Source organism: Dendropsophus ebraccatus, chromosome 1, assembly GCF_027789765.1.
Source record: "Dendropsophus ebraccatus isolate aDenEbr1 chromosome 1, aDenEbr1.pat, whole genome shotgun sequence".
Taxonomy (NCBI): domain Eukaryota; kingdom Metazoa; phylum Chordata; class Amphibia; order Anura; family Hylidae; genus Dendropsophus; species Dendropsophus ebraccatus.
The window spans coordinates 166,207,698-166,279,786 of NC_091454.1; positions in this window are offsets into that span (position 1 = coordinate 166,207,698).

Consider the following 72,089-nt stretch of genomic DNA (forward strand, 5'->3'; position numbering starts at 1 on the left):
TGTGCTCCCTGATAGTGGTAGTCCCTCTTCCTGTGCTCCCCAGTAGTGATAGTCCCTCTTCCTGTGCTCCCTGGTAGTGGTAATCCCTCTTCCTGTACTCTCCAGTAGTGATAGTCCCTCTTCCTGTAATCTTCGACGGACCTTTGACCTGACACAAACTTCACAGGCTTCAACAAACAATTTTGCCGGCAATGACCTGATGACCTGCTAAAACAGTGCAATGGGTCTCTTCAAGGACCCTGAGTCGAAGATTAGAAGGTACAAAGAGTTTCCCCTCTTGGGTATTTCTGGGCACTAGGAACTGAGAATCTACCACCAGAGCCACAAAGGTCAGGTTGAATAATGGCTATTACCACTCCAGGGGCTAGAATTCTCTCATATTCATCTCTGGGGGGCACTGCTGGCATCAAAACTGCGAGATAGGGCATCTGCCTTAACATTCTTAGAGCTGGGACAGAAGGTAGTTTCAAAATTAAATCTGGTAAAAAAAATAATGCCCATCTGACTTGTAGAGGAGTAAGGCGCTTATCTGTTAACACCTTGACTTTATGCTTTGCCCCCTCAAGGAAATGCCTCCATTCATCAAAGGCCCACTTGATGGCCAACAATTCTCTATTACCAATATCATAGATAATGTATTTCAGAAAGGAGACTTTCTGGATCCTAAACTGGCACTTGGACAGTTTTGCGAACAGATGATTATGTCGGAGCAGTTCCATCACCTTACGGACATGATATATGTGAGAGAACCAATCGGGGGAAAAGATTAAAATGTCATCAAGGTAAAGCACTAAAAACTGCCCAAGATATTCATGAAATACATCATTAACAAAAACCGAAGGTGCATTACTTAATCCAAATGGCATAACTAAATACGCAAAGTGTCCTTCTGGTGTATTGAAAGTGGTATCCATTCATCTCCTTCCCTCATTCTTACCAGGTTGCATGCCCCACGTAGGTCAATTTTAGAAAACCATTGGGCCCCCACAATCTGATTGAATAAATCTGGAATAAGAGGAAGAGGATGTTGATTCTCTATGGTGATCTTATTTAATTCACGGTAATCTATACAGGGTCTAAGACCACCATTTTTCTTCCCCACAAAAAAAATCCAGCACCTAGGAGATAACAGGAGGGACAAATATGGCCTTAGTGAAAACTTTTCTGAATATATTCTCGCATGGCCTCCCTCTCTGGTCTGGAAAGTTAAAAATTCTCCCCTTAGGGTACCAGGGATCAAGTCAATTGCACAATCACAAGGACGGTATGGTGGCAGAACTTCCACAGGTTTCGCACCAAACACATTGGCAAAGTCAGCTAAAAACTCAGGAATCTCTGCCTTCATAGGAGAGAGAGCAGTCTGTGAAATTTAATGCAATACAGTGAGAAGAACACTTAGGACCCCATCTGATCAAGTCCCTAGTGGACCAATTGAACACAGGATTATGTTGTTACAGCCAGGGCAAACACAAAATTATGTCAGAAGACAAGTTATCCATGACCAGGAAATCAAGACCAGTAATAGTCAACGGACACCTAAGCTGAAGCGGGCATATTCCCAGAGCTGACCAGAAAGCAGAGTTAATGAAGTTGGCCGAGGCCCCCGAATCCACATTAGCATAACCGGAAACACATTTGTCTCCCAAAAACAAAGAAATAGGCAACATTAATTTGTTTTTCTTTTCAAGAGTTACCGGTGCTCCTGAGTGACCCCCTCAATAGTCATTCAGGCGCTGGAGTTTTTCCGGCAGTTGTGGTCTGGGGGTACATTCCCTTACCCAGTGCCCGGCCTGTCCACAGTACAAGCAGAGATTATGTTGTAGGCGGTAGGCCAGTCTAATCTTGGCATCTGCAGCCCCGAGTTGCATGGGTTCATCTTGTGACAGAGGAACAGAAGGACTTAACTTAGGAGTAGAAACAGCAGAAGAAAGAGTTTTAGAGGGTTCAGGTCTACCTTTCTCTCTATGTCTGTCTCTGAGTTGTCTGTCCACCCATATGGCTAGCATAATAGTCTCCTCTAAAGTATCAGGCGTAGGGTACACTACCAATAGATCTTTAAGATGATCCAACAACCCCATCCAGAACTGGCACCGAAGAGCCGGTTCGTTCCAGCAGGATGGTACACAGCACTGTCGGAACTCAACACAATATTCTTCTACAGATCTCTTACCCTGTCTGATCTGGGTCATCATATAATAGTCCATAGTCAACTCCATGGATCCAGGGGACAATGAAAATGTTCACTCCTAAGGAGGACCCTGCAAGAGGGACATAATAATGCCCACCCTTCGGTCCTCATTTCCAGAGGAGCAGGGGCGCAAACAAAAGAACAACTTGCACCCCTCTCTAAATGCTCAGAAACTCTTCCTTTCTCCCTTAAACTTTTCAGGGAGCTGCACAGGAGGTTCTGGAGGTAGAGGGGTGTTCAGGGTCACCTGTCAGGGTGCAGTATCTTGTTCCTGGACGCGCTCGGCAAGGTTCTGAACCAGCGTGTTCAGGCCTTGCATCTGGTTCAACAGAGTCTTCTAAATGTCCATGATCCAAGGTGACCCCAAAAATATTTTGAGCTGACTATTCTGTTAGCACTGGATGGTGGCAAGGGCAGTAAGACAGATACACACAGACAGTAAACCCTGGCTGTTCCCACCCACTGTCCCTGCCTACTTGCCATGGACATCCCTAGGTTCTGGAACTGCCCCAACTCAGCGCCCATCTCGGCTGCACAGCCCAAACCTAGGAGCACCGGAGCACAGTCCTGACAATCGGAAAGATTTGCACCCTCCTCATTGTTTTGGGACCATGTCTGGTTTGTTTAACTGTATTAGGGCCCTAAAGGCTTTTTTTTTGTAGCATTATTAATGACTATAAAAAAAAAAAAAGTTGTTTCTTGGATGCATGACTTTTGCTACTCCACTGAACTCCGCTGATAAGCTGTGATCTTCAGTATTAACTGCTGATTTTTCACTTTTCTCTTATTTTTAAATCCATATAAATCTGAAAAAGAGAAAATTCTTTCTACTTGAATAATATGGATGTTCGGGATACAGATGTTAGGTTATCAAGGCAGAAAACATATTTCATTTCATGGACTCTCTTTACTCACATTCACAATATGTAATCTAAAATTTAACAACAAGGCTGAAATTGCAGACAGCAAGAACAAGATTATTGATCAATGATTATTTCATAGAAAAAAAAAACAAAGTATGTCAGGTTGTGCTTAAATGGCAACCATCTGTTGCATTGCAGACATGGGCCACAAAATTCTTTGTTTTGTTTAGTGCAGAACAAAAAGGCTTCTTAAGCAGAGCTTTTAGTGTGCAGCATCTGAGCTGTTTTTAGATCAGTATAGACAACCACCTGCTGATTTCTACATTGTTCCCTGAAGTTGCACAACTTCCCTTGCCATTACCAGCAGATGTGTCATCATAAAATAGGGTTGGTTCATACATATAAAAGCTTAACCTTTCATGACCAAAGATCATTGATGCAAGGATGTCCAGGTCACACTGAAGCAGAGCTCCCCTCCTCACCATTTTTTCACCGACGCTTGTAAACTCGAAAAAGGAGGTGATTTCAGCCTTTATTGTGGGAAGGCTTTTAAGTCCCCCTAGAGGACTATTAAGAGAATTCAATACATTGACTAAACTGATCAATGCTATGCCATTGCATAGCATTGATCAGTGTTATCAATGCTCTGCACATAGTTTGTCTGAGGCAGATTCTAGATGCAGATTGCCAATCCAACAGGATGGGGGTGTTATACCTTTGTCTGTCAGGGACACTCATCAGTCAGTGACAGGTACTGCACCTGTGACTGACTCCCTTAAATGCTGGGGTAGCTACAGATTGCAGCGTTGAAGGGATTAGTGTGCATATGTTGCAAGCTGAATGTTTGAGCATCCAATTGGCAAAAAGGTTCAATGTGGATAAAAGTTAACGTATGCACTTGGGTACTAATACCTACATGCATCATATGTCCTAGGGGTAGTTACACTGGTAGAGTCACTTTACCATGAGAACAGTGAATCTGTGGAACAGTCTACCCCAAGATCTGATCACAGCAATATCAGTGGGGCTTCAGAACAGGCTTAGACAAGTTGTTAGACCAAAATTACATTAATGCTTATGTATAGAAGCTAGAATTTATCCATCATCCACCCCCTTCTTGGTTAAACTTGATAACTATTTAACTATATAATGACCGGCAGCAGTGTGATCCCTGCTGCCTGTCTTATTGTCATCACCTGGCACAATAATGTATGTGGGCTGCTCACACCAAAGGAGCGCTCGACACATTAAAACCCCTTCCTGCCAGGACTGTATACATTTTCCTCTTTGGCAGGGCAGTAAAAATTCAATCTAGAATTATTATTAAATATTTTGGCTTTCCAATATAATTTTATTAGACTCTATCTACTTTATATATTCAAACAATTGAGTCTTGGCTTCCAGGACAGAAAACTATTTTCTTTATACAGAGCTTATTTTAGATAATGATTACTCTTCTAGATTAGCTGCTACTATGACTTGCTGTGTTCTCTAGTTGCTGGCTGAACTTAGAATTTCATTCATGAACAGATTCCTGACATGTACGAAGTCCATATTACACCCACACAAACCCTTACATTTGCGTTACAAGACAACTTTCCTACCTCTAAATTATCCATGCTGGGAATCATTTCAATGTGTCCCTGGTTGATGTGCATCACCTTATTGCCTGCAAGACTACGAGCTTGACATTAGCCATACAGAATATTTATTCTGTGTATTTGAAAAGAAAAGAAAAATGTACCATTAGAACATGCTGGAAATTCAAATGTTTGTACATACTGTACATTCAGACTTTTTTTTCAAGATGCAAAAACACCTTATTCCTCTAAAATAAAAAGTCTCATAGGAGCTCATCATCATTTTATGAAGAAATTTGCCCACCTATAAATTCCAGCTCCATTCATACTTATCATTCAACCAGTACAGGAGTACAAAAGCTCAATATAATAAACATCAATTTGGCAGAATTGCAGCTCCAGTTCTTATGTATGCTGCCAAGTGTGAAATCCATTCTGCCTCTGGACATTTGGGTAGCCATTGATACAACTACAACTGTATGTGTGCAATTGCTCCGCCCTCCTCAGTGGAAGGTTGGTTTACCCTGTGACCCAAGGCGTATCTTCACACACAGTGACTTCGCCAGTGACCCCTGAGGAAGTCGCTGTGTGTGACGATACGCGTTTGGTCTGCACCTGGGCATCTGCTCCCATGAAATTGGTATACATTGGTGTTTACAATGATATAGTGATTTGTTTGCACTGTAGCACTTTTTGTTTCTTACACTGTGTAATATTTATTATCTATAGATTCTTTTTGTTGTACCTTTTGGAGCCACTCTTGTTATGTACTTTATATTTTACATTTGATCATGTGGAGCATTATTAAAAACATTTTTATGTCCTGGTGTAGGAGGAGAGTATATTGTCCTCATGCTTAGTTTTCAATATACCTATGTGGTTTTTTAATTGATTTTATTGCTGTTTGTCGTGGTGTCTTGTTGTTTGTCCTAATAAACATTGTATTTTGTTTGGATATAGTGGTGTGCACTTTACTATAGTGTCCAGTAGGGATGAGCGAACCGAACCGTTACGAACCAGATTCGTTACGAACTTTGCAAAAAGTTCGGTACCGAACCGAACTTTCAAAAAGTTTGTTACGAAGTTCGTTAAAATCGCAACAGCGTCGCAAAACTGTACTGTTTTCACAGACTGGAAGAGGATATAAGGAATTATTACTCCTATAATCCCTTTTATCCTGTTATTATGTGAATATCAAGGTGTGTGACGTCACTACAGGAACAGGAAGTGCCTGAGCGTCCATGCTCTTTCTCATTGTGTGTCTAGACTGCAGAGAGAGAGGAGGTGTACGTTAGGCAGAGAGGGAAAACACATAGATTACATATCAAAACAACTGGATAAGTACAGGGAGAGATAGAGAAGGAGTATATATTGTTTGCGAGAGAAGCAGGAGAGAGGAAGATTAAAAAAAAAAAAAAAAAATCGCAAGATCCAGGAAAGCTTGATAAGCCCATACATAGTGAAAGAGGCTGAGAAATCAAGAGTTAGGTAGAGAGAGGGATAGATAGGCATCTAACTCAAAAATTGTGATATCTAGGTAGAGATAGGGAGATAAAAAAAAGAAATAGGGAGAGAAAAGTAAGAAGAGTCACTCAGGACACGTAGCATTGAACCAGCTACTGTTCCGTGACAGAGAGGAGACGCTAGACGTTGCTGCTCTGCTGGGTGCCGTTAACCGCCTATAGCCGCAAGCAAAAAAGTTTAAAAAAACTTAAAAAAAAAAAAAAAAGTTTGTTTGTTTGTGATCAGCTGTTCTAGGTGACGCTAAGTCAGCGCCCCACAAAAGCTGTCCGTTTGTGCTCTGCTGGTTGCCGTCACACCCGTTTAGCCACCCGCAACCAAAAAAGTTTTAAAAAACTTAAAAAAAAAATAAAAAAAGTTTGTTTGTGATCAGCTGTTCTAGGTGACACTTAGTCAGCGCCCCACAAAAGCTGTCCGTTTGTGCTCTGCTGGTTGCCGTCAACCCCGTCTAGCTGCCGCTACCAAAAAAGTTAAAAAAAAACTTAACAAAAAATAAAAAAAAGTTTGTTTGTTTGTGATAAGCTGTTTTAGTTGACGTTAAGTCAGCGCCCCACAAAAGCTGTCCGTTTGTGCTCTGCTGGTTGCCGTCACACCCGTTTAGCTGCCTCATCCTCCTGAATTAGGCTCTCCTCCATAATAATGGCCTGGAGTCGATCAACTGCTGCCTCCTCCTCAAGTAGCCTCTCCTCGATAATACTGGCCTGGAATGGATCAACTGCTGCCTCCTTCTCCTCAAGTAGCCTCTCCTCGATAATACTGGCCTGGAATCGATCAACTGCTGCCTCCTCCTGCTGCTCAAGTAGTCTGTTTTTAATTATACTGGCCTGGAATCAATCAACTGCTGCCTCCTCCTACTGCTGCTCAAGTAGTCTGTTTTTAATTATACTGGCCTGGAATCAATCAATTGCTGCCTCCTCCTCAAGTAGCCTCTCCTCAATAATACTGGCCTGGAATCGATCAACTGCTTCCTCCTCCTCCTCAAGTAGCCTCTCCTCGATAATACTGGCCTGGAATCGATCAACTGCTGTCTCCTCCTGCTCTTCAAGTAGCCTGTTTTTAATTATACTGGCCTTGAATCAATCAACTGCTGCCTCCTCCTACTGTTGCTCAAGTAGTCTGTTTTTAATAATACTGGACTGGAATCAATCAATTGCTGCTTCCTCCTGCTGCTCAACTTGTCTCTTCTCAACAATACTGGCCTGGGTGCAATCAAGTGCTGCCGCATCCTCCTTGTAAACTTTTTTTTTTCAATATTTTTTGTCACTATTTTGGCACTTTTATTTACTATATTTTATTATTATTTCTATAATTAATTTTTTTTCTCATTATTTTTCCCCACTTTTTTCTTTGTAATATCAACTGCAACTAAACGAAACTATACCCTATCACACTCCCACTATTGTAGCTGCAATTATTCAGCCGTTAGAGCAAGGTTAGTTTTCGGTTTGGTTCGGACCGATCTGAAATTCACGAAAGTTCGCCGATCGAACCGAACTTTTCAAAAGTTCGCTCATCCCTAATGTCCAGCTTTTCTCTTTTTTTGCATAAGGTTTGCTTTTTGGACATTCAGCTGCACCCCTTGCTTTTCTTGAATTTTAGGTGAGCTTCCCCATATCTTAGATTGGATGATGTCACGGAGGGGCGTGGTCTATGTCGCTGATGTGGGCGGGGTGAAGTGGCGCTGGACTAAGGTATGAAAACTGCTGAATTTACTAAGGTACGAAAACTGCAGAATTTACTCTTTAAAGCCGTGTAGAGTAGTCCTCATACAGAAAGGGGGTGACAATATCAAGTAAGCGGTGGCAAATAGTACAGCGGATCTTAGAGCGGGAAATCCACTACAATACTGTGCGTGTGAAGGCACCCTTAAAAGGAATCTGTCAGTGCCCAGACCAAACCTGAGGTGCTGACAGTTAGCATAAAGTAACAGTCCACTAGTAGAGATGAGCAAACCAGGTTCGGGTTTGGATCGACTCAAACGTTCGTTATTTGATTAGCTGGGGCTACTGAACTTGGATAAAGCTCTAAGGTTGTCTGGAAAACATAGATACGGCCAATGACTATATCCATGATTTCCACAGAGCCTTAGGGCTTTATCCAAGTTCAGCAGCCACCGCTAATCAAATGCCGAAAGTTCAGGTTCGGATCAACTCGAGCATGCTCGAGGTTCGCTCATCTCTATCCACTAGTGAACATGTTACCTTTACCAAATGTGTCTGCCTGGCCTCCTGCTTCTTGCATCATCTTCCTGGTCCATGCATGCGCCTCTGATGTCAGTAATGACGGCAAAGGCAGGAAGCGCACACCAGTGACGCATGCACGAACCGGAAAGATTGAGTGGGTAGGAGGCTGGGCAGCACAGAATATTCATAGAGAAGAGGGAGGAGGAAGAAGTGGTGAGGTGTGCCAGAGTACAACATAAGCAGTACATCACAACTCCTCTCCATGCAGCATTGCCTCCACGGACACATTAAGCAAAGGTAATATGTTCCCTAGTAAACTGTTACCTAATGCACACTGTCGGGATGGGGTGCTGACAGATTCCCTTTATAGAGGTACCTTGGACTACAGTGAAAAATCCAGAGGGAGCAGGGAACATAATAATAACGAAATCCTACTTAGCCATCTAAGGGCGCCGCAAAGCAGCATCACAATCTCTCTCTCATCAGCAAAGCTCCTGAATCTCTCAAGTCCCTGTTTTGTCCTACAAGAACTAATCACTCAGCCAGTCAGTCCTGCCTCAGTCACTGATTAGCTGGCATTTATAAGCTGCCTGTGTGGGACCGTGAGCGGTGACACTGTGCTGTGGGGGCACAGAGAGAGGTAAGTAGGACTTCTTTATTATGCCCCCCCCCCAAACCCCTGCCACTCCTGAATTATTCACTGTTACCTTGAGTAGTCCTTAAAACACAAAGCTATGTGTTGTATACCTAATTCCAGTAACTTAATATTATTAATACATAGTATGAATGGTGTTCTTATTCTTGTTGATTTATTCCTGTACCTCCATAGTGGTCTCACTGAGTGTAGATATAGCTGGATGAGCATGTACAGCTATGGTTGATTTTATGGGGGAGATTAATGAAGCCTGCAACCCAGGTGTACACCAGGAAGAAGATGCAGATTTCCCCCCTCTCCCTGGTGTACGCCAGCTGTATCCCCGCTCGCCTGATGGGCAGGCAGGGGGCGTGACAAGGTGGGGAGGAAGCATGGCCTGATTTATTAGGGTTTCCAGGTGTAAACCAGGAAAAAATCAGGGCCATATTTACAGCCCATGCTGCTCTAGACACTAGGACTGAAAACAACAGTGATTTTACATGTAGTAGAATTCTTTCATACACTTTTTCACAAAATACACTGGACATAGTGTTATTTTTACATTTAGATTTTGTTGTTGCATATATATGTTGTTACATTTGCAGATTGACAGTGGGTCTCACTTTTATAGTAAGAAAATTAATCACAAATCAGCATGCTGTGGCTGCAAATTTGCAGATACATTTCGGTGTATCTGTGCATGTGTATTTAACCATAGGGAGAAAAGTTATCTTTTGCTCCAGAAATGGCAGCAGTATTTATCTTTGTATAGTCAATTAAATGCTCCCCCCCCCAACATTTTTGCCCTAAGCACAGGCCCTTGGTTTGTTATGGTGTAACGCCTGGAGTCGTGGATCCATAGCGATGGCACTAACCTCACCAGGGAGCGGAGTCTAAGGGGCTGCTGGTTCTCACCAGAGCCTGCCGCAAGGCGGGATGGACTTGCTGCGGCAGGCGACCCCCAGGTCGCTACCCCTGGCTTGGTTGCTAGTGACAGCAGGCGAGGCGTGGCAGGAGCAGTAGGCAGAAGATAGTGCAGGCAGAGTTCTGTAGGCATAACCGCAGGTGGCAGACAGTACTCAGGAAACAACGGGTTAAGCAGCGGGCAGGAGCTAGGGACCGGGACAGTAGACAGAAACTGGGAACAAGGTCTGAGGTCAGGAACAACAGGGAGCTGGGCCAAATGCTATGGGAAGCATGTAGAGGCTCCAACACCTGTGGTGGGGCAGGGCTGGGATTTATAGGAGTGATTGGTGCAAACCTCCAATTAGGGGCGGACTGGCCCTTTAAATCTGAGACAGCCGGCGCGCGCGCGCCCTAGGGGGCGGGGACGCGCGCGCCGGCCGGCACAGCGGGTGACAGGAGCGGGGTGAGGTAAATCCCCCCCTGGGGCCGAACTAGTAGCAGCGCCGGGTCCCTGCACATGGACCCCAGCGGCTGCATGGGGCAGGGGGAGGTCGCGGCGGCGGCCCGGAGCACAGGATGCCGCCACGGCCGTGACATATGGCAAATACAGGCCTGAATATTTCCGGCCTGCTGTCACGTGCCATTGCCACAAGATAAACAGTGTTACTAATTTAGGTAACTAGGTTCACACGCAGGAAAAGGGGTCCGTGGAGCCTCAGTTGGGAGTCTCAAAACACGGGAATAGCCAGATATCCCTCTAGTGAAGGAATATCTGGCTATTCCTGTGTTTTGAAACTCCCAACTGAGGTTCCTCTCTTTTTTGCAATGTATCAATGGAGACTCTTGAGTGAGCACTTCTTTGGATTTTACAGCCTTTTTGAGCCCATGTGGACAGGCGGTGTTGGTGTGAATCTATAGCCAGTGGACCTCCCATACTCTTGGTAGAGTGCAGGAGGTTACAGTTGGAACATAGCCTGAGGGTAAATTTGTAACTACTGTAGTTTTGCACTGATATGGGAGAGCTACCACTACTCTGTGCCCCTTAACAAGTGCCGCAGTGGTACTACAACACCCAGCTCTTCAAATAACATGTTGCACCCATTGGGCACCACATATCTGTTCAACCACTGCTCTTAAAGCAGAACACTTTAGACAATGAGTTGTCAACAATGGGAGGGAAAGGGCAGTATATCAGCAAATATATTTAACTTGACATGCCTTACCAGTTTAAATATCAGTTAAGTTTTGAATTTTCCTTTAATACTATTCAAGCAGGTCTTTGCCGTGTTTTCACAGATTACGTGCACAGTTAGGTTTCAAAACTCCTGTTATTTATATAATGAGATTCATTGCCTTTAGTCTCTGCATTAATTGCTTTGAATTCATTGGCATTTATTTATTGTGTGAATAAGTGTGAAAATTTATGTAACGTAATATTTTGTCTTCCAGAAGTTTCAGTTCATTATCCAAAACACCAATAAATTTTCTTTTGACTGTTAATCATTGCTTTATGATGATCACATTTACAAACAGGTATGCAAATTAGGACTCATCCAGAGGAAGAACACTATCTTATATTAGCCTCGCTCAGAGTTGAAGCGCACCTGTCGTTTCCTCTTAAGGCCCTATTACACCAAGCGATTATTGGCCGTATTTGGCCGATTATCGTCCGTTACGGCTGATAATCGCTTGGTGTAATGGCTCCTGTTAAAAGGCAACGATTAGCCAACATGCACGACTTTGATCCTTGTCTTTCGACATGTTGAAAAAAAACTAGAATGATAGCGACGGTTTGCTGGCCCTTACTCTGTGTAATAGGAGCAGCAGCAGCAGACCACCACTATCTCCTATGGAAGAGCAGCAGCTTCCCTTGGCCTGTCCTGCTCTTAGCCACTCGCCTGTGCGTGTAATAGCATCGGCAGCAAGAGGGGAACAAGTAGCAAGTGAGCACTGATCTGACCGGTCAGTACTTGCTTGCTCCTCCAGATTGGCCCATGTAATAGTGTCTGTACTTAAGGAGTATCTCTATATCTGGTCATTATTTATCTTGTATATGGTATTTTTCAGCAGGTTCCTGCTCTAGAAGTTGTCTTTTAGTTGTTTTTCTCTATTTCTGCAGCGAGTGTGTGTGTTCCCAAGTAGGGATGGTCCGAACCGAGTTCGGTTCGGGTTCGTACGAACCCGAACCCTCGGTAATAATTCCCGCTGTCTGCCCGCTCCATGGAGCGGGCGGATCCAGCGGGAGGACCGCCTGGAAAACTGGGATATAGCCATAGCCATAGGCTGTATCCCAGTTTTCCAGGCGTTACTCCCGCTAAATCCGCCCGCTCCACGGAGCGGGCAGACAGCAGGAATCTGCTGCCGAGCGTTCGGGTTCATACGAACCCGAACCTCGGCAGGTTCGGACCATCCCTATTCCCAAGCTTTTCCCCTCCATTGACTTGCAATGCTTGTAATCTAATCCCAGAGCTAGCTACAAGTATTAAGCAGTAAACAAAAGTTCTTTCCCAGCTAATTTTGGTGGAGGACAGTTTACCAGGTAGTGGGGGATGGGAAACAAAAGAAGGAAGAGTTTTTGTCTGATAAGATATATTATAAAATTTCTTATATTTTCTTGATTTAAAGGGGTATTCCCCCCAAGAGCTAAAAAAAAAATTAAATGCTCCCAAACCTAGCTGGTCTTACTCGCCAAGTCTCCCTGAGTATTTACCATTTCACATCATGCATTGCTTCTCCCTGATTGGTCCCTTTGTACCCACCCCCTTTGCTTTCTTCCTGCCCACTGCCGACAGGACTGTGTACTAAGCAACACAGAACACACAGTGATCATAGGGGGGGGTCACTAGCTGCAGAGGGAGATGTTCCCAAAATTAATTTTCTCTGCAGCAGGCTGTGAAGGCTGTGAGTGACGGCGCACGCTACTCCAGCTCAAGGCCGGATCCCTGGGCTGGAGTAGCAGGCGGAGGATGGCTGATCTATGGGGATTGTGAGTAACGGGGCCGGATCTCCTGGATAATGAACCTTTTCCCCCTGTGAGACTGAGTACCAGCGGGAGACGGAACTTGCCGGGTCATTGCTGAAAGCCGCACCGCTGATGTGGTGAGAGACGCTTCTGTATGCAGTGACCCGGCAAGCTCCGTCTCCCGCCAATACTCGGCTCTCACAGGAGGACAAAGTTCATTACCTCTCCTGCAGCAGGCTGTGAGTGACAGCGCCCGCTTCGTGTGGGGGCTGTGAGTGACGGGGCCGGATCCCCTGAATCGGCGTGGCTGGAGTGGCGGGTGAGTTCCGGGTGCGGGGGTTGGATGCAGTGCAATACTATCATCCACAGGCTAATATTACACACATGTCCCAGGGGGAAAGGGGCGTGGGGTGTTAGCCGCGGGCCAGTCAGTAAGTCAAGGGGGGCCACGGGCCGCAGGTGAGTGCCGGGTTCGGGGGGTGGATGCCGCCGCTGTCCAGCAGATGATGTGCGGGAAGCGGTATGCTGCAGGTGATGCCGCCGTCGTCCAGCAGGTGATGTGCGGGGGGTGGTATGCTGCGGGTGATGCCGCCGCCGTGCAGCAGGTGATGTGCGGGGGGTGGTATGCTGTGGGTGATGCCGTCGCCGTACAGCAGGTGATGTGCGGGGGGTGGTATGCCGCAGGTGATGCCACCGCAATCCAGCAGGTGACGTGTGTGTGTGTGTGTGGGGGGGGCTGCTTTCAGAGAGGGAGACAGTGAACAGCAGCAGCAGCTGTCACTGTCTCACTGTCCTCCTTCCCTTCAGTGAGACGGGTTAGAAGCGGTAACCCGGCCCATTGAAGAGAGGCAGAGATAGACAACTTTAATCAGTTTAAAATAAAACAGTTAATTGGCTAATTGATGATTAGAAAACCCTTTTGCAATCATGTTCACACATCTGAAAACAGTCTAGCTCGTTACAGAAGCTACAAAACTGACCTTCCTTTGAGCAGATTGAGTTTCTGGAGCTTCACATTTGTGGGGTCAATTAAACGCTCAAAATGGCCAGAAAAAGAGAACTTTCATCTGAAACTCGACAGTCTATTCTTGTTCTTAGAAATGAGGGCTATTCCATGTGAGAAATTGCTAAGAAATTGAAGATTTCCTATAACGGTGTGTACTACTCCCTTCAGGGGACAGCACAAACAGGCTCTAACCAGAGTAGAAAAAGAAGTGGGAGGCCGTGTTGCACAACTAAGCAAGAAGATAAGCACATTAGAGTCTCTAGTTTGAGAAACAGACGCCTCACAGGTCCCCAACTGGCATCTTCATTAAATAGTACCCGCAAAACACCGGTGTCAACATCTACAGTGAAGAGGCGGCTGGGGGATTTTGGGCTTCAGGGCTGAGTGGTAAAGAAAAAGCCATATCTGAGACTGGCCAATAAAAGAAAAAGATTAAGATGGGCAAAAGAACACAGACATTGGACAGAGGAAGACTGGAAAAAAGTGTTGTGGACGGATGAATCCAAGTTTGAGGTGTGTGGATCACAAAGAAGAATGTTTGTGAGACGCAGAACAAATGAAAAGATGCTGGAAGAATGCCTGACGCCATTTGTTAAGCATGGTGGAGGTAATGTGATGGTCTGGGGTTGCTTTGGTGCTGGTAAGGTGGGAGGTTTGTACAGGGTAAAAGGGATTCTGAATAAGGAAGACTATCACTCAATTTTGCAACGCCATGCCATACCCAGTGGACAGCGCTTGATTGGAGCCAATTTCATCCTACAACAGGACAATGACCCTAAACACACCTCCAAATTGTGCAAGAACTATTTACAGCAGAAGCAGGCAGCTGGTATTCTATCGGTAATGGAGTGGCCAGCGCAGTCACCAGATCTGAACCCCATTGAGCTGTTGTGGGAGCAGCTTGACCGTATGGTACGCCAGAAGTGCCCATCCAACTTGTGAGAGCTGCTTCTAGAAGCGTGGGGTGCAATTTCTCCAGCTTACCTTAACAGATTAATAGCTAGAATGCCAAAGGTGTGCAAAGCTGTAATTGCTGCAAAAGGTGGATTCTTTGACGAAAGCAAAGTTTGATGTAAAAACAATGTTATTTCAAATACAAATTATTATTTCTAATCTTGTCAATGTCTTGACTCTATTTTCTATTCATTTCACAACGTATGGTGGTGAAGAAGTGTGACTTTTCATGGAAAACACAAAATTGTTTGGGTGACCACAAACTTTTGAACGTGTGTATATATATATATATATATATATATATAATGTATATATGTTACGGATGGTCCGAAACTGCCGAGGTTCGGGGTCCATACGAACACGAATGCTTGGCATCATATTCCGGCTGTCTGGCCGCTCCGTGCAGCGGGTGGATACAGCGGGAGGACCGCCTGGAAAACTGGGATACAGCCTATGGCTATGGCTGTATCCCAGTTTTCCAGGCGGTCCTCCCGCTGGGAATAATTTCCGAGAGTTCGGATTCGTACGAACCCAAACAGAACTCGGTTCAGACCATCCCTAATATATATGTTTTTTTTTTTTTTGTTTTTTTTTTATTTCAACTGTGGGGATGCAACCATTTTTACAGTGGGGATTCGGCCATTTTTTAGCACCCCCAATGTATGGGGTTATCATGCCCAGCATATAAGACAACCCCAGACTTCTAAGAAGATTTTTTGGGGTTAAAAAGCCATCTTATACACCGGAAAATATTTTATTTTCCGGCGTATAAGACGACTTTTTAACCCCAAAAAAACTTCTTTGAAGTCTGGGGTTGTCTTATATTCTGGGCATGATAACCCCATACATTGGGGGTGCTAAAAAATTGCCGTATCCCCACTGTATGGGGTGACCACTATAAAAAAACAAACAGTTAACTCACCTGTGACCCGTCCTGGCAGCTGCCCATCTCCTGTTCCGTTCCCGGTGCAGGCAGTGTGATGCACACTCCCTGCGCTGAGTTAACTGTTTGTTTTTTTCTCTTTATCTGCAGTTAACCCCTGCCTGACCGCAGCAGGGCTGCAGTCAGGCAGGGGTTAACATTTTTCAATGTATAAGGCGAACCCCTGACAATCTTTTTAAAAGTCAGGGGTCTTCTTTTATGCTGGAAAATATGGTATGTATATATAATAATTATAATTTTTTTAAATCTACATATATTGGGTAACGTTGTGATAGCACTGTGGTACCGTAACTTGCAAGACACCCACCAAAGTTTTCAAAAAAATAGTTATGGTCTTTAAAATACGAGAAGAAAAACATAAGAGATGAGCAAATCACTCAGAAATTCGTTTTGCAAAGTTCACAAATATTCGCTAATCAAAAATAAACAAATTTTTATTAAAATAGGCAAATCATAGTGGCTACAACAGTGGGACTATTACAGAGTAGCGTTTTTTTTTCAACAACTGTTGCTGTGACAGTGTCAAAGTTAGCCTGTCAAGCATTCCACTTACGACAGTAGTGAACATTGGTGGATCAGCAGAGTAATATCAATTTTCTCCCAGGACAGCAGTGGACATTGGAAAATGAGCACCCAGTGAGTTATTAGATGGACACTGTGTTCACTGTGACATCCTATAATGACATCACAGTGGGGTTTGCAACTGATTGGACGGGCGCAAGGTATTATGGATAATCCCTTGCTACTGCCAAAAGACAGTTCTGTAAGCCAATATGTGCGGCTGCCTTATTTAGTGAGTTTGCAAAGTGAATCTGGCAAATTCGCAAATCACTACAAAGCAAATTTTGTGCCCGTTTCGCTACCAATGAGATTTGGTCAGATTTGCCTTGTTCATCTCTCTAAAACATGATGATGCAAAAATAAAAATAAACCTAATCTTGAAAGGGTTGATCACATCAGGTCTTAACATCTGTGACCCACTCTGATCAGGTGAATGCATTGCATTGCAGTCAGTTAAATTGCAGTAATAGCAGACGTCTTTTTAAATAGAAAAAACAGGTGCCTTCTCTTTTTTTTTAACGCTGTGTGAACATAGCCTTACATTGACGGAATTAATGAATTAATTAAAAAATATCAGATGAATAAGACAACAAAGTTAACTTTCGATAAATCACCGCTTAGTGACAACCTTTATCAAAGAATACGGCCTCCTTTCTGACCCATATACCAAATTATGCCATAAAAGCTCCATTTTTGCTCTGACCTCTTTCATTGTCATTTTCCTGCAAGCATTTTAAGGGACACATTTCAAGGTGACATTTTTTTTTATTGTACCTGTATTTTATGACCTGTCTAAATTTATGGTATGATTGTCATAAAAAATGATGTGCAATTAATTTCAGTGGGAAAGTCTACTGAGGTCGTAGCTAACTGATGTACAGTCACAGCAATTAAGGTGGAAAACTCATTCTCAGTCAGACCCCTTACTCAGCTTTTTGTCAAGTCAGAATTATACCAGCGCCAATATAGCTGTCCAATCTTGAACTAAACCTGTGTTCTTTTTTGCAAAAAAAGCACCTTGGAGAATTCTCTAGTATCCAGATTTTGCAGTCTATAGAGTTGTGTCTGCACACTGTAAATACTCATTTATCTTAGAGCACGTCTTGGTTTATTCTTAAATGTTTTGCATATGTTGGCTTGAAAGCAATAGAACTAGAAGGCAAAATAGATTTAAGATACTAGTATGCGGGGTTATTAAACATCAGAGATCACAGATGGCTTGGGGTTTTATTCCAGAACTTTGCTTCTCTTTGGGAAACCTATGAAGTTGGCTCTCAGCCAAACTCCAATCCCCTGTGAGTAGTAAGAGGACGTATTTATTTCAAAAACATATGTGTTACTCCAGTTCACAAATGCTATATTTCCAAAGGAAGGCCGCTTAGCAAATTTCTTATTAAAACAACATCCCTACATTTATTTAAAAAAAAAAAAAATGCAATAAAAAGTGGAGCTATTCCAGTTTCAACCAGTTTTTCAAACACATGCTTTGCTGATGATATCAAAATGGAAATCTAGCATGCAACTTTCAGACTGTGCAATCTACATGTGTCCATTGACTGGTTTCAGTCAATGTTATTATGGGCCGGTTGCCACTGGCATGTTTAGGAAAGGCACAATGGAAGTATACATTAGCTTTTCAGATTCAAAATTACAGTATGCCGTTTTATAATTCAATAAATATTGGCTCTGAGTGTTTTTTTAAATAAAAGCTTTCTTCTGTTTTGTAGTGCAAAGGGAGACCTCAAATGAGAAGTCTGTTTCTTTTTGAAAGTTGAATAAAATGGAAAAAAAAAAAGAAAAAGTGCATGAAAATGGATTACACAATCTAAATAACCTCGCTAGTCATAGGCAGTAATTTATACAATGCTAATAGCAGTGGTAACCACAGTGAATGACTTCACCTGCCCATTCTGATTACTTTATGCCATGATTTCAGCACAAAATATTAATAAATGGTTATGCCAGACATGATGTAATTGTTGCGCAGCCATTAGAGAAGAACAGATATGTTTTTGTCCTTGAAATAAACATATTAAGGTGAAAAACTATAAACATAAGTAATATAAATTATTACTTGCCTCAACAATACTTTACTTTTATTCTGATTGTATGCATTGCTATGCATTTCACAAAATCTTAGGAGAGAATGTCATGTTATTACTTATTTTATTGTTTTCACCAAGTCTATTCCTTTTCAAAATAAAATTATCCTGCTAGATGAAACTTTTAAGGCCACTCTTATGCATGCCACTCACGGCAACCATTGCAGCTAGAGATGAGCGAATTTACAGAAACAAACCGAAGTGCTTCATGTTCTCTGAAATGCACTCATTAGCCTGCTGCCTTTTAACTCACTGCCACTCTGTGCCGCTCCTCCCCAGGTGCTGGAAAAAGCTGGATCCAGTCCTGAAAAACTTCTCCCAGTTTCCCAGGACAGGTTCCAGCTTTTCCTAGCACCTAGGGAGAAGCGGCAGTGAGTTAAAAGGCAGCAGGCTAATGATTGTATTTCAGAGATCATGAAGCGCTTCAGTTTGTTATTTCTGTAAATTTGCTCATCACTTATTGCAACCGTCAACTAGAGTTGTTGCTTTAAGCAGCATAAACACAATTATCAGAGAAGCTCAAGAAAGATTGCTCAATTCCCCAACAATGCTGTGACTGTTACTTGACTTGCAAAAAAAAGTAAGTAGTTGTGATTGTTAGCCTCCTTATTCCAGTACCAAAAACACCCCATATGGCCAACCAAGTAAATAAAATTCCTTCCAAGTACAACAGATAAGTCACCATTTAATCAAACACTTTCCATTCTAGTCATCATAATTCTTTATAATGGATAAAAAAATTTGCTTGCCTTACTAAAACAAGGACAGCTTAATATATCCTAAATAGTAGATCTAATAGCATCCGGATAGGCATTCCAGGTTTAAACTTGTAAAAGTGTCAATTCATCTTTCCTAGAATTTTCTTAAAGGGAAATCATCAGCAGCTTAGAAGTATCTAACCTGCTGATATGTCCTTGTAGCACAAGGGGCACTAAGGATAAAGATATGTTTTTTATCCTTGGCACTGTTTTCATGCTATTAACAGTTTAATCCTTATGCTATTGAGTCCTTTTAGTGCACCCTCCTAATGAATATCCGCAGTGGGAGAAAGCCAGGGCGGATCAGTGCACTTAGAGTGGTAGTACTGCCTTCAGTGCACCAAGACAACTTATTAGCATGTGGATTAAATTGCTTATTAGTGATGAGCAAATTCACCAAACGTTTGGATTCAGCCGAAACTGAACGTTCGGCAAGTTAACTCATCACTACTGGTAATGGCGCAAAATGAGACTAAGTTGGAAACTTACCTTCATTCTCCCCGCCCCACTTTTAACAGTAAACAGAAACATAAGTACCAGGGGTGGACACAGACTGCAAAGGGCCCCTGTGCAAAAAATATGTTTGGGCCCCCATAACCTATTCATTTCTCCACCTTTCTGCCTTGAAGGTGCACACATATGTACACCCAGGTATCCAGTACATGTGTCCTGGTTTCTCGGGAGGGCCCTACAGCACAGCACAGATACCAGGGCCCACAAGAGCACTGAACTGCAGTCTGTGCAGGCCTTAGGGTGGGACTGGGGTACCTGTGGCCCACCAATAGAACTGAACATGGGGAGCACCCAAATAAAGTTCCCATCAGAAGCAACATGCTGCCCTGTCCCATCCCGTACTGATGTACTGTATCTGTGACCACAGCTCCCAGAACAATAACTACAACTCTCAGAATGCCTTACACTTATGAAGCTTTCAGAGAATGCTGGGAGTTATAGTTTCCAAAAGGACAACCCCTTGAGTTGTCTGCTCATTTGTACTTCAAATGCAAGCACATCCTGAGGACTTCAGACTGCAGTAAATGCTGGGGGTTGTAGTGTTTGCAGCTGTTGTACTTGGAGGGTCCTGGGTGCATTATACACTGGATGCTGTGTGGGGGATGAGAGTATATAGCTCAGAGTGTGGAAGTGACCCCAGAACAGCACTAATAGGGGATAGAACAAATGGGCCCTTATTCACTGTTGGGTCACAGGTGGGATACTTGTACTGTATGTGGCTGCACAGGTAGGAGACATGTACTGTATGTGACTGCACAGGTAAGATACATGCACCGTATGTGGATGTATAGGTGGGATACATGTACTGTATGTGGCTGCACAGGTGGGATACATGTACTGTATGTGGCTGCACAGGTGGGAGACATGTACTGTATATGGCTGCACAGGTGGGAGACATGTACTGTATGTGGCTGCACAGGTGGTGGACATGTACTGTATGTGACTGAACAGGTGGGATACATGTACTGTATGTGGCTGCACAGGTGGGATACATGCACTGTATGTGGCTGCACAGGTGGGATTCATGTACTCTATGTGGCTGCTTAGGGGGAGATAAAAGATAAAAACAACCATGCTGCCCCCTGCATTGGGGGCACAGATATTAGCTAAAAGGCATAAACTTACAATAAAACCTACAGCACCAGAGGGAAGGGGGGGGGTCTGTGCTATCTCTTACACAGTCCACCCTCTATGTAACAACTTCCAGCAGCCTGACAGACACACTGACAATAATCACTCAGTGTCAGAGCTGCTGCTGTTGCTCTTCACAGTCCTGTCCCTGGCAGCCATAACCCTGCAGGATCCCTCCAGCCCCTGTCATCACATGCTCTCTCCTCTCCTCCTCACACAAGGTATGCCGGACAGTGGAGTACAGGAAAGGGGGGGGGGCTGTCATCACATGCTCTCTCTCCTCTCCTCATACAAGGTATGCCAGACAGTGGAGTAAAGGAAGGGGTGTCAGCAGCAGCAGCGTGCAAGAGGAGAGGAGAACCTTCCCCGACCAGGCACATTATCCAGTCACCAAAGGGGCCCACTACAAACATGTGTCATGCTGATCTGACACTTTAGAGTCTGAGCCTGGCGGGCCCCTCTATTGGCCTGGGCCCCTGTGCAGCTGAACAGGCTGCACAAGTGATAGGTCTCCCTCTAATAAGTACTGTACTCACACATTTCTGTTTCCTTATTCTCGTGACTTCAAGTAACTAATAAGTAATGTACCAAGAAGGAGAAGGGAACTAACGAAGACAAGGAAGGTAGGCAGGATTTCAAAAAGTGGGCACCTTGCTGACAGATTGGTTACATTTGTCTTCTTCTGTCTGTAAATAAACAGCAACAAGGTAAAGAAATTCATCAGTCTGTAGCCTGCAGTAGCCACTGCGGAGATAGGAACTGTTGTTTTCATTCGTAGAATGAGTATGGATGAATTTCTTGATTTTACAGGTAAGACCGATGTATAGCCTTCCATATCACTTGATCTTTTCATCAGTCCTTCTGCATCACTTTTTTGTAAAGGTAATAATAAAGGCAATTAAATGTGAAACAACTTTTCCCTCTCTATTCTTTACTAGAGCTGTGTGAAGGAGCCACTGTTCAACCATCCATCATTAGGACAGTTTTATCTAGGCAAACACATGGGTCACCGATGGTAATCCATAGGGAGACAATTCCCGACAATAAAAAAAATGCTATTATTTGAAGTTCACCTGCGTGTTAAAACTTTATCTGCGCCTTAGATTTTGATTTATCGATCAGTAGAAGTGTGTCCTGTTAAAGTCATTCTATTTTTTTGGCGGACAACAAATTATGTCAGTTCATAGATCACTTGAATGTGTTTTTCATTTGAAAAGAATACACTGGCCAGCTCTCCGTGTAGTCACTTCTATTAGCTGAAATGTAAAGTTTGCTTTCTAAGGACAAGAAAAGTTCCTTTTACTAGATAAATGAAAACAGATTTTTAACAGGAACACTGATCATTGTTGAGTATAATAAAGGCAGATTAAAGGTTTAGTTCCCAGTTCTAATACTGTTCAAGACAAATAAGCAAGATGTGAAGAGCAATCATTCATCAGATCGGCTTTTTTTCAGCTGTCACCATTTATAGGAATAGGAACACTTAATGCAACAAGCTGGGTTGACTAAATCCAATGTCCCACCCGGTGTCTCATAGGTGGAAATGGGATCTAGCATTTAAGCTATGGATTAGGCAGTGTAAAATAACGCTACATACTGCATGTAGAAAGTACAAACTAAATTGAATGAAATCATAGTAACATGAATCAGTCCTAGTAATAAAATTATTTGCCTAATATTGAGTCCCCCTCATGCCGCTGTGTTTCCACCTATGTCATGTATTTTGCTGCAGTTTAGGATGTAGATTTCTGCCCTCCCAACATATTTCCCACACAAAATACATACAAATAAGTGACATGTCACTTAGTGATGCATATTTGAGATGCATACTTACTAAACATGCAGAGTAATTTACATCAATTGAAAAATGCACATGTTTTTCGATGTTGGCATGTAATATCTGCCAAAATACACATGGCTGCCATCACCAACTATTTACTGCTTACAAAAAAGTTTCTGATGCACTCAACGCTAGCAGTAAAATGCACTAAGGAAAGGTATAAGTGGTGCAGTGACTCCTGTTAAACAGACAGGAGTCACTGCTTCTTGTACTGTACAGTAAGCAATAGTTAGGTTCTGCGCTCAGTTCAGTTATTCTGTGTGGCTGCTCAAGAGGAAACCAGCAATGCTTTTGCAGCACTGGTTTAATGTCTGAATGTGGAAACCCAGGGGCTGCAGGTGTCAAAGCAGGAACTAGATGTTGTAGTACCCCTGTGACACTTGTCACAAGACCTGGAGTGGTACAGTAGTTAGCTTTTCCTGGGAGCCAATACACGCCCAATGAAGTGTTCCTATTACCCCCTCCTACGATGTGTGATGGTGCAAGACACAAACAAAAGTATTCAGGGATAACTGCAAAACAATGAACTTTACTTAAGGGCAGTACCTTTACAGTATAAGGCCGGGTTCACACACTGTAAAACAATGGTCGTTCTGTGACCTGGCCATGTGACAGAATGGCCGGTGTCAGCGAAGATCATCCTGACTAGTAATGCAGTACCGGCCAAATGAACTTCACTTTATGCTGAATTCACCATAGCACACAATGGAAAGTACGTCCAGGTCTGCACTTTTCATTTTGTGAACTGACAGTTTTGTGTGGCTGCTTTTCAATTAATAGTGGCAGTACAAAGCTAACATGTCAGTTTTTCTTGAGGCCACTAGGGATCCTGGCCGGAGTGTATACTATGTGTATACACTGTGGCTGGGATTCCATTGATTTCAGCGCAATGCATATTTTGAGTTAATCATGGCCGTTGTTGCAAATGGCAACAACGGCCATGATTGATTCAAAATATATTATGTGAACGTGGCCTAAGGTACAGTAGAATATATCTTCACAATAGTAATAATTTAAGTCCACAATATACACGAGCACGAGATTCCGTATGTCAGCTTTCCCTTGAGGAGCTACTTAAGATGTGCTTTTTTGGATACACCTGCATTATGCAAAGGAAACATTCATCAGACTGAACCACTGCCTTTCATTGCTTCATGATCCACTTCTGTTGCTCACATGGTCATGGAACTTGGTTGTGGACAGGGGTCAGCAAGGCTCACTGAGATGCTGTCATAGGTCTTATTGACCCCAATGGCCATAAGACCGGAAGGCCAGTGAATTAATCTTTGAGGACATTATGATGACCAAGTCTCATACTTCCACACTCTTCTGTGGCCTCCTTCCCTGTAATACAACCTCATGGTCCCTTTTCATGTGTAGATCCAGGACGGATATAGAGTTCAGTGAACAAAAAAATAATATGTCACATTTAAAAAAATACAACAAGAATTGTAGTTTAGGACAGAGGAAACTTGGATATAAGGAAACAAGGATATAATGATACACTTACAAATGACATCAGTTTTATCCATCAACATAAGCACTGGAGACATTGCTATGAATACATGGCTAACCAAGAGAGATGTGTCTTATAGGAGAATGTGGAGTATAATAAAATATGATATCTAGTTACACTGAACATAACTCATGGTGATGTGCTATGTGACAGTAAAGGGAAGCTATGTATAATTGGTTCCTGTAAGAGAAGAGTCTTACTCTGTAATGTAAAAACGTTAGAAAGTGATTCCACATATCATAAGTGACTACAATTAGAGAGGAGTGAACCACTGTGGTCAACTTTGTATTTCATTTTAATATTGCCTCCGTTTATAGCCTGAGTCATTTTGCTGAGAACAGTTCATTTTGTTGTCTTCTTTCCTTAGCATTGGTGGAACAAGAACTGATGAGTTTAGCAAGAAAGTATTTGAGAACATCAACTGAGCGCAAAAAAAAAAATTAATTCACTTTGCAAAGTCTTTTTTATATTTCAATATATGAAAATCTCTACTGAAAACTGAGCTACAGTATTAAATATGTACAAAGAACATTATAAAGCATCATTAGATGCTCAGCTCTCTTGGCCTTAAGGACTCTGTTCTCTCTTGATTTTCTTCCTACCTCTCCTTCAGTGTATCCTTCTCTGGCTCTACGTCTTCTCCCTTACCTCTTTCTGTTGGGGTTCCCCAGGGATCAGTTCCGGATCCCCCCTCTTCTACCTTTAAACAGCCCCTATTGGACAGACCATCAGCAGGTTTGGCCTGCAATACCATTTCTACGCTGATGACACCCAGCTATATACCTCCTCCCGTGACATCACCCCTGCATTACTACAAAATACCAGTGACTGTCTATCTGCTTTCTTTAACACTATGACCTCTCTATTTCTCAAACTTAATCTCTCTAAAACTGAACTTCTGGTATTTCCTTCCTCTAAACAACCTCAACCTGACATCTCACTCTCAGTCGGTGGTACTAGCATCACTCCTGTGCATCAAGCTCGATGTCTGGGGGTTATGCTAGACTCTGATCTATCCTCCACTCCCTGTATCCAAGCTCTTGCACGGTCCTGTTATCTACATCTCAAAAACATCTCTAGAGTCGGCCCATTTGTCATCACTGACACAGCTCAGATTCTGACTGTTGCCCCAATCCATTCTTATCTTTTGTACCTCCCTACTAATCGGTCTTCCTTTTTCTAAGCTCTCCCCTCTCCAGTCTATCCTGAACACAGCAGCCAGACTGATCTTCCTCTCCAGCCGTTGTACTGATTAGAGATGAGTAAATCGGTTCGGCCAGTATGGGATCCGGTTCGGATTTTTCCAAAAGTCTGAGTCCGGTCGGATTCAGATTTTTTTGGAAGTCCGCTCCGAATTTTTTTATTTTTTCTTGCTTTCTAAAATGGCAACCGCCATTTTAGAAAGCAGGAAGTGTTCCGGGTGGGAAAATTGCTTTCCCATGATGCCCGGAACACATCCAATCAGCAGGGATCTTGCACTAGCCCACCCCCTGTGTGACGTCAGTATTGCACAACGCAGTCTGCAGAGAGAGAGGAAGGAGACTGTTAGCAGTGCACAGAGCTTGTCAGTAACAAAACACTGCTGCTGCTGTACGCTGCTGTACTGACTACTGAGAAGATATTGTACAAAAGCACAGACCAAAAGATTATTAGGAAAGCGGAGAGGAGAAACATATAGTGATTGAGAGAGAAAAATAGAGGGCGAAAGATAAATAGGTTAGGCATAGGAGAGCAAAGGGTGCACAGAACAAAAATGTGCTATACAGATACAGTATATAAGTACTATACTGTCACCCTTGCGAGAGTGTATATGGCATAGGTGTTATCCTGAGGCACAAATATACCTTGTGCATGCGTGTAGAATAAAACTCTAAAAAAAAGTGCTCTACAGATATTCATTCCAAGTACAATAGTTGGATCCTTGTGGGAGCGTATATGACATACGAGTTATCCTAAGACACAACTATACCTCATGCATGTGTGTAGAATAAAACCTTTTTTCTGCATAGACCCTGTAATGGTGAATTTCCTGCATAGACCCTGTAATGGTGAATATTAAAGTCTAAAAAAAAAAAATTGACTTTGAGATATTGAAAAGATAATGTTACTGACATGTAGAGCCCTAAATTCAACCAAATACACTACCCCCGTATCATATAGATGCTTTAAACTATGAAATCCAAAGAAATCCGAAATTCGGTTGAACCGAACTTTTCAAAAAAATCCGGAAGTCCGGTCGGAACGAACTTTTGAAAAGTTCGCTCATCTCTAGTACTAATGTCTCCCCCCTGTGCCAGTCACTGCACTGGTTACCCATTAAATACAGAATACAGTTCAAGCTCTTCACCCTAACCCATAAAGCTCTTCACAACTCTGCCCCTCCTGACATCTCCTTCCTCATCTCCACCTACCATCCTTTGCGTTCTGCGTTATTATCATTATTAGAAATCACTAGTTTTCAGAAAGTTCTGTATTTCAACAGATGTTATTTGTGGGTTTTTCTTTGCATCCCAAACAATTTTCCTGGCAGTTGTGGCTGAAATTTGTGTTGGTCTACCTGACTGTGGTTTGATTTTTACAGAGCCCCCAATTTTCCATTTGCTAATCACAGTTTGAAAACTGCTGACTGGCATTATCAATTCTTTGGATATCAGAACAAAGTGAAGGTTCTAGAGTGGCCATCTCAGTCTCCTGATAACAATATCCTTGAGCTGGGGAGATCTCAAGCTCAAGTTCATGCAGGACAGCCCAGGAATTTAAAGGAACTGGAGGCTTTTTGACAAGAAGAACGGGCATCTACTGTATGTTCTCTATTATTAAGTCTATGCTGTGACAAATTAGGTTTTGTGATGGATGGATGTTTTGGGTGGCAGCTTATACGTTTTAGCCCCATCAAGACATCCAGGATTTTGGGGAGTAGCTGGGGATGACAAAACTATGTCTGCAGTGTGTACCTGACTGTATCCAGTGCTCGCTCTCTCTTTTAAAGGTTTGCCTGATGCTGTACCAGATGCTTTCTGTCTATCACTTTCCAAAGATCCTTTCTCTGCTCAGTCTACTAAAAAATTTATTGATTTAAGTCTACATCCAGGCCTAACAAAGTCCCAAACGACCACAGAGAAGACCCACCTCTGTATACTGGTCCCAGAGCAGATCCCACCAATTTACAGATGCCAGACCATGCCTCTTGTCTCTCTTTGCAGACATTAGATAAGATGCCAGACTACTCTTTTACAGACAACAGACCAAGACTTTGTCTGCAGTAATGAGTGAAAGCAGAGGGAAGTGCAAAAAAAGGGAGAGGTGAGTACAGTACATGAGGCTGCCAGGAACCATGTCAGCTAGTCCAGAAGTCTGTGACATCACTTATTCTGTGAGATCTCCCTTTTTCTTGGGAGTCTCCCAGAGATTTAGGGGGAATTGGCAAATATGGTTATGAAGATAACAATCTTTTTAATTATATAAAAATAATAAGAATTTAATAATAAATCTAATTATAATAGAAATCAACTACTGTACAGTTTTATTGAAATAACTAGAGATGAGCATTTTTTTTACAAAAATTCAGTTCGCCAGGAACTTGCGAACCAATCCTTAATGAACCACAATAAAAGAGTTAAACAATTGTTTGTCCCTTCTTAGTCAGTCACTGATTGGCTGAGCAGGCTGTCACTCTTGTCTGGCGAGTGACAGCCGAGCCAATTACTTGCCTCTACTTTCCGGTTTCAGTAATTGGCTGAGTAGACTGGAGGTGGTTCAGAAGAGGACACGGGGGAGCGCAGGCAAACAAGTGAGCATAAAGATAGATAGATTTTTTTTAGCTTAATTAAAAATTTGTAGAAGTGTGTGGAAATTAGCTTTAATAACAAAGCAAATTTTCTGCAAATTTTGTTGCAAACCCAGCTTGACTAAAAATCACCAAATGACAATGAATAGTTCAGTATACCTCCAAGCAGCTTAGCATTCAGGCAGTACCCTAGGGTTCTGAAGCAGAAGTTTTAACAGGTCCTACTTCTACCCCATGCAGAAGCGGGACCCTGGTAGTAAGATTAATAGGGGGTTAGAATTACTTTCTGCTTCATTTACATTTGAATTCTTTGCATGTATCATCATCTAGCTATTGTTAACCTACACAATCACATCACACTAGTCTGTTTCAGATTTATTGCTAAGATTTGTGATAATGAATGACTATTCTACAGACTACTCTTACGATGAGTACAGTGGGTCACATGACCAAAAATGACATATCAGAAGGAATATTACAGAAAGATGTATGGGCTACTAAAGGAAGGGTTAAGGGATGCTGCAGGAAGGAATAAGAGCTACTATAGTGTGGCATCAAAAGTACTGTAAGAAGCAGAAGACTAGGTGTGTGGAATGAAAGGGGTCTGGCAGGTGACCACCATGCATAGAGGTTGAGTATCAACAAGGAGGGGACACAAATGAAGTCAACTTTTATTTGATGCACTCACAGTTGGCAGTTTTGCAGAGATTCACATTTTTTCAAGCAGTTTACAATGACTGACTATTGGTAGTAGTGTACAAGTGTTAGGTAACGCTCCACCCTCCCAGCTGTCCTATGCTTTCCTTGCCCCTCTAACACGTCCCATTCCAGCCAAACTCATGGGTGTGTCCCTCCTCCGCAGACTCATTTCTGCACCAGCTTTCTATGTCTATCCTTCCCAGCCCCTCTCTTGCCCTATTAGAGGCAGCCCCTTACCCTTGTGTAATGTATAAGCATGCTTTCTGGCATTTATATTTTGAAGGTTTATGCTTCTAATGTAAAGTCTTTAAATTCCTAGGGTTTAGGCTTTAATACCATTACAGAAACATCGGTGAGATCTCCTGGAAAATGTTCCTTCTCTGGCTTTACATTATTTTAGTTTTAATACATTTTCCAGATTTACCTCATTCTCAGGAAATTGTACAGCTGTTTCAACATGATGAAGAGGTGAGAGATTATGCACAGTCTTCTGCTGTCTATGGTGACCAACAAACCTTTATGTTAAAATATGGTATATCGAGGAACCAGAAGACCTGGAAATGACGTCGTTAACCTAAACTGATCTACTTGAGTTGGGGAAAGTGCATTGTGTTATAATGTCTCAAGACGGACATGATCTTAATCTAGAAAAAAAACAGTAATCTTTCACAGAAAGTCGGCACATACAGATATATAGAGCTTCATTTAGCTGTTCTTTTGTTAATTTTAAAATTCCTAAACTTAGGAAAGTGAGTTACCTGATGAATAACCTCATATAATGAAAGGTGACATCTCAGTTGTGGCAAATGATAAACTTTTTGCTCTGCTATATATGTGCTCATACACAACTGGTCACAGCAAATCAGGTAATATAGTTATTCTTGTAGAGCCCATCAAGTTAAATATCTTTTTTGCAAATACATTCATTTAACAAATCTGTCTCTTTCTTCTGATATGCTGCTATTTCTCTTTTTTAGTTGACAATTTGTTGTTAAGGTTACGGACCAAGCAATGGTCTGTCTAGGATATACAGTATATATATATAGCAAAAATCTCAAAAATCTCTAATATATATATATATATATATATATATATATATATATATACATTGGAGATGAGCGATTATTATCAATCGAATATTGCGGTATTCGAAAGATTCAAATTCAATCGAAAAGCGAGGAGAATACACGGGAAACATTCGAAAGCCCTCCCATCGCAGTTGCCGCTTTTTTTTAATCCAATGACCATGCAGTGAGGCCGTGAGAGACCCTGGGAGTACGCACGCAGTGCGAAAATGGCGTCTACCCTCATTGGATAGCTGAACCACATGACCTTGAATCTTAAATACTTGGCTCCCGCCTCTCGACCGCAGATGCGCTTTCAACCTAGCCAGGAAAAGATCTTGCAGCAGGGAGAGATAGGTTTTAGTAGCGTTTTGGTTAGGCAGGCTTACTACAGAACCCAAAAGTCCTTTTCAGGGCTATGATCAAGCGAAAAAGTCATCTCTAAATCAAAAGCACTTCTCAGTGCTAAGAAATAGATGATATAACAGCAGCATCAGCATCAGCAGGAGTATTCATTCCAGTACCCTGTGTGTACAAGTGACTTATAGTGTCCCTGTTAACACCACTAAGGGCACGTTATACATATTGTTTCAGTAGCCCACTAAGGGCACCTGATATATACTGTTTCAGTAGCCCAGTAAAAGGCACATAATACATATTGTTCCAGTAGCCCAGAAAAAGGCACGTGATACATACTCTTCCAGTAACGCTCGTACAGCATTACGCGTGATACGCGCGAATAACATGACGCTCTGCGGACGCATATTGGAATCATGTATGTAACACTGGGCAAAAAATATGAACGAAATGTGTGAACATTGCTATAAATGTTCGTAAAGAGTTCGCAAATATTTTTCCTTCGCAACTGCAGAAAGTGGCATTATACTGCGATTTTGGGCATTATACTGCGATCAGACAGACCATATATTATAGTATATTTACACTACATTGCAATATAGCTACATTATAGTTATATATACATCAGCCAGACCACTGCTTTTAGGGTGCCCTTACACATGTGGGGCCAAAATGCTTACAATATGCCACATAAGGGGTTAAGTGAGGATGCATGGCATCCACACTTAACGATTTGTGTGCCAGACTGAACAATGTGGCCCACAGGGGGTTACATAAGGATGCATGCTATCCTCACATAACCCCATGGGGGCCACATTGATGTTACAATGTACCCAACCCAGCAAGGAAGTTAATTCCCCCCTTCCTTGCTGGGATGGGTGCAATGCTGGAAGGAGAAAAGGGGCCCTATTGATACTGACCCTGACGTCTTCTCTTTTCAGCAGAGCCTGGCATACTGAGCTACAAGTGTGATAGGCTCTGCCTCTTCAAAAATGGAGACACTGCTGCAGCCGTTGATTGGCTGAGCTGGCGATGCTCCAGCATTATTTCAGCCAATCATCGGCTGAAGCTATGTCCCTGCTCAGCCACTAATTAGAAGAAGGACATTTTGGTCAATTTTATGGTATTTTTTGTCAAACCAACAGAGAAAACTTATAATAGAAGATTAGCATCAATTTGGGAACAAATTGGGGAAACATGGATGTCTCGTAACATAGATGACCACTAATAAAGATTGTGATCATTAGCAGCTATCAATATAACATGATGTCTGCCTTTCCCCAATATGTTCCTGAAGTAGGAACATAGCCTTTCGCTATGTTCACACAGCGGGGGGGGGGTTTTCGGTAAAGAACAGATGCTGATCGCAATGGAATCAGCGTCCGTTCTTTACTGCAGGGGCAACATTGCATTGAAGTCAATGCAATGCTGCCCCCTGTGTTCACACAGCGCTATGTTAACACATTAAAGTAATGTACCTGCCTATTATATCAGAACAGCGTCCTTAAATAATAGCTGTTCACACAAAGCAATGTGTGAAGGTGGAGGACGCAAATTACTTTGAAGTGAATAGCTAATTGATTTGCAGGCACACCTGACGGAACCTGCAAGTCAATGTTAAAAAAAGAACGTTCCTGCAGCTGATACAGAGGTAACGGCTACAGGAACGTCCTGGATGCAGCCTGGCGGCCGTCAGTTTGTCAGCGTCCGTTACTAGTATAAACATAGCCTTTATGTGTTTTCAACTCACTTCTGGTTGAAAAAATATTGACCAAAATACTATGTGTGAACATAGCCTTAAAGTGGAAACGTGAAAAGATAATTCTGTAGAGAGTCATCCAACATAAGATCAGCCTGTCTAGCAGCTGACACACCAATGCCGCATGTGTAATCCACAAGTGAGGCTTTTATTTAGTTTTTATAATTTTTATTGCAAATCTGTATCGTACAGGGGTTGTCCAGCAAAAATATTTTTCTTTCAAATCAACTGTTGTCAGAAAGTTATATAGATCTGTAATTTACTTCTGTTAAAAAATCTCAGTCTGACACAGTGCTCTCTGCTGACATCTCTGGCCGAGGCAGGAACTGTCCACAGCAGTAGCATATCCCCAAAGAAAACCTCCTGCTCTGGACAGTTCCTGTCTCGGCCAGAGATGTCAGCAGAGAGCACTGTGTCAGACTGAAAATAAAATGACATTTCCTGGAGGACATACAGCAGATAATAAGTATGGGAAGACTTAAGATTTTTTAATAGAAGTAAATTACAGATCTATATAACTTTCTGACACCAGTTGATTTGAAAGAAAAAGATTTCCGCTGGACAACCTTTTTAACATCTATCCTGGAAGGTTTAGAAAAGGAAAGAGAACCAATATACCATTTATATTTCTCACGTTTACTAAAGATTTAATTCCAGCTCATAAATCAACACCCAATGAGCTCGGCCTAATCCTAATTATACAATTGCTCTGCCTTTTCAGTAGTCATGGTTGTGACAGGTGTGTAGCCCATTTTTTCTTGCAGATTTTTTTTTTTACCATTTTCACCAATAAAAAAAGGAACTGCCAGAATTTGAGGCAGTCAGGCGAAAAATTCTGTTGGCAAGTAGAGTCAGCCACTTTACGGAATACAATCTTATGCTAGCAGATGGTAATTAAACAGCAGAAGAAATAAAAACTGGTCTCGCTTTTCTGCATCAGTGCATCAATTAAATGTGTGAAAGTGTAAGAAAAAGAAAGCTTTCTTTCAATGATGTTACTGAAAGTAACTAATACAATATCGCTAATTATCCCCCGCCCCCCCCCCCCCTGAAGTTCATTTATATTATACAAAAACAATACCCACTTTCCAAGCAGGTTTTAGGAACACTTTAGTTGTCTTGTTTACCAGCAAATTTTCTGAAATCCCTTTGTGGCATACTTTAGCTGTTCACTTTTTTTTAAAGTTAGGAATTTATTTTGTTCAGTTAATAGAGGAAAAGTTTGTAAAGTGTACTCCGTCAGGGTTTTCCTCTACACAATATGACTCATTATATGACTATAAACTACCCAAAAGCACCCAACCAACCCAGTAGGGTGCTTTTTATACATATATATCCTACAAGTTTAACCCTTTAAGGACCGTGCTAACTTTCATTTTTGCGTTTTCGTTTTTTCCTCCATGTGCTTAAAAGGCCATAGCACTTGCATTTTACACCTACAGACCCACATGAGCCCTTATTTTTTGCATCACTATTTGTACTTCGCAATGACAGGCTGAATTTTTCCATAAAATATGCTGCGAAACCAGAAAAAAATTATATGCGCAGTGAAATTGAAAAAAAAAAACGCAATTATTTTTCTTTGGGGGGCTTCATTTTTACGCCATGTGTCCTATGGAAAAACTTAGTTGTTATATATGTTCCTCAAGTCATTATGATTAAAACGATATGTAACATGTATAACTTTTATTGTATCTGATGGTCTGTAAAAATTAAAACCATTGTTAACAAATATACGTTCCTTAAAATCGCTCTATTCCCAGGCTTATAGCGCTTTTATCCTTTGGTCTATGGGGCTGTGTCAGGTGTCATTTTTTGCGCCATGATGTGTTCTTTCTATGGGTACCTTGATTGCGCATATGCGACTTTTTGATCGCTTTATATTACATTTTTTCTGGATTTGATGCGACCAAAAATGCGCAATTTTGCACTTTGGGATTTTTTTGCGCTTACACCGTTTACCGTGCGAGATCAGGAATGTGATTAATTAATAGTTCGTGCGATTACACACGCGGTGATAGCAAACATGTTTATTTATTTATTTTTATTTGTAAAATGGGAAAAGGGGGGTGATTCAGACTTTTATTAGTGGAGGGGATTTTTTATTAATAAAAACACTTTTTTTTAACTTTCCCTTACAGTAATATGAAGCCCCCTGGGGGACATCTATATACACAGAACTGATCTCCCATTGAGATCAATCCTGTGTATATAATAGAGCAATGATCCATCAGATCGGTGCTCTATTATAATGGTCTGCTGCAGACCATCTGAATAGATTGCCGAGCCGGGATCAGCGTCATTCCAACGCTGAGCCCCGGCCGTCTCATTAGAACAGATCTCCCCTCCGCGATCGCATCGCGGGGGGGAGATCCCCCACTGGACACCAGGGAGAGGGGGCACAGCTGCTATTCAAATGCAGCTGTCAGCTTTGACAGCGGCATTTGAATAGTTAATTAGCAGGCCGCGGCGATCGCCCGTGCCGGCTAATACACGCGGTCCCTGGCTGCACTTAGCAACCGGGGACCGCGCACTGCAGAGAGGGCTCACGCCGGGACCCCTCTCTGTTTACTCTTAACGGCCGCATGACGTGTATACCCGTCATGCGTCGTTAAGAGGTTAAGATAATATATCATTGTACACTAGTTTCCCTGATGAACCTGTGGTATAAGACAGGAGAAACGTGTCGGAACTGTATTTAGATAGCTGTATATAGGGTGTGTATGGTTTTTAGCCCCACATTTGTTGTCACTTCTTGTTTTGTTTTCTCCTTTCACTTATTCAAATGCAAGGACCAGTACCTTGGTTGGGGCCCCCCTTTCAAGGTGGGTACCCCAAAAGGCAGGGAGTGATCTTCATTCTATATAGCTATGAGAGAGCACATGTTCCCTGTCCCCTGCATATCTGTGTTCCCCCTTATCCATGCATTTTTTTTGACTAAGGATATGGATACTTTTTGCGCACGACTTTTCTTTGAATTTTGTGGTGATGTTTTAAACTTTTTTCTATTAAAGGTTAAGTTTTAGCCCTAGGGTGTGCTTTAAGTACTCTTTAGTGATTTCGTCTCATGTTTTCACACCATCAGGGATCGGTACCTGGAGTCCAGCGGAGGCCTCACAGATTTCATGCTCCATAGTGGCTTTATGTAAACCAATTTATTCCATAAAGGCCTACTGTATGTTACACTTATTGACTGTAGATTTGAATTCACATAATGGAACCACAATTTTACACAATTATTTGATCAGTTCAAAAAGAACATTATTTTGACCTAGCATATATACAGTACAGAAGAATTATATTTGTTTTAGTTTTTTAGGTATGGACATCACAGCATTGATGCACTCTACATACTGTAGCTTGGGTTGTCTTTAGGAGATAAGTTTCCAGACATACCTAGGCCAACAAGAATTAGGCAGCTGATCCACAGCGACTGCAGCTGATCCACAGCAACTACCATCAATGAAACTATTCATATAACATTTACAATAAAAGGACAACTGACAGTGAGAAAATCAATGACTACTAAAAATTACATGTTGAATGTATCAAAAGGGACAGCACTAGCAACCAAGAATAACTGAATGAATATGCTAACAAGGCATGGAAGCCACCTGATATGCCTAGTCTTTATCTGTTAAAAGCAAAAGCATGTGCATGTGATCATGTGCAGAAGAGGATTTGGGAACTGGATTCTAATTTAAAAAAAAAGGATATACATTTATTGATAGAGAGAGGAGACCAAGCAGGCACCTATGTTTCTTATTATTGTGCTCACATCCACATTCTGGCTTTCTTCTTTCTCCTGCTGCTGCACTGACACCTCTGACCACTAGAGTCCTAACTGTTCTGGATTTATAGAGGCAGCCTGTCTCTACCAGCTATCTGCCATCTGCCAATCCAGAGCCACCTGCACCTTTTTAAACTGGCTCCACCTGCTCCTACCTGCTTGAGCATTGTTGGATCTAGCATTCCAAATGAAGGTGTCTCTGCTGTTTCCCATGTATGCTGGCCTGTGCCTGTTCTTCAAATTACACTTTCTGCCTGACCCTCGTCTGTTCTGCCTGTGTCCCCTGTTCCTGATTCGGATTGCCTGACCTGTCACTGAAGCCACCTGCCCTCACCCTTTGTCTGTCTATGATACCCATTTTATCCCTGGTACTGTGCTGACTCTCCTGCTGATGACACGGATCGCATCTGTACTGCCTGCGTCTCCTATTGCTGACTCGGATTGTCTGACCTGCCTCGGAAGCTGCCTGCCCTGACCCTTTGCCTGTCTGACTATGATACCTGTCTCATCCCTGGTACTGTGCTGACTCTTGTGCTGATGACGCGTCTTGCTAACCACATGTACTCTTACGGTTTCCTTATTATGGTGCAAAAAGAATGTTCTCTAAAGGTCTTTATTTTATTTTTTTTAAAAAAACCTTTACAATTTGCTGTGTGAGCTCAGTTTTTTCTCTATACTTATAGACGAACTATATGGTTTTCTGTCATTTGTGTTCTCTCCCTTTCTCCACTATGTGTGAGCTGTCCTTCAAAGTTTCTCTCCCCTGTTCACTCTTTGAGCTGATTTGTAACTACCTCACCCCCCCCCCCCTCCCAAACACAGTGTCACTTATCTTTCTCTTAGTAGCAGAAAAATAAGAAATATTGTATGAAGACAATTTAGAAAGCCGTTGCGTTGTGTACACTTGACCTAACAGCTACAGTATCTACAGTGTCAGCCATTTGGAAAGTGAATTACAGATGACAGATTCCCTTTAACTGTATGATGTATGATATACAAATCTTTTGATTTTATGATTTTTATGCACTTTGGGTATTTAAACATTTGGAGCACCTTTGCTGTAATTCCTTCAGAAAGGATTCACCACACTGAAACATTGGTTACTTTTATGTGATTTTAATGAAGATTTTCAACTGGCAGCGAATGCCACAGTCCATAAAAAGGTGTTTTAAGAATAATTCCAGTGACTGACAATGTAACCATTGGTGTAAGCTAAATGAACACAGCACTAGTCTGGCAAGTTTTGGATATATATGAGGACCGCGTGTACTCTTGACTGAGTATAGGGATAGTGGGAACAGATGCGAATTCTATTTGTCACCTGTTCTAAGTCATTGTCACACGTAATTGCAAGCTAAATACTATTATAGCTATTGCTGCTTAGGAATTCTGTACATGTTTGATTGGTATTCCTATTGCTAGTATCTATCTATATTTTATGTCCCTGAGAATAGCAGCTGAAAATATGTCCGCAAAGAAGGGTCTGTTTATAACTAAGCCAAGTGTAACACTAGGACTCCAAGCTCCAAGCCAGGATTGATGAACTGTAAATGTATTCTGTGCTAACTCAAGCATCAATATTTCATTTTTCAATGGCAACACCTGCAAATATATGATACATTGCCAGGGCATCTGGTTTTCTTTTGTATAGCACAACTGCAATTCTGTAAATTATGTTGTTTTACTTTGTATATCGGTCCAAGATAATTTACTTTAATGTTTAGGTCAGAAGATCAATGATATGAAGATTACTAAGTCTGTAATAAGCACCTAAAGAGATGCAATGGTTCCTTTAATACATAGATATGTCCACTAACCACTCCAGCCCCTAAATGTATCTTCATTCACCCAATAAAAAGTAGACTGATACTTTTAAATGATGAGAAACCGACAGATGAAAAGGCTGCCAAGTCTGTATGTACATTACAGATCAATATTTCCATTATTTATGACATTACAGTACAGCTGCCCAAAGCATTTTAATAGCCGAGAAGACGCTACATTACTATACTGTCCTGCAGAGGTTTTATTTGGTAGGATTATAAAATCCCACACACAGTATCAAATTTCCTCACTTTAAGTATTTTCATTCTGTTCAGTATCTGTCAGGATTTCAAAAGAGCGGAGGTTAGTATAAAAGCCATGTGCAGGAGACAGTCATATAAAAATGTTTCAGTGTTTCCTCCACTTGTTTTATTGTCTTACTTACAGTATTGAAGGAGTGTTAGAGAAATAATTGCTATTATTACTAATCTGGTCCATCCGTAGACCTGCAAATAACCTTCAGATGAGTGTCATATGTGAAGTCTCTACTGGCAAAAGTCATTGGCCCATTGTCAGGGGAAACTTCTAACAACATTCACTGCACCTACTGTATGTAAAATGTATGTGGATTAACGTGAATCTAATGAAACTTAAAGCGACTCTGTTTCCACAATCTGACCTCCCTAAACCGCTCGTACCTTCGGATAGCTGCTTTTAATCCAAGGTCTGTCCTGGGGTCCGTTCAGCAGATGATGCAGTTATTGTCCTAAGAAACAACTTTTAAACTGGCAGCCCCGTGCCCAACAGGCGTGGCCTGGATTGTGTATACATTAGGCTGGTACACCCTCTCTGTCCCTCCTCATCATTAGGAATGCTCCAGGCAGATTGCCTCAGCTGTCAGCTGTGTGAATACTGAACATGGGCTTGATCGTTAAGCACCTGTGCAGTGTTCAGCACGTAGAAAATGTTCCAGTGGCATTCCTAATTATGAAGAGGGTGGGGAGGAGGGACGGAGGGGTGGTGCAAAGTTAGGGCACAGATACTCCCGTTTGGCACAGGCTGCAAGTTTAAAAGTTGTTTTTTAGGACAATAACTGCATTATCTGCCGAACGGACCCCAGGACAGACCATGGATTAAAAACAGCTATCCGAAGGTACAAGTGGTTTGTGGGGGTCAGATTGTGGGTACAGAGTCGCTTTAAAAATGTTTGCTTTTCTATGTGTCTGATACCTGTGTCTGGATGGACCAGTAACTTTTATGTTGCTGGTGGTGTACATACAAGAGCCACTGTAAATTTAGGTTGAACTGTTAGGAGGAATGTGAAGCATAACTATGTTTATAACAGGTTGCTGCCTCTTCTGATGGTTAAAATACACCACATGGCATTCAGGTTTTCAAGAAACTGTCCCTGCCTACTTGCCTCAGACAGTCCTAAGCAACTGCGGGCAACTGGGCAACCGTCCCTAACCTAAAATAAACGGGATACGAAACAAAGACAGCACAAACTAACAGAAAGGGATGTGCGGAAGCCAAGGTCACAACTAGCTGGCAGTAAAGGTACAGAATGTAATCCAGAGAATAACCAAGTCACAAAGCCAAAAGGTCAGGGAAGCCAGAAAACCAGGAAAGTCGGGTACAGAAAACCAGTTTCAGATAGGCCAATGGATAACACAGAGATTATCAAAGAGCACAAGGAATACCAGCACACTAGGGAACCTAGTCTAATAGCTAGCATGGAATGACTGGCACTGATATACATATAGAAGACCAGCGACCACTCCTACCCACATGGAAACAAAAACGGCAAGGGTGAATGGAAAAACACAGAATAAACACAAATTCATGGCCAAAAGCATAGTCTCCATCAAATCTTATGATCCAAGGACCGCGCCAAGGTCCCAACAGGTACAGTCATAACAAATATGGTGTACTGCTTGATAATGAACTAATTTATTGTCTTTGTGAATATAGACAAGTTGTAAACCCTGTATCAGACTTTTTTAGTAGTTTATAAAGCTGGTTAAAGGAACATTAAGTAGCAAAAGTAATAGCATCAAAACCTATAAGCTTAGCCAAGGGCGATTTTGCTCTGAATCCTCCAGGTGCATAAAAAGTGCAGCATGCCATATAAAAAGGTATTAGCCTCCACGACCCAATCTGTTCCCTCTAAGCAAGACTCATGGTTAGGGAAAGCCTGTCTTGTTTCTGGTTTGTACCTCTTCTACCTGGACTGTCACACCAGTTGTAACGCCCGGAGTAGTGGATCCACTGGACCGTCACCAGTGATGGCACTAACCTCACCAGGGAGCGGAGTCTAAGGGGCCGCTGGTTTTCACCAGAGCCCGCCGCAAGGCGGGATGGACTTGCTGCGGCAGGCGACCCCCCGGTCGCTACCCCTGGCTTGGTTGCTAGTGACGGCAGGCGAGGCGTGGCAGGAGCAGTAGGCGGGAGATGGTGCTGGCAGAGGTCTGTAGGCGTAACCGTAGGTGACAGGCTGAACACAGGAGCAGTGGTGTAACAGGGGAGCAGGAACCAGGAACAAGGACTAGGGACCAGGTAGCGGATAGGAATCAGGAACAACGGGAAGGCAGCGGGCAAGGACTAGGGACAAGGACTGGAGACAGGAACAAGGAACAGGGACTAAGGTCAGGAACAACAGGGGGCTGGGCCAGACGCTATGGGAAGCATGTAGAGGCTCCAACGCGAGGGACAGGGCACGCTGGGATTTATAGGAAGTGATTGGGTGCAACTACCAATTAGGGGCGGACTGGCCCTTTAAATCTGAGACAGCCGGCGCACGCGCGCCCTAGGAGGCGGGGACGCGCGCGCCGGCCGGCACAGATGGAGACAGGAGTGGAGGAGAGGTGAGGCGCCCCCAGGGGCGAACTAGCAGCAGCGCCGGGTCCCTGCACAAGGACCCCGGCGGCTGCATGGGGCAGGAGGAGGTCGCGGCGGCGGCCCAGAACACGGGACGCCGCCGTGGCCGTGACACCAGTCTACACCAAGGAGGACAAAATACAGGTTAGTCTCCCCATAGAGAGAGCTGGGGTTTCAGAAAGTGGGGGAATTGATAGCCACACACACACCTCCCATAGACCTCCAGGAGGGACTTCCCAAAAACATAGGTTTATATGCAAGACAAATTAAATATAAATATTAAATTTAATTTATTAGAAAATTCTCCGCCACAGAATGCCGCCAGCCTCCCTGTCATAATGACAGTCTATGGGAGGCTCGCGTGCCTCCTCTCTCCTCGCTGAAGAATGAACATTTTCCTTCTTCAGCGCGGAGAAAGGAGGCACACGAGCCTCCCATAGACTGTCATTATGACAAGGAGGCTGGTGAAATTCCGCGCCGGAAAATTCTGCTGTTGAATTCCGCCACTATTTCTCCGGCCGGCACAGACGGAGACAGGAGCGGAGGAGAGGTGAGGCGCCCCCAGGGGCCGAACTAGCAGCAGCGTCGGGTCCCTGCACAAGGACCCCGGCGGCTGCATGGGGCAGGAGGAGGTCGCGGCGGCGTCCCGGAACACGGGACGCCGCCGCGGCCGTGACAGTACCCCCCCCCCCCCTTTGGCCTCCCCCTCTTTCTTGCCTGCAGATGGAGGCATCAGGCAAATCTTGATATTCCGCCGGTAGGCCGGACAAAGGCTTGGCGGGCTCGGGTGACAACATAGAGTACTTGGGCTGAGGTGACCTCAGACACTGGTTGGAACAGTCCTGAACCCAACTGAGAATCTTCCCGATTCTCCAGTCCAGCTTAGGGGCATGTAATTGCAGCCAAGGGAGTCCCAGGAGGATGGTGGAAGAAGAATGGGGCAGGACGTAGAAGGAGATCTTTTCCAGATGTGAAGTGCCCACCTGGAGGACTAGAGGTGCGGTCTGGTAGTGCACATGATCGGTAAGAATCTCGCCCGTGACCGAGGAGATAGTCAGGGGTCTGGCTAGTGGGGTCACGGTTAGCCGCCATCTCTGGACCAATGTAGCTGCAATAAAATTGCCTGCTGACCCAGAATCGAGAAAGGCAGTAGTCTGGAGAGTTTGTCCTGAGGGTGTCTGGATGGAAACTGGCACTGACAACTTTGGAGAGGTGGCATTCACACTCAGGGAGACCTCTCCCACCGGACCTAGGTGCTGGAGTTTCCTGGACGCTTGAGGACGTTGGGGACATCTCAGCTGAAAGTGATCCGAACCACCGCAGTAGAGGCAGAGATTCAGCTCCAGACGACGAATTCTTTCATCAGGCGTTAGGTGAGCCCGTTCCACCTGCATAGGAATCTCAGGAGTCGACTGGGACTCCGGAACGTCAGGATTCTGGAAGACCGGCGCCAGCTGGTGATGGCGACGGGACAGGCCTAGTCGCCGTTCATGCCAGACCTCCTCCTCTCTCTCAGAAAAACGAGTATCGACCCTGGTGGCCAGTAGGATGAGTTCGTTCAGGGAGGTAGGTAGGTCTCGGGCGGAAAGCACGTCTCTCACCCGACTGGACAGGCCCTTCTTGAAGGTGGCTATTAGAGCGGCCTCATTCCAGTCTAATTCTGCCGCCAGGGTGCGGAACTGGATGGCGTAGTTACCAACAGAGGAAGTTCCTTGGGATAGGTTGAGGAGAGCAGTCTCAGCCGAAGACGCACGGGCAGGTTCCTCAAAGACAGAGCGGAACTCGGCCAGGAAAATTCGGAGATTAGCAGCCACAGGATCATCACGGTCCCACAGTGGTGTGGCCCAGGCCAGAGCTCTACCTTCCAATAGGCTGATGATGAAAGCCCCTTTAGAGCGCTCGGTGGCAAACTGACTGCTTAGAAGTTCGATATGCATGGTGCATTGGGTCAGGAATCCTCTGCACAACTTGGAGTCACCAGAGTATTTACTTGGGAGAGCCAGTCGAAGTGTAGAAAAAGCAGCAGGAGGTGGTGAGCGCTGGGCTGTAGTATGCTGCTGTAAGGCGGCAGTGATTTGCTGGATCTGCTGCGACTGTTGCTGGATTTGTTGCGCCTGTTGGGCGACCACTCGGGCTATGTCACGGATATCAGGCACCTCGCCGGGATCCATGGTTGGAGCCTACTGTAACGCCTGGAGTAGTGGATCCACTGGACCGTCACCAGCGATGGCACTAACCTCACCAGGGAGCGGAGTCTAAGGGGCCGCTGGTTTTCACCAGAGCCCGCCGCAAGGCGGGATGGACTTGCTGCGGCAGGCGACCCCCAGGTCGCTACCCCTGGCTTGGTTGCTAGTGACGGCAGGTGAGGCGTGGCAGGAGCAGTAGGCGGGAGATGGTGCTGGCAGAGGTCTGTAGGCATAACCATAGGTGACAGGCTGAACACAGGAGCAGTTGTGTAACAGGGGAGCAGGAACCAGGAACAAGGACTAGGGACCAGGTAGCGGATAGGAATCAGGAACAACGGGAAGGCAGCGGGCAAGGACTAGGGACAAGGACTGGAGACAGGAACAAGGAACAGGGACTAAGGTCAGGAACAACAGGGGGCTGGGCCAAACGCTATGGGAAGCATGTAGAGGCTCCAACGCGAGGGACAGGGCACGCTGGGATTTATAGGAAGTGATTGGGTGCAACTACCAATTAGGGGCGGACTGGCCCTTTAAATCTGAGACAGCCGGCGCGCGCGCGCCCTAGGAGGCGGAGACGCGCGCGCCGCCCGGCACAGACGGAGACAGGAGCAGAGGAGAGGTGAGGCGCCCCCAGGGGCCGAACTAGCAGCAGCGCCGGGTCCCTGCACAAGGACCCCGGCGGCTGCATGGGGCAGGAGGAGGTCGCGGCGGCGGCCCGGAACACGGGACGCCGCCGCGGCCGTGACACCAGTCTACACCAAGGAGGACAAAATACAGGTTAGTCTCCCCATAGAGAGAGCTGGGGTTTCAGAAAGTGGGGGAATTGATAGCCACACACACACCTCCCATAGACCTCCAGGAGGGACTTCCCAAAAACATAGGTTTATATGCAAGACAAATTAAATATAAATATTAAATTTAATTTATTAGAAGATTCGCCGCCACAGAATGCCGCCAGCCTCCCTGTCATAATGACAGTCTATGGGAGGCTCGCGTGCCTCCTCTCTCCTCGCTGAAGAATGAACATTTTCCTTCTTCAGCGCGGAGAGAGGAGGCACACGAGCCTCCCATAGACTGTCATTATGACAAGGAGGCTGGTGAAATTCCGCGCCGGAAAATTCTGCTGTTGAATTCCGCCACTATTTCTCCATGTGCCCAGTGCCTAACAGAGAGAATTTAGAAACTCCCTATCCATCTCTTACCACAATTAAATTATTGTTTAACATATGTATCAAAAGACTATAAAACCACAATAATACAAAGCCTTTCAAAGAAGCAAGATTAATTCATGTCCAAATTTAACTTCAGACAACAGTTGTTTTTTTGTGACAGCTTTTTTATTCAGTTTTTGAGAGCCAAAGTTAGCAGCGGATTTGAAAGTAAAGAGAAATATAAAGTAAGGACTTTAACTTTATACTGGATTTACTTCTGGCTATTACTCCAAAAAACTGCATCAAAACCAAACCAAAGTGTGACATCACCCTGCACAGGAGCCTCAGATGTGCAGAATTTATTGAAAGGCGTGGGCCTCTCTATAAATCCTGCAGAACAGACACAAGGGGGATTTTAGATAAGAACGGCATATAAATTGCTGCTCCAAATAAATTCCTCTCTTATGTATTTTAGCAAAGTGCATAGATTTCTAGTCCTGACCTTTAGTTTACATCTTGTATACCTCACATATGCCTGCAAGAAGTGCATATAACCAAATATGCAACAAATGTATTATTACACATAATTGTTGTATGGTAGAAATTTCATTGCCTATGTAACATTGCACCTAAGCATCTACTGGGCCCCATTTAATAATTTAGTCACATGTTTTTCTGTACTAAAATACAAATCTTTTAAGATTTTACTTAAAGGGGCATTCTGGTATCAGAGAACTGTATTAAAATAAAACTCCCACAAGCTATATAACTTACTAATATAGCATAGTCACTAATAGTACTGGCTTTAGTTGCCTTTCCATGCTCCACCCCCGCAGCGCATTGATTGGCTGAGCGGGACATGCAGCCAGGAACCCCCAAAGCAAGCCAGATCCTGGAGCAGGTACAGTATATGCTCCAGCCGGTGGAAGGTTAACGGGGCGGTCACCTTACATGCAGATGTAGCCAGGGTTAACATGATCACTGACCCAATAATTGTGTCAGGGAGCTATGCTAAGTCAATTAGAGTATCGAGTTGAATGCGTCATTGTAATCAAGTTAACCCTGGCTACATCTGTACTTGCAGCAGGATGTAGAGGATGAGAAAGAGGGGCGTACCCCTCGAAACATGTTGGAGGTATTCTGACCCTTTCAGGAATCAGGAGTAAATGTGACGTCACACTGAACTTCTGAGATTTTAAATTTCTGAGAGGCTTACCTGTTCTAAAAAAGTATCGGATAACAGAGCCGTCACCGGCCGGAACATGCTCCTCTGGAAGCAAAGAGCTGAGAATCAAGGACTGCTAGCCACCACAGAGAATTAAAACAGCGAAACAAGCATCATTTTGTATATTGGAACAACAGACAAAAACTGCTGTACTATTGGAGCACATCAGGACTCTGCTATGCAATCACAGTGAGAGGGTGAGTGTGTTTATCTTTGCTCCATTTCATAAGTATACAAACTGACCTTGGATAGTATACTGCTGTGATTAGGGGAACGCTAGTATCTATACGGAACTTATTATCTATCATTCAATATATACTATTTGTGTCTCTATATATATTTATCTTCCAGACTCCATTGTAGTGAGAGGATTAACCATAGTGTGCACACAGCCTGAGAATAAATAGGCACTACTTCAGGCCAACGCCCTGAGGACTTAGCAATAAAGAGGAGTGCGATCAGATACCTTGTTTTATAAAGTTTATAAATACCTAAACTAACAAGAAATGTTCACATGGATCATGTTTTCCAGTTACTCTGGACAGAGCCATATCAGTAAATGAATTTTTTAGGGCAAGCCCCTCAAATAGCTACAAACCATGATTATAAAATCCAATGTGCTCTTAAAAGGTTTCCAGCATTTTCCAATACCTGACTACTCATTCCTGCATACATATAGGCAAATCTATCCTGCAGACATTGCACAAGGGAAATACATGTCTGCAATTAGTTCAATGGCTTAAAGATCCTGCTGCTTTGAAATTGAAATTTAATTTAAATTTAACATATCAATGATCTCACACTGTTCCTCACATGCAAACAAAATGGCCAAAGGGCACTATGGGAAATATATGTATAAAATGCATAAAATATAGAATATCATTTCAAATAGATTAAACCAGTGAGGGATTAAGTGGAATGTCATAAAATGAATAGAGAAGACAGATGCTTTGGAATTTGGCAAACTGATGGAAAAGTAGGGAGAGTCCAGCGATACTGAGCCAAGAAAAGGTCATGTGGAGATTACTTAGAATTCATTTAAACGCATACTATTTAATAGATGGCAGATTGTGTTGCTGCTCAGAAACTCGCCAAAAGAAAACATATAGATTTCAAAGAAGTAAGATGAGGAAGAGAAAACATTGTGGGAATTCATCAAAGCTTTCAGAGAACCCAACTTCAGTTTGGTGATGTCTCAGACAACACTGTTCGAAAACTTTTACATTACAGAATATGACACTAGAGAATAAGTTCCCTACCGAGCAACAAACCTTAGAACACATGTGCTATCTTGGCATCATTCATCTGTTCATATTTACTAAGATAAACTTCCCTAATTTATACATAGTTCCTGCATGAAAAACAGTTCTCTAATGGTCTCATAATATATAAACAAGAACATCATGTCTAAATTGCGTAGCCCGTCAAATAGACCTTTATGATGAACATTTGTAGGGGCACGTGCACCTGCGCAATTTTTTTCTCGTTTGCGCAGTTTACCCATGCTGTGCAAAAACCTCCAGTCTATGCGTAAAATGTATTATTAGGTGCATGGACCTTGATAAATCTTGCAAGATTTTCGCACACTTGGCTAAAAAACAATGCCAGGGTTAAACGATAAATCTGGCTAATAAATTATCAAACACAAAACAAATGAAAAAAGACGCAACCGGCATAAACTACTCAAAATAGCACAAACACCTTTATAAATAGTGCATAAATTGTACGACATGCACAAAAAAATCCAAATTAGCCATAATAATGGTGTAAACACAATGATAAATGTGCCCCTTTGCAATGCTCAATGTTTGGTTCTTGTAGAGTTACTTTTTAATTTTGCAGGAAATGTTACTGCAATAAAAATCAATCAATGGTATTTGGTAACAATATATACTAAATGGGTACAGATGCCTTCTTTGGTGCTGTGAAATGTCCTGGAACAGGGTAAGTACAGTTCCATGATTACCATTAAGTTGAAAATATTGTATCCAAATTATCATTCCAAAATAAGAAAAAGTTAAGATTAAGGGTACCTTCACATGTGCCAGTGTTACGCCTGGAGTAGTGGATCCACTGGACCGTCACCAGCGATGGCACTAACCTCACCAGGGAGCGGAGTCTAAGGGGCCGCTGGTTTTCACCAGAGCCCGCCGCAAGGCGGGATGGACTTGCTGCGGCAGGCGACCCCCAGGTCGCTACCCCTAGCTTGGTTGCTGGTGATGGCAGGCGAGGCGTGGCAGGAGCAGTAGGCAGGAGATGGTAGTGGCAGAGGTCTGTAGTCGTGACCGGAGGAGACAGGCTGAAGACAGGAGCAATAGAGTAACGGGGAAGCAGGAACCAGGAACAAGGACTAGGGACCAGGTAGTGGACAGGAATCAGGAACAACAGGGAGCTGGGCCAAACGCTATGGGAAGCATGTAGAGGCTCCAACACAAGGGACAGGGCATGCTGGGATTTATAGGGGAGTGATTGGTGCAACTAACCAATTAGGGACGCACTGCCCCTTTAAATCTGAGACAGCCGGCGCGCGCGCGCCCGAGGAGGCGGGGACGCGCGCGCCGGCCGGCACAGCGACAGACAGGAACGTGGAGAGGTGAGGCGCCCCCCGGGGCCGAAGTAACAGCAGCGCCGGGTCCCTGACTATGGACACCGGCTGCTGCATGGGGCAGGAGGCGGTCTCGGCGGCGGCCCGGAACGCAGGACGCCGCCGCGGCCGTGACAGTACCCCCCCCCCTTTGGCCTCCCCCTCTTTCTTGCCTGCAGATGGCACAGGAAGCCACAAAGTCTTTGACATCTTGGAACAGACTGGACCACCAGTAGTGACGGGAGATCCGTTGGCCGGTCTTACGGACTCCAGAGTGCCCGGCCTCTAATGAGGAATGTCCCCACTTCAAAATACCTCTTCGAAGCGCAGGGTGAACATGGGTCTTTCCGGGGGGTACTTTCCGAAGTGTAGAAGTGACGATTGGTACTAGGCGATCCGGAGGTATAACGTGGCAAGGGGATGTGGGTTTGTGGATGAGATCCTTCTGTAAGTTCTCCCGGTGGAAAGAGGACATGACCTCAGTCTCGGTTACGGAGAGAGGGTACACCTCGGCAGAGAAGGCTTCCGCCCAGTCTTGGTCTTCAGCCGGTAGGCCGGAAAGAGGCTTGGCGGGGTCGGATGACGCCATAGAGCACTTGGTCTGAGGTGACTTGAGACACTGGCTGGAACAGTCCTGACCCCAACTGAGAATCTCCCCGGTTCTCCAGTCCAGCTTAGGGGCATGTAATTGTAGCCAAGGGAATCCCAGGAGGACGGCGGGGGAAGAATGGGGCAGGACGTAGAAGGATATCTTTTCCTGATGTAAAGGACCCACCTGGAGGACTAAAGGTGCGGTCTGGTAGTACACACGGTCGGTAAGAATTTCGCCCGTGACCGAGGAGATAGTCAGGGGCCTGGCTAGTCGGGTCACGGGTAGCTGCCATCTTTGGACCAATGTTGCCGCAATGAAACTGCCTGCTGACCCAGAATCGAGAAAGGCAGTAGTCTGGTGATTTTGTCCTGAGGGAGTCCGGATGGAAACTGGCAAAGACAGACTTGGAAGGGTGGCATTCACACCTAGGGACACCTGTCCCACCGGACCTAGGTGCGAGCATTTTCCGGACGTTTGAGGACGTAGGGGACATCTCAGCCGAAAGTGATCTGAACCACCGCAATAGAGACAGAGATTCAACTCCAGACGACGGATTCTTTCATCAGGCGTCAGGTGAGCCCGTTCCACTTGCATGGGAATCTCAGGAGAGGGCTGGGACATCGGAAAGTCAGGATTCTGGAAAACCGGGGCCAGCTGGGGATGGCGACGGGAACGGCTTAGTAGATGTTCATGCCGAACCTCCTCCTCCCTCTCCGAAAAACGAGTATCAACTCTGGCGGCCAGTAGGATGAGTTCGTTCAGGGAGGTAGGTAGGTCTCGGGCGGAAAGCACGTCTTTCACTTGACTGGATAGGCCCTTCTTGAAGGTGGCTATTAGAGCGGCTTCATTCCAGTCCAATTCAGCCGCCAGGGTACGGAACTGGATGGCGTAATCGCCAACAGAGGAACTCCCTTGAGAGAGGTTGAGGAGAGCAGTCTCGGCTGAAGAAGCACGGGCAGGTTCCTCAATGACGGAGCGAAACTCGAATAGGAAGGCCCGGAGATTGGCAGCAACAGGATCATCACGGTCCCACAGTGGCGTGGCCCAGGCCAGGGCTCTACCCTCCAATAGGCTGATGATGAAAGCCACTTTAGAGCGCTCGGTGGAAAACTGACTACTTAAAAGTTCAATATGCATGGTGCACTGAGTCAGGAATCCTCTGCACAACTTGGAGTCACCAGAGTATTTGCTTGGGAGAGCAAGTCGGAGTGTAGAAACAGCGTCAGGAGGTGGTGTGCGCTGTAAGGCGGCAGTGAGTTGCTGGATCTGCTGCGACTGTTTCTGGATTTGTTGCGCCTGTTGAGCGACCACTCTGGCGACGTCACGGAGATCAGGCACCTCGCCGGGATCCATGGTTGGAGCCTACTGTTACGCCTGGAGTAGTGGATCCACTGGACTGTCACCAGCGATGGCACTAACCTCACCAGGGAGCGGAGTCTAAGGGGCCGCTGGTTTTCACCAGAGCCCGCCGCAAGGCGGGATGGACTTGCTGCGGCAGGCGACCCCCAGGTCGCTACCCCTAGCTTGGTTGCTGGTGATGGCAGGCGAGGCGTGGCAGGAGCAGTAGGCAGGAGATGGTAGTGGCAGAGGTCTGTAGTCGTGACCGGAGGAGACAGGCTGAAGACAGGAGCAATAGAGTAACGGGGAAGCAGGAACCAGGAACAAGGACTAGGGACCAGGTAGTGGACAGGAATCAGGAACAACAGGGAGCTGGGCCAAACGCTATGGGAAGCATGTAGAGGCTCCAACACAAGGGACAGGGCATGCTGGGATTTATAGGGGAGTGATTGGTGCAACTAACCAATTAGGGACGCACTGCCCCTTTAAATCTGAGACAGCCGGCGCGCGCGCGCCCTAGGAGGCGGGGACGCGCGCGCCGGCCGGCACAGCGACAGACAGGAACGTGGAGAGGTGAGGCGCCCCCCGGGGCCGAAGTAACAGCAGCGCCGGGTCCCTGACTATGGACACCGGCTGCTGCATGGGGCAGGAGGCGGTCGCGGCGGCGGCCCGGAACGCGGGACGCCGCCGCGGCCGTGACAGCCAGATCACAGCGGATTTCAGGCTGCGAGTTCCACAGTGAAATCCGCTGCAATTTCTGGTGCTGTCATTTTCTATAGGTTTACAAAAGCCCCTTCCCTCTTAACCCGGCCCTGCCCAGCTAATACATTATAAGTGATGAGCGAAAATGTTCGTAAATCTTCATATGTTTGTACGAACATGGCGCCAATTGTTTATGTTTGACTATCATGGACAATTTGTTTGATGATTGGAATGGTTGGAAGGATCATTTTCGAACATATTCAAACTTGTAAACGTACCTAACTGCGTAATTTGCATTTTGCGTCTGACAATTTGTACGCATGTGCGTAGACCAAACATACACTTCTACTGTACGTTCTTAATTTGTTTGTGAATGTTCGGCGACCATTTTCTTTTATGTTTGTGTTTGGGATCTGAACCAAACATCAGGATGTTCACTCATCACTATGCATTACCTGCTCCAGCTTGCTTCTCCCTGATGTCCCGCTCAGCCAATCAGTGTGCTGCCCCAGGATGGCCTCTGATTCGCTGAGGGAAATGTATATAGAGGAGCTACAGGTAAAGGTAAAGACACTACAGTGTAAGGAGGAGTTACAAGACAACCAACAACCTAGTAATACATGTGTTTTAGACTGTTTGTAGCATTGTATGTTTAATTTGGTTTTAAAGTGACACTGTCACCTCCTTTTTGCATTCTGACATTTCTACACAGGTGTAAAGGGTAAATTTAGCGGTTTTCATACCTTATTTTATATCATACATCATGGTGCTTGTTCAAGTAAAAAGTCATCTTTTATCAACTGCAGATTGAGTTAAGTGGGCGGGGCCTTGCAGCATTAGCGCCACCCAGCCCCGCCCACAACGGCACAGTTGACCCCGCCCCCTCGTCGGCCATTGGAACAGGCTGCCCAAAAGGTCCAGACTCCACCCCCTTTACGTCGGCCAACCAAGGGTCGTCAAGGGGGCGGGGCCAATGGTGCAGTTGTGGGCGTGGTAAGTGGCACTAATGCCGCGAGGCCACGCCCACTTAATACAATCTGCAGTTTATAAAAGAACACTTTTTACTTGAACAAACACCATGACGTATGATATGAAATAAGGTATGAAAAATGCTAAATTTACCCATTACGCCTGTGTAGAGATGACAGAATGCACAAAGGGGGGTGACAGTGTTGCTTTAAGTTACTGTACAATTGTTCAGAAAAGACCATTGTATGTTTAAAATATTGTAACCAGAGGAATCATGTAATGTATCTTAAGTGGCTGCTGTCCCTGTTTTGGCATCTGAACTGTGGAAAAAACTGATATCAGACAGTAGGATAAAGATATAAAATCATCTGTTATTCTCTACCTAAACTATGCATGTCGTACATTGTGCACATACAAAACTGTGCAAATGTTTTAGGCTTTGTTCCCACAACGTCTTTTACACTTAAAAAAAAGTCAGTCTTTTGATATAGATGGACATTATTATTGATTATGGTAATTAATAAGGTCCATCTTTATCCATGTTTTCCATGTTAAAAAGACTTTGTGGGAATATAGCCTTAGGCTATGTTCACACAACGTTTTTCCAGCTACGTTTAAAATGACGTCCGTTATTTTAAGTCATTTAGCTATCTGGCCTTTCCTTAGTGCAATGACTGGTGTTTGTACATTATTCTAGTTTGGGATTACTAATTGGACTTTGGATGTGGCTAAATTGAAAAGTCCATTGAATTTAATAGTAAAAACGGAGAAAGAACAGTGGAAAAAGATAACTGTGTGTAAACAATTAATAAAAAACGTCTACTGTTTGCAAAAGACGTCCAAAAATAATGATCATGTTCATTATTTTGACGCCCGCGGCAAAAACATCCGTTATTCCATGTATTGTGTACATTGGACGTCCGTCTTCCCATTGACTTTAATGCATTGCCATTGCAGTCAGTAAAATCGCGCCAAAAAACGGACGTTTTTTTAAATATCAAATTTGGATGCCTTTTCTCTATTTTTGACATTGTGTGAACATAGCCTAAGGCAGGAGTGATAAAATGCCCCAAAGTAAAAATTATTTATAAAATAGGAGTTAATAGCTTGTTTTTAATAATTAACACATCGATGTGTTGATGTGGTTTAATTGAAAAAAAAAAAAAACATAAACATAAGATCCAGTTCTCATAAGTGCCAAGTCTCTTGCTTGAAAACATGAATAAAAGAAAATTTTAGAACTTGTGTCTTTGATATGACTGAATAGGTTTTTTAAAGCACATATTTACATTTTTTTTGTTTTTATGAAATATTCTTTTATTCATGTTATTACATCAAGCTGTGGATCTGCCAATCATGAAGCTGCAGTTTTTGCATTTATGCATTTTTCTTATGGATCCAGTTAAGATTTTCATTTTCCTTTTTCTTTAACCCTCTCCCCAATCCATATCAAGGTTTACATTGTAAAATACTGTATGTGTGGTGTCCTACCACGGGTGTTATTGTTGGTTACACCCCTCGTAAAAGCCTGTACTTATTGTGTAAAAGTGGTAATGAAGGTAGTGATAGGGTTTTGCCACTAAATGTCGCTGTATTAAATATGTGTGTTTAGATGCTGCACAGCTGAAGTGTGTAAAGGGTTATTGTTTGTTTGTAAGTCACATGGATTTGTGAACCTATAGGAATCTTTTCTTCTTCTCTCCTATCACCTCTCTCTTTACTTCTTCTATTCCACTCTTCACCCACTCACAGCACACTTTAGATACGCTGAGGAAGGAAGTCACATGGGTGGAGGAAGTGCATGGGTCTTTTGTGTTGGACATTGTAGAAGGACGCAAGCTACATAGCTCTCTACTGTGGTACTCTCTGGGCCCTGACCCTCTGCTAGGTCCCCTACTTAGTTCAGTTTTAGCCAGAACCCCGTATGGGTAGGAAGCAAGATGGGACACAGCTACCAGCTTTTCTCTCAGTAACGCTACACAACACTATGCAGTGTTAAAACCTTTCCAAGAGAGGACAAGTCAGAGGCAACCTCAACCCACGCTGTGGACTAGGAGAGTCACAGAGCAGGACAGTCTCCACAGACAGCAGTAAGCTAGGAACTGATCCAGATAAAGCAAAGTTGCTAAGGCCTAGGAACTCACAGCGCGGTTGTCAGCAGGGAACCCTCAGCATTCCGCCCATCCCAGGTAACAAGGTCTGGGCCTTGTGTCACCCTCTAGAACGGGTCCCCCAAATCTAGCCGATCCTCAGACACGACATCACTGGGGGCATACACCACATATGTAGGCTATATATAGAGGGAATAATAACTAAAGATAAGTGAACTGAGCCTCCTGAACCCAGACTCGTTCTGAACTTTGCAAAAAGTTTGGTTAACTACCAAACCTAATGTATTGCAAAGTTCTGAAAAATTTGGTAAAATGGCGACCACACATTTAAAAAAACAAAAAATATATATTCTCACCTTTCTGCGCTCCCCCAGTGTCATGTTGTGGCTCTCTGATATTTTTAGCCTCCTGTAGCCTCCAATGTCTTTAGCCTCCTGGCCCACTCTGGCAGTCAGCCTGTGATTGGAGAAGATAGTACAGGACCAGAGAAGAAGGACATCACTGAAGTATGATGAATGGCCTTTTAAAACCACAGTAAAACACGCCTGCAGTCATTTAGCGGTTTTAGTGCAGGTCATTAAAGTTCAGTTAGTTACAAACCTGAACTTTATATTTAAGTTCCACGAACCTGCCGAACGTAACTTTTGAAAAGTTAGCTCATCTCTAGTTATAACGTTTCCTATATTTATGAGATTAAGACTATTCCATATATTAAACCTACTGCCTGATATTAATATTTCATGTTTTATACTTTGAAAATGTTAAACAGGTGCTCAGGCTCCCATCGTCCATTTTACCTGTGCTAACATCTTTTATCTTCCCCCGTATTCTACCCTGCCCACTCTCCACACACCTCCCATCTTCCCTGGTGTTAAACCAACCACAGAGGAAGGGATTTCTACAATAATTTTAATTATTTTACCTTATTAACTTTGTTACTGCCATGCAACAAAATGTTTAATCTTTTATAGAGACATGTCAAAGATTTTGATTGATTGGGCACTGGGTGTTCAGACCTTCATCAATTGCTAGAAAGAGCTGGGAAAAACACTTGGCTGAGTCCTTCTCTCCCTGTAGAAAGCAGATTCCAAAGTCTATAGGTCTCATCCCCTGCAGTAAGACTGTGAGAATGATGAGCGGGGAGAGAAGCACTCAGCCTTGTGCTTCCCCACAGCTTGTTCTAGTGATCAGTGGGGTTGAACACAAAGGGTGACATTTACAAATGTTACAGCTGGGGTGTAGGCCAGGGAGAAGGCACAGATTTGCCCGATAGGTGGCAGGGGGAGCTCTGGGGAGGGGGTGCGGCAAGGCGGGGTGGAGGCATGACCTCCTCCTGCTCCCCATTTATTATGATTAAGGCATGCTCGCAGGCATAACTCATAGTCCAAATCTACACCTGTTGGAAGCAGGTATAGACTTGGTACACTGGGCGCAGGTTTGGGCGTCCGGCCTAATTCAAGAGGCGTGCGGGAAAAGGGGTCGGGGCCTAATTTAGGACCAGCGCCAGTACGCCAGTCTTGATAAATCCTCCCCAATTTCCACAATCAAAACCTTTGACATGTCCCTTGAACATATCAAAAGTTTTGTTAAATTATATTAACTCTTTAAAAGTATAATTCTCTACATATTGCTAAGAATGTCTTCTCTAACAAACGTTCTCTGCAAATGTCAACAAACTAAATGTCTCGATAACCTACTGTGTATGTGCACGAAGCCAAGCTACATACAGTAGATACCCAGTGTGCTTCTGTATAATACACCAATATGGAATAATGTTACGGAGATTAATTTTCTGCTGGATTCATATAAGTAGACTTGGCCCTTTTACACTTCTTTGGATGCCATATTATAGTACATATGACCCTGAACCTCTCATTCCCGCCTCCAAGACTTCTCTTGTGCTGCACCAGTTCTCTGGAACGCCCTAACCAAAGACATCAGACTCATACCCAATATTAGAAGAGATAGGGGTGCACAGCAGGACTGGGTGGTGCTGGTTACGGATGGATCTTCATCCAAATATAATCCAATACAAAGACTCCGTAGCACTCGTTTTCATATGCAAAGTGTTCAGACGTTTATTTACAGCGTGAAAAAGGCAAGGCCAGGAAATATACAATCATTGCTTTGAAAGAGATAAATATTTTGGTTTATGGCGACAGTGGACCTTTCGACCCTGTCCAGGGTCTTTCTCAACGTCGCTTGGTGTGTAGATGGGAGATGCGCTCCTGGCTACACAGCGCTTGATACGCCACAGACCAGCGCCAGGAGCGCATCTCCCATCTACACACCAAGCGACGTTGAGAAAGACCCTGGACAGGGTCGAAACGTCCACTGTCGTCATACCCAATATTCACAGTTTCAAGCGGGCCCTGAAGACTCATTTTTTCAGGCTCGCTTATAACACTCCCTAAACTTGTTCCCCCTTTTGTTGTTTCCCTTACTCTATCTCTGACGGTTCCTGCACTCTATATGTTTACTTGCAATCAGATATTGGCATTGTTGCCGGCTCATCCAGTATTTCTAACTATGTACAATGGCTGGACCATCGACAAATAAAGCAATTATGTCTGGTGTCAACCCAAGTTTTAGTCTGTAAGCTCCAACGTGCGGGTCTCGTTTATACTTTGTATTTTTGTTATTTTTATTTATTCTAATTATTTAACTGTGTATTATGTACCTCTGTACTATATGCATAGAAAAAAGTGCTGCGGAATCTGTTGGCGCTATACAAATAAATTTATTATTATTATTATTATTATTATTATGATTATCATCATTATTCTACAGGATGCATAGGGCAAGACCTTTTAAAATCTAATATAAGAAAATACAAATTAATGTTCTGTTGGACTTCATATGGTAGTTATGTTGATATTGACATTTTACACTAGTGGACCTGCTTCTATTGATGCTGCCTCTGGTTTAGTGGATGTTATAAAAAAAAAATTCTCTACTGATTTTTTTTTCTCTCGAAGCAATTAAGGAAAGATGGCAATATATATCTAAAATGTTTGAGTTCTAGACCTAATAAATTTCTATTCTCTAATTCATGGGTACCAAAGAACCATAGCGGAAGCTACATATAAGTGAACCTAGCATAGCTATTATATAATGACTGTTACTAAGAACCAATGCATTTCTACTGATTCCTATGTTGAAGTAAATTTGGTTCAGCAGAACCATAAGAAGAAAAACAATCAGTTAAACATAAATACAATGCGCCCCCATCTGAAGGATATCTAACCCTAATTGCATCAATGTGTTGAATCTGATCACACAGAAACTCCCATAAAGCACATATAAGCAATGCAGTGTCAGTGCTGTACACATTTATATGTAAGGAATTTTCCAGCATCATACATCATACATGTCATCATAAACTCTAACTTGTGCAATAACCAGTCATCGCTCACCAGACGTTATATATGGACCAATGTATTTGGGCTCCCTGAATCTTATAAAAGAAATATTATAAAGCAAACTTCTGATGCATAATAGTAGGTATGAATCAAGCAAAGTGACAGGGCCTACTCTAAAAGATGGGGGGTAATTGTGTTTGTGACAGATCTTCATCCAGCAGAGCTCCACAAAGCGCAGCTCTTTCATACCAACGCAGATCTCTCACACATCGCACCAAGCAATTAAACATATATTCTGCATCTAATTGAAAATCCTTATCTCTGCTTCTTCATTATAATGCGATGCATTGAAGCCCTTTAATTGTCAATTATTTTTTATTTCATGTGCTAATCGGGAAGTGGCAAATTAACAGTCGCACTAAAAAGACATTCAAATGGTCGGGATGTAAATATATTTTGTATTAATCTCAAAGGTGTTACACTTGGCATGTCATACTCCAGAGCTGACCTTCCTTCTATCACTATGCAAATGCCTTTCATGTTTATTCGTGTATTTTCTGATGTTTTAAATGGCCATTATAGTAAAATAAACAGAAAACAGATGCCAGTGCGTGATGAATAATGGAAGCGGCGTACATATATATATAAGGGTATTCAATAGAGTTCTATTCAAATTCTAAACGGCTGCAATTATTTGAGGTTTTATTTTTCCTACTTCAAGGACAAGGTCTTAGACCCATTACCCTATACATTTCCCAGGCTTCAGTCTGAATGCATGTAAGGTGTGACTACCTCCTTTTGTCCATGATTACAATCTGATTTTCCTGCATTCCATAATGGCTTTGCCGTTCTGTTTTTCCTGGCATGTTTCCCATGATGTCCTTCAGTTAGTGGAAAGCAGCATTTTCTCCCCCTAGAGAAAAAGATTAATTTGTTTCATTGGAATTTCATACTTCAAGATGACAGTGCTCGCTGGCAAACACGGAGTTCACCACAGTCCACATTCTACATGAAATCATTATTAAAGACAGATGCTCCAGCCTGTGAGATACAGTCACAGCTCCATGTTTAGGCCAGGAAAAATCCTTGTTTAGACTGGTGGAAGTTACTTTGTTGGACCTGTGGGTTTCTTTTGGCATCCCCCTCCTGATTTTCATCTTCTTTCTATAAGGCTTTATATTGCTGAAGAAAATAGTAGGATTTTTAAAAAAATTTAAAATTAAAAAAGTTTCTTGGTCTTAACAATCTCCGGAGGGAATTCTCTATAGGCTGAAATTAAATGCATGTGACATATAAAAGAACATAGCCCTTTAATTTATAGCTCAAGTGTTTTAAATAAATCTTGGCTTTCCTGCATGGTGTGTGAAGGTTTACGCTATGAATAGAAGCCTTCTTTTGTTCTTTATTGCTCCTTTATATTATTTTCCTGTAAACATTGTATTTTAAGCTACTTAACAATATTGCTGTGCAGCACAATGAAATATTTCATAGAAAAGACATGAAAATTCATACAAAAAATGTTTCCCAGAATTAACAACAGGCTTGTAAAAAGTCAATACTGTTACATGAGTCCATATGTATATATACATGCAGATAAAGTATGGCCAAGCTCTAAAGTAGATTTTACATTACTAAACATGACTGTGTCTGGTATAGGTCTTACTCTTTGACCCTCTAGTTGCATAATTTATTATATTCCTCATAGAAATTATATATGTAACACATGTTGTGTTGTGTCCAGAGTTTAAAAGCTAAGCAGCAGAGTCTGGGATGTCACCCATACGGGGCCCAAGTACTGTAAAACATCCTCAGTGTGTGTGGTTGTTTCTGGAAAGAGGATGAAGACAGGACTAGAGGAGTAGGTGTGGAGACTGGTTTTGTGATACAATTTAGAAATGCATAGGCCCAGATTTGTCTGCTGAGTGTCCTACATGCAATTTATTTATTTTTTTATTTAAATTGTACCAAAAAAGTCATTTTTAGGGAAAAAAAATTGATGATAAGATAAAATGGTCACAAAAGTATGTGCCCACCATGTGCCAAACTGTCGAGAGGAAAAAAATATGAAGAGTTTGCAATAATAAATACCCCAATAGTTGTAAATTATAAGAAGAACAAAGAGCAGCACAGTCGCTCAGTGGCTGGCATCCTGGGCTCAAATCTCACCAAGGGCAACATCTGCAAAGAGTTTGTATGTTCTTCCTGTGTTTGCGTGAGTTTCAGCTAAGTACGTTTAGATTGTGAACCCTAATGGGGACAGGATCAAAAATATGAAAAAATTAATTGAAAAAAGAACAAAGATATTATTGCTTAAGAGTCTCCAATTAGGAGACTCCTCCCATCAGTTACCGTCAGCTTATTCCAGACACCCTCAGCAAAAGCAATACTTTTTTTTTTTTTTTTTAAGTTTTGATCCATCTGCATCTACTGAAAACAAGATATGATACCATATAAACTGCTACCAAGCACCACAGGGGCATAGTGGTGCTAATTACTATAACTATAAAAACCTTTCTTTTAGATCTATTTTAGGTATAGCTCCAAGATACATTGACTACTTATGACTATGTTTAGTTAATATCCGAGAATAATTCTTGAAGGACCCAAAAGTAATACCACCTTAAAGCCCTGTATCAATCACAGTACTTCCTGTGTTACTTACACATATTATATATGGATTATAAAATAAACTAAATGATATAGGTGACAATAACAGGGCTGAATAGTTGTGTATTTAGTTAAAGGAGTATTCCCATCTCAACTAAAATAAATAATCTTGTAGGATTTGTCAGGTAAAATAATTTTGCAAATACATTCACTTAGCAAAATTGCCTCCTTCTCCCCAGTGATTTGGCTGGTGTTAATATAGCTATAGTATAAGACGTTTATGGTAATGTTTGCTATTTTACTCTTCACTGGGACCTGAAGTCTTGTGCTGGTGACATCAGATGCTCTATGCTAATGTTCGCCGTATACACACATGTAAGTCATCTGTACCATACTGTTCTGTTGTCTTATTGGCTATATCTAATATAAAGGTGGGATGATTGGTTGCACTTTAATCCCGGAAGAAGCTGCACATGGGAGCGAAAACTGGGTCAGGTCTCAGGGCTCCAATCTATATATGCTTTTTACTTGATAGACAACGGCTGCAGTTGGTTCTTGCTCTTTTGTAAGCCATTCTTTGTTGTTTTTGTTACACTGAGCAGCTCTAGTTGTGGGTGCCGGGGTCAGAACTACCATTATTTCCCTCCTTGTGGATACATTTCTTATCCCGCTATCCTTGTAGTTCTTACATTTGGTCAGCCCGCTGTTCATACACTAGGCTTTGCACATATACCTGGCATTGTCCCGTTCTGTACTGTCTGGAGGGTACCAGTCTGTAATTGTATGTTTGTATAATTGCATTTTTGTTTGCATACAGTGCGTGTAATATTTTTTGTTTTTTGTTTTTAATCGTCAAATAAAATTACCTTTTATTTCCTTAAAAGGTTTTTTTCTCTTTTGTAATTCTATAATTGGTTGTGGGGGATATTACCTTGGCATTTGGGGACTCTTTTTGCTAACTGATTTTACTGAAAGAGTAGTAGAAACTTCCAGCAGATGTCGTTGGTAAATCTACGATAACAGACTACAAACATGCCTGGGATAAACACATATCTATCATAAGACCAAGTTCACACAACGTAAGTTGTGTATTAATCACGGCTGTTGTTGTCTATTTGCATTAATACACAACTTATAAGTACTGCATTCTGATGGATTCCCAGACTAAGTGTATACACATAGTATACGCTACGGACGGTATGGCCAGCGGCCGTACAAAAAACTGACATGTCACACAATAGAGAGTGCGGCTCCGGCCCGCATCCCAATTCAGCACAAATGAAGATCATCCGACTGGTACTGCACTACCAGGCAGGATGATCTTGACTAACACCAGCTGGTCTGTAACCCGGCCAGGTCACAGAATGGCCAGTATTTCATGTTGTGTGAATAAGAAAGGAAATACTAAATGAGCAGAGTAGATGGACCAGGTGGTCTTTTTCTTTTATGTTTGCTTCCTTGGGACCACCAGGGAAACTATTCAGAAGAACTATTGCCCATCTGCACAGAACATGTACCTAACCACATTATAATTTTATTAACATTGATAACAAGTAAAACATGACCAATAAGGTCTAATAAATTATTTATGACCCTAGTGGCCACTGACTACTTCTCAGATCATCTCAAATCAGGCTGTCTCTGGCTGAAGTTTTTTGCCAGAGTCTGGACTCACGGGAGGATACTCTTGTACTCTGGTGAGTAGGTCTACCTAGATATGTTAGCAACAGAGAGACTCTGCCACACTTTATCAGGCTATAACTTATGTAAAACAGTAGGACAAATAATAAATCATCTATAACAGGTACATATATGTTACATTTATAGTACATCTCCCTGGTCCATAAGTTGTAATAAACTTTTCTATACTTCTGCAGCCACAGCACAGTTCAGGGGGGGTCAGCAGCAGAAGGTCTAGATACATATTCAGATCATATATAGGTTGTTCCATTCTGGACAGCTAAAGTTTTTTTTTTTTTTTAAACAAAGTAGCAAAAAAAAAAGTGACATTAATCATCCTGACAGTAAGTTTCTTAAATAAGGACAATATGGATATTTAAAGACACAATCCTCTAGTATGACTTTGTGTTTATTGTCTGTGACTAGATGATTTATGGAAGTGACTGTCAGCAGCGCATGTGAAGGGCTGTTTAGCAGCCAGAGAACAGTATCTAATTCTCAGTCATTTTTTTAAACCTCAGCCTATTAATATTACTGAATGAACGCAGTTTTGGCAAGAGTAATGTATCGCCATTTGCTGAATGCACCAGAGCCCCAATTCAACAGAAAAGCATCCAGTTCAACACTAGAATTTCAGGTGAAAAGAAGGATAATGACATTTAAAGCTGTGCTCTCTGGGTGAAGGACTTTTTTGGACGGCGCTGGGAGACTAAAGCTTTTCAACAAATCATGTTTTTTAGCTTTCATTGTAAGAGCTCTGTGTTATACAAGGAGCACAGGCAAACTTGTTATCATAGCGTATGTTTTATTATTATAATATATCTTTGTCAGTCAAGTTCTCATTGAGAAAAGAAAGCTGACACTGTACACGCATTTATAAAAAAGAACAGCTGTATGGATGTGTCTATGTCTACAGGACCATAGAAATTATTTCAATATATAGTAACGTGTAACATGTAGCAGAGCTGAACTTGTCATGTAATTACTCACGGTGTGCATGTATAGCATGTAGGGTATTAAAGCCCGTAGATAAAACAAAAAAGAGAGAATTATTTATATGTAGTTAGTCTTTTTTTGCTGCTATATCACCAATAAATTAGGCAACTTTGAATAAAAGGATCAATTGTTCTGTATATACAGGTCCTAAGCAGAACGACTGTACATGGGAATCACAGATTGGGTGCTTAGTATTTACAGACTAAAAATATTTTTCTTTTTACTACTGGGCACCGAAAAGGTATCTACTGTGAAAGTAGGACAGTGCTAGTTCCATGCAGACATATAGGTATAATATAACTTTACGGCTATGTTCAAAGCATGTTTTCTGCCTCACATCAGGTTATATATCAGAAACCTATAAAAAAAAGGGATGCATTGCTAATGTTATCCTGACGGCCTGATGCAGACGGCCCTGTTGACTGCAGGACCATATAGCGGATTATAATAGGTCCATTTTGGGCGGTAGTCTGGGGGCCTGGGCTCCTGGAGGGCCCATGACTGCCCAAGCAGACTTATACTTTCAGTGGTGTATTGTCTCATAGCTACAGTTTTGATATGATTTGCCAAAGAAATCCATCCCATGTCTATGAGCACCACATTAGTGCTGCCATAGTTACAATCGGGTGGGGGGCCAAGCTTGGTGAACAGCTCAGGGCTTTTGGTAAACTTAATCTCAAAATGTGAACATAGCATAAAGCTAGCAGCCATTGAAGTGACTTTGAGGAAAAGAGGTTTAGCCTTCCTTTTCTGGTACAAGAACGCTGTAACATTTTGTAGGAAATAACAACTTGTTGCTATGCAACCATTTAGCACTACTATGTGGGCTCTCTGATGCTAATATTTGTACCAGTTTTTACAACCTAGACTGTTGTTTCAGTTTCAGGTAGAGACCTATTTAATTCTTTTTATATGGGGTCCTATAAATTCTAGGTTCACCTCGGAACTAGAAAATTGAGAGAAGGAAGGGCCATGAAAGAGCACAGGGCTCAGAAAGATATAGATTTGTATTTTACTTTTAGTGCTTCTGTCTGTAACAGTAACTGTCCAAAGCAGGAAAGGTTTTCTATGGGGATCTGCTACTGCTCCGGACAGTTCTTGTCAGACAGCAGAAAACACTGGGTCAGACTGGAAAAAGTACATTACTTCCTGCACGACATACAGCAGCTGATATCTACATCAAATCTATCAAACTTTCTGACACCGGTTGATTTGAAAGAATATTTTTTACTTCGGCATACATTTTTAGGCTATGTTCACACTACGTATGTGTCCGGCCGCATATTTTCGCGGCTAGACATATACGTGTTAAACTCCGGCCGGGAATTTACGCAAGTTGCGGCCGGCTACGTACGGACCGCGAACTTACGCCCGTAGTCTACTTACGCTTCCCGAGCGCCCTACGTAGCGATCTGACAGTGGTCTTTTACTTAAAAAACTTCTTCGCCTAGCCCCGGACACCCCACAGAACCTTTTGGATCGGCAAAGAAAAGTGCAAAAATGAAGAAATCGCCACTACGTAGGGGGCCGCATGTTACGCTACGGGCGTAAGTTACGGCATTTTTGTCCTCAAACAATAGTCTGGTTCATTTTTTACGGCGCCGCCTGCAATCCGGGCGTAAGTTCGTACATAGTGTGAACTGTGCAGCCGTACATCGTATACTTTCCATTGTACGCAAACTACGTAAATCTCCGGCCGCTTATTTACGGAACGCGATACGTCCGGAGACTTACGTAGTGTGAACATACTGTAGCCTTAAAAATCAATGGTAAAAATCAACAAAATAGTGCAACCTGACACTTAAAAAGGTATCCGCTTAACGGCAAAGGTCTTTTCCCACAAGGCTTCTTGGCTATCTGTGTAAAGTAGGCATGAGCAGGCCTGACATAATATTTAGAGAAAAAGGTTGTTAAAGAAAAATTAACTGCATGTTAGTACATACAAACCTGCTGTCATGTACCTGTACACTTACCGGCCACTTTATTAGGTACACCATGCTAGTAACGGGTTGGACCCCCTTTTGCCTTCAGAACTGCCTCAATTCTTCATGGCATAGATACAACAAGGTGCTGGAAGCATTCCTCAGAGATTTTGGTCCATATTGACATGATGGCATCACACAATTGCCGCAGATTTGTCGGCTGCACATCCATGATGCGAATCTCCCGTTCCACCACATCCCAAAGATGCTCTATTGGATTGAGATCTGGTGACTGTGGAGGCCATTTGAGTACAGTGAACTCATTGTCATGTTCAAGAAACCAGTCTGAGATGATTCTAGCTTTATGACATGGCGCATTATCCTGCTGAAAGTAGCCATCAGATGTTGGGTACATTGTGGTCATAAAGGGATGGACATGGTCAGCAACAATACTCAGGTAGGCTGTGGCGTTGCAACGACGCTCAATTGGTACCAAGGGGCCCAAAGAGTGCCAAGAAAATATTGCCCACACCATTACACCACCACCACCAGCCTGAACCGTTGATACAAGGCAGGATGGATCCATGCTTTCTTTTCATGCCAAATTCTGACCCTACCATCTGAATGTCGCAGCAGAAATCGAGACTCATCAGACCAGGCAACGTTTTTCCAATCTTCTACTGTCCAATTTCGATGAGCTTGTGCAAATTGTAGCCTCAGTTTCCTGTTCTTAGCTGAAAGGAGTGGCACGCGTTGTGGTCTTCTGCTGCTGTAGCCCATCTGCCTCAAAGTTGGACGTACTGTGCGTTCAGAGATGCTCTTCTGCCTACCTTGGTTGTAACGGTTGGCTATTTGAGTCACTGTTGCCTTTCTATCAGCTCGAACCAGTCTGCCCATTCTCCTCTGACCTCTGGCATCAACAGGGCATTTCCGCCCACAGAACTGCCGCTCACTGGATGTTTTTTCTTTTTCGGACCATTCTCTGTAAACCCTAGAGATGGTTGTGCGTGAAAATCCCAGTAGATCAGCAGTTTCTGAAATACTCAGACCAGCCCTTCTGGCACCAACAACCATGCCACGTTCAAAGGCACTCAAATCACCTTTCTTCCCCATACTGATGCTCGGTTTGAGCTGCAGGAGATTGTCTTGATCATGTCTACATGCCTAAATGCACTGAGTTGCCGCCATGTGATTGGCTGATTAGAAATTAAGTGGTAACGTGCAGTTGGACAGGTGTACCTAATAAAGTGGCCGGTGAGTGTAAGTGATGACTATTCCACCAATGTCCACTTCATGTGCATCTGTTGTGCTATTTTTGAGTAAAAGTTGAAAAAAATGTAAATTAACTGGTTTAGTGCACTGGGGGAGTTCCCTGACCCCTCAGTGCACCTCCCCAACCAGCAGCTTGTTCAGTGCTGCCTACTTATACTTATGCATATACGCATACACAGTGGTGTCCCCTTTGCCCGTCCTGGTTTTGCGCTTGTGCAGTAACAGTGTCCGTACATTGTCAGGCAAATGTTACTATGCAAGTGGGAGGTCTGCGCCACAGATGTCACTAACAGAGATGAGCGAATAGTGAAATATTCAAAAATTTGAAATTCGATTAGAATAGCCCCCGATATTCGTACATTCGATCAAATATCGAATTCCATTATAGTCTATGGGAGAAAAATACTCGGGACTTTGAAATCAATATTCCACTACTTGGAGGTCACCAAGTCCTCAATGACATCTCAGGAAATGATGCCAGCACTTCTGGAATGGATCTGGGACACCAGGGGAAGTATGCCTGGGTGCATCTAACTTTTGGGGGTCCCTTCCTACCCAAGGGCCCTATTAGATGGGACGATTATCGTTTGCTAACTATTGTTCGTGAATCATTCGCTAATTGTTTGCTAATCGTTTGCTTTAATTCCCCATTCATTCGCACAAGTTCCTCATTTGTTCACTACTCGTTCAGTGTAATTGCACATTGTTCATTGTTTTGCTGGGATCATATGGAGTAAACGTGGTATAGTCTAATAGGACCATGAACATACTGCCTCAAAACACCTTTGTCAGGCTAGGGAGACACGGACAAGACAGTGAGCCCTGAACTTGCCCCAACCAATGTCCATGCCTACTTGCCACGCACGGCCCTAAATGGCCGGGGACAACCACGGAGTCGGTCTCTACGCTGAGTAGGTGAACACACAGAATGGAGACAGACAAACAAAGAAAATGGAGGAGAGTCAGCTAGCCAAGTCAAAACCAAACGGACAACACAGTACAAAATCAGAAAGAGAGCGGATAGTCGGAGGTCAGGCAAAAGGTCAGAAACCGGCAGAGCAATAGCAAGGGTATTAGGACAGGGGAACGCTGGGAAAGGAGCAGGGGAGCTGGGACTAGTAACAATTAATAGCCAGCAGGGAAGCGAGCAACTGACTGCTTTTTATCCAGGATCAGAGATTAGGTCCAACAGCTGATTGGAGCTGTCCTGATTCCAGCACCAAGTTCAGCTGAACAGACCTAGCAGTGCAGTAACCCCTGCACCGCCAGAAGTCTGTCAGGCAAGGCAGGTGTGGCAGGAAAGTAAGACACAATTCAGACAACATTCAGTGCAAACAACAGACAAACTCAGCGGCTCCTCGGCTGCCCAGGACAGACCAGGGAGCGAAAAATCACATTCCTAACAACCTTCTAAATCTCTGCTTTCTATACTTTTAGCCCTAACAAGGGCTTTTGGGGGTCCCTTCCTACCTAACTTCACTTAAAAGTGCATGTCCCTCATCCCCCCTGCATGATTATTGCCTGGAAAAAAGCACCAAGGGGGTGGGAAGGCGAGTCAAATTCTTACTGTTTTTTCATTTGAATATTCGAATGAAAACAAATAACTCGAATAGCGTAGTATTCGATTGAATAGCTATTTGATCGAATACTATTCGCTCATCACTAGTCAGTAATTATGCATATAAGGTATGCATATGCTGACATAGGTGGTGCTTAATAAGCTGGGGGGAGGGGGGAGGAACAGTGCACCAAACCAGCTAATTTACATCTTTGTATACTATTCAGTTATAATGAGGATATGTTCTGGGCATACAAAACAATTGTCAACCCTGCCTCCATGCTGTAATATAGTGTAGCAGGGGCTATTAGTAGTGGTTGTTAGCTGCTGAAAGCAGCCAGCAACCACTGCGCGTCAAGCTGACTCGACTCCTGAGCCCGCTACATGCACCTTTACCTTTTATTCACACGTTGTAACAGTGCGGCTGTATTTGCGGCTGTAATTGTGCGGCGGTATTTTTGGTGGTTCTTGTGTATGCTTGGAAGTATAGGATATGCGGCTGCACAGTGCACACTATGTCTGAATCTACGGCCCTATCGTAAACGGACCCGTAAAAAATGAACAAGACCATTGTTTGCGGCTGAACATGCGGCCGAGGATTGACAGGCGGTCCGTACGGAGTACTTCAAAAATAGCCGGCAATGATGCCGAATGCCGATGCCTCTAATAGTTAATATATTAAATTACTAAAACACATTTTCTTTGTAATCAAGACACTTTCGTTGGTCAATAATTTATTTCTAACGAATCCATCATTTTGCAATTAAATATACTGTTAAAAAAAATAGATATATAAATAAATGTATATTTATCTATATATTTATTTTTTGACAGTATATTGAATTGCACAATGATGGATTCGTTAGAATTAAATTATTGACCAACGAAACAGAATTTATTTCCACGAAAATGTGTTTTATTCATTAAATATTAATTAGTACAGGAAGCTCTATAAGCCGTTAATTCATATTCCCGGCAATAGAGCATTCTGTACTAATCATCACTTTACTTTAATTAAAACATCAAATGTTTCTTCTAATTATGTTATGACAATAGCATTATTAGAAGAAACATTTAGAATTATATGTGCGCTTAGCTGATTGGCTGATCGGCTGAGCGCACATATAATTAGCCGGTCCGCAGTACAGTGACTTCATTGTGCTGCGGACCAGCGAAGAGACAACATCGGGACATCGGATGGTGAGTATAGAGCTCTCCCCACCCCCTCCCCGGCACTGCACCCCTCCCAGCAAGGAAGGGGGGGTCAGTTAACCCCTTCCTTGCTGGGATGGGTGCAGTCTGACATCAGTCTGGCCCCCAGGGGGTTAAGGGGGATGCAATACATCCTCCCTTAACCCCTTGGGGGTCAGACTGTAAGCAGCGATCTGTAAAGATGCTGCATACTGTAAGGTGCACAACACCGCTCACAATGATGGGTGTTGTGCTCCTGTTTGTGTGTTTTTTGTGTGTTTCTCCCTTTTTGTTTTTCAGATATCGGTATCCTGGGGATTACGTCGGATTCCATGGACTACGTCGATGACCAGCGGTTGTTCTTTGAATTTTTATAATAAAATGGTCAATGAGGGGTGTGGGGGTGTTTTTATTTGAATAAAAAAATATTTTAAACTTGTGTCTTGTCTTTATTTCTTTACTTTATAGACTTAGTAGTGGAAGCCGTCTAATAGACGGAATCCATTACTAAGTTGGGGCCTAGTGTTAGCCGGTATAAAATGGCTAACACTAACCCCCTATTATTACCCCAGTACCCAATGCCACCAGGGGTACTGGGAAGAGCCGGGTGCCAGTGGTCCCGGAGCGTCAATATTGGCGCTCCTAGACCGGGCGGCAGCAGGCTGGTAAGATTTAGGCTGGGGAGGGCCTAAACCAATGGCTCTTCCCACCCTGGTGTTACCAGGCTGCTGTCGTTTGGTTTTTAACCCGGCTGGTTATAAAAATAGGGGGGACCCTATGCGTTTTTTTTAAATAAATAAATAATTTAAAAAAAACGCATAGGGTCCCCCCTATTTTTATAACCAGCCGGGTTAAAAACCAAACGACAGCAGCCTGGTAACACCAGGGTGGGAAGAGCCATTGGTTTAGGCCCTCCCCAGCCTAAATCTTACCAGCCTGCTGCCGCCCGGTCCAGGCGCCAATATTGACGCTCCGGGACCACTGGCACCCGGCTCTTCCCAGTACCCCTGGTGGCATTGGGTACTGGGGTAATAATAGGGGGTTAGTGTTAGCCATTTTATACCGGCTAACACTAGGCCCCAACTTAGTAATGGATTCCGTCTATTAGACGGCTTCCACTACTAAGTCTATAAAGTAAAGAAATAAAGACAAGACACAAGTTTAAAATATTTTTTATTCAAATAAAAACACCCCCACACCCCTCATTGACCATTTTATTAAAAAAATTCAAAGAACAACCGCTGGTCATCGACGTAGTCCATGGAATCCGACGTAATCCCCAGGATACCGATATCTGAAAAACAAAAAGGGAGAAACACACAAAAAACACACAAACAGGAGCACAACACCCATCATTGTGAGCGGTGTTGTGCTCCTTACAGTATGCAGCATCTTTACAGATCGCTGCTTACAGTCTGACCCCCAAGGGGTTAAGGGAGGATGTATTGCATCCCAATTAACCCCCTGGGGGCCAGACTGATGCCAGACTGCACTCATCCCAGCAAGGAAGGGGTTAAGTGACCCCCCTTCCTTGCTGGGAGGGGTGCAGTGCCGGGGAGGGGGTGGGGAGAGCTCTATACTCACCATCCGATGTCCCGATGTTGTCTCTTCGCTGGTCCGCAGCACAATGAAGTCACTGTACTGCGGACCGGCTCATTATATGTGCGCTCAGCCAATCAGCTGAGCGCACATATAATTCTAAATGTTTCTTCTAATAATGCTATTGTCACAACATAATTAGAAGAAACATTTGATGTTTTCATTAAAGTAAAGTGATGATTAGTACAGAATGCTCTATTGCCGGCAATATGAATTAACGGCTTATAGAGCTTCCTGTACTAATTAATATTTAATTAATAAAACACATTTTCGTTGAAATAAATACAGTTTCTTTGTTCAATAATTTAATTCTAACAAATCCATCATTGTGCAATTAAATATACTGTCAAAAAATAAATATATATATAAATATACATTTATTTATATATATATTTATTTTAACAGTATATTTAATTGCAAAATGATGGAATCGTTTACATTTAATTATTGAACAATAAAAGGGACTTTATTAGACAGAAAATGTGTTTTATTAATTCAATATATTAACCATGAGAGACATCGGCATTAGTGCAGAGGATCGCAAACCCCGGTAATAGCGATTCATGTAAACTGTTTCCCTGCTTTCCCAGATGCATCCAGAGGTGTTTGCATCACTTTCTTAACATTTTATTTGTTATTTTTAGTTGAACCAGATTTCAAAGTAAATGACCGTATGTTTTGAGCCGCATGTCTATTTTTTCCCACGGCCGGAGTTTCACCCGCACATTTACAGCCGCATAAAAAATACAGCCGCACAGTTACATAGTGTGAACCCAGCCTTAATAGCAATCACGTTAGGGTGTTAAGCACCACATAAGTACACTGGATGCATACTGCCATAAAATGTATGTGTGAAGAAAATGTATGCTAGTACAGTATACTCCTATACCTCAAACCTTAAAACATAATTTTGTCTCTACACCAATTATAAAAATTGCTCCAAACTCAGGCCATGTTCACATCGCATAAGACACGAGAAGAGAAGATCATTCCGTCCGATAATGCAGTTGATTTTCATTTTGTAATGAACCTGGATGCGTGCACATCCATGTGCGCATGCATCCCAATTCGCCGTCGCAGGCCGGAGCCGCACGCTCCTTTTTATGAACTGACAGGTTTCCATTAATTCACATACAACATATGTGTTGTATAAATCCCAGCTGTTGTTGCAATTTGCAACAACGGACATGATTTATACAATACGTACCTTGTGTGAACATTGCCTCAAATCTGTTGTGTGCATACAGTATGTGAAAAAATCTGCGCCAAAGTCAAATCTGATACAGATCAACACTATAGGGTAAGAGGCTGAACTGGATAGATGTATGTTTTCTTTTCAGCCTACGTAACTATGATGGCAGAAGAACACTTTGTATATGTGTCTGCTAATGGGCTGAAAATCAGTCAGTGGGGGATTAAAAATATAAGGTGCCAAGAGAGCCTGCTATCTAAAATCCTACAGACTCTATCATAAGCTGGCTGCAGTTTTGCAGTGGTGAGAAATACATAGTCCCTGCATCATTATTTTCAATAAACACTTGTATCGTAGCATAAACCATTCAGCACCCATTGGAATACATTTGGCTGTAATAACAGCTTAGTGACACACAGCTCTGTGTTCACGATTCAAGTACAAATAGTTAATTCTGAAAACAATACGGTTCTCATCAACATTTAATAGTCCAAGAGTAAAATTTCATTTCCAAGGGAAAGATCCGTTTTAACTAAGATATCAATAATGGGACAATTTATTGTGCGCACTGTTCTCCAGATGCAGTCTTTCCTGTAAAAATGAATTGTTTCCATGCTTTCTCGTTTATAGAGCCATCATGGTGGAAATTCACACCCATCCTCTTTGCTGTGATATTACTATGTGAATATGTACACGGCTCGCTGCAGTTTACAAATTACTTGTGGTTATGATGGAAAGTTGGATGCTGTTTGATGCGACGATGCCTGAAATTTTCACTTTGCTATAATCACAAACAACATTCTCTCCTTCCTCCATTGTTATTACGAAGCGGATGTATGATGTCCTTTAGTGACAACATTGTTGTCACTGAATTGAATACACTGACCTTCTACAGCTGCAATTTCTCTATTTAATATAAAATTCTTCTCTACTGAAGTTGCCAAAAATTAAAAGTATTTCCCATTTAAATGGTAAAGAAATTACTGTCTAACACACTTGGAATATTTCATATAGTACATTAGACTTTGTGCAATGTTATAAAATCTCAGCTATGTATGCAATTTGTGGTCGAAATCAATGAAAATATTTACTCCTCAATCCTCAAAATGTTCACCATCATGAACAGGCCCCTTCTAGATCATATAAAGGATGCCCAAATGAGGCTACACTAAAAGATGTATGTGCATACTAAATGGTCGGCCTAACTGCAGGTCAAAGAGTTTCTTTGGGTGAATGCAGGAACATTCTTAGTTAGCACTAGTATCATGTGAGTGTGCAAAGAAATTAAAATAATTAAATGAGGGCACATAAATGTTATGTTATGTGTCTGACCAACATACCCTAAAAATATATGTAAATCCTTGCATTCCCTAATCTTACTCCTTTCCTTTCAACCGCTCTTCTACCTCTTCCTTGCAACCTGATACAAGGGTCATATAATCCAGCAATAGTATGAGTGCCAAAAAATGACTGAATAATACTACCCCACTGATACTGAACAAAAACCAAGACTGACTTTACCCATAATACCAGATTACAGGGGGGGGGGGGGGGGAATGTACCGTTAGACCATGGCCACTAAGCATAACAACAT